Source organism: Eleutherodactylus coqui, chromosome 12 (genome assembly GCF_035609145.1).
Source record: "Eleutherodactylus coqui strain aEleCoq1 chromosome 12, aEleCoq1.hap1, whole genome shotgun sequence".
NCBI lineage: Eukaryota > Metazoa > Chordata > Amphibia > Anura > Eleutherodactylidae > Eleutherodactylus > Eleutherodactylus coqui.
In genome coordinates this window covers 42893873-42965961 of record NC_089848.1, presented here as the reverse complement: position 1 = coordinate 42965961, position 72089 = coordinate 42893873, and the positions used below count along the sequence as shown (strand labels likewise).

Below are 72089 nucleotides of genomic sequence, written 5' to 3'. Positions count from 1 at the left end.
CATACGCCTGTGTGAATCCAGCCTAAGGGTGCATTCACACATACAGGTATATGAGACTTCACCAAGCCATGGCTACTAATGGAAACACCATCTTGCCTATAAGGTCTGCAAAATCAGGTGGCTGTTGGCAGCCGTGGCTTAGCGGAGTCTCAGCCGCAAGCCAATACTTGTATGCAGCCTAAGGCTGGATTCACACGGGCATATTTGCGTGCACGAGATTTGCACATACAATACGTAGAGAATAGAACCATTGATTTCCATTAGTTAGTTCACATGCGTGTATTTTGCGTGCGTATTTTGTTCGTGCAAAGAAGTACATAAAATGCTCTATTTTCCTGAGCATTTGCACAGTAAAGGTCCTCATAGTCAATGGGGATGTTTAAATGTGCGCACAATACACTAGATGAGTTAAAAAGAACACATCTTGAATTAGTTAGACTAATTAGCCATTTCAATGGCTGGGAGCATCAGTCCTTTTTATTTGACATGCGCAAAGGCACATGTCTTGCGCACGGAAAAAGTACAGCAAAATATGCCGATGCGAATGCAAAAAAGCATAGTTCAATCTACAAATAAGTGATGCTCATGCGTGCGCAAATACGCTTATGCTCAACATCAAATACTTTATGACTGCAGGTTAAGCAGTAGAGGGGACAAGTGGAAAATACTTTACTGACAAGGTTGGCAAATCCTTTATGTAAAATAGTGAATTTCTGATGTTCACCGTTTGGCATATAAGACTTCATCTTCAATGCAAATACAGTTATTTTAAACTTTGTAACATCAAAGGAAAATATCCAAAAAATATACACAAGAAGACTCTAAGGGAAGGATTGCTTCATCAGTTAGGTTAGCATTATCCATGTAGTTCAAATGAGGCATGAGGTATCAGTCCCAAATGCAACATAATGTGAATGAGCGAGTAACCCAATTATGGTGAGATGTATTCAAGCAGCTGATTAAGCAAAATGTCTTGAGAGCTATATGATCTCTCCAGGAGGAATGGCTCTCTTACCTTCACCAATGATCATAAATGTCAGACTGGCACAATTATGCAAAATGTAGCACATCTCTAGTTGACAATGTGTCTGCTTGGCAAAATCATATTGTTGCAAACAATTTAGAATATAAGGCTGTAATACAAATCCAAATGGAAGCAGAATATTTAGTGCCAAGAATAGAAGCAGATCCCTTCCACAAAACAGTGATTGGATTGTGTTAGCACTACACAACACAACCACAATTAGGGCTCCCACACACTTGCGATTGCATTTTTTGTTAACGCGATTGTCAATGAAACTTTCTAATGTTAAAAACGCAACACAATGCACCAAAAACGCGATTGCTTGCGTTGCGTTTTTTTACAATAGAAAGTCCCATTGACAATCGTGTTAACAAAAAACGCAATTGCAAGTGTGTGGGAGCCCTAAGGCAGTGTTTCCCCAACTCCAGTCCTCATGGAGCCCCAACAGCGCCGTAAGTGAATATACTGTTAATATTCTCCTGTTAAGCAAAGTATTTATTTTTGGGAAGTATATACTGTATATTGCCATATAATAAAATGTACCCTCTCACCCATGATGGCACCCTTAGAGAGGGCCTCCCACTGCTGGACAAAAAAACTGGGAATATAAAACTGGGACACCTCTCCATAACCCAGTTCAGGTTTTCCATCCAATCAAATAGGATGTCTCAGGAAAGATCTCTTATCTTACAGGGAAGCTGGGTACACCTCTGAGGCTGTGGGACCCCTATTGGAAGTTTGGTGCAATGGTCATCATAGGGTAAATGTGACTGTTATGGATTAGGAGGGGAGAGATGATTGTTCTAACCATTGCATTCCATTTGTCACGACAGAGTCTGATCACTCCAGCGAGATTGCGAGTGTGGAGTCACAGGTGGATTGGTAACCAGCTTTAATGGGGTCCTGCCACATGTAGACCGAAAGCACCAATCTCCCTGTGATCCAGTCTAACTCACTCCAGCACTCCACAATGCCGCTCGTACACATGCTGCCACCAACAACTTTTAAAGGTAAGTTGAAACCCAGACTTATGCATTATGAACAAAAATTTAGGAGCTATGATTCATTTTAAAATGGACAAGGCTCGACTAATAAATTGCAGATTTATTCTAAAAAAAAGACTACTAGTGCAAATATATATAAAGGATATACAAAAGGATTGTTACATGGGAGTATAAGGGTATACAGGCATACACAGCAAGACAGTATTTTAAAATAAAACAAGTAGAAAAATAAAAGAAAGATTGTTAGAGACCACATTATTCAGAATTCCATGTAGTCAGAAAACTTCCTGGATCATCAACTCCGTGGTATGCTCGGCAGTGGGAATCTTTTCTATGGGGATGAAGTGAGCCACCTTCATAAGTCGGTCCATGACCACAAGGACAGTAGTCATCCCTTTCAAGGGGGACAGATCCACTATAAAGTCCATGGATATAGATCCCCATGGCCTGGATGGGACTGGAAGGGGCTGTAGAAAACCCAGAGGGTGAGCTTGTGGCGTCTTGTTCCGAGCGCAAACCTCGCAAGAGATGACATACTTCTTCCCATCCCTCCTGCAGTCAGGCCACCAGAAGGAACAAAGTAGAAGTTCTGAAATCTTTGTGACCCCCAGGTGACCGGCCAGCTAAGAATCGTGGACTAAGGACTTTGAGTCGACCAGCCTCGGGAACATACAGCTGGTGTTCTCACCTTCAAAGCCCTTCTGTAAAGGATGATAGTATGTTAGGCTGAAAGATGACAATGTCCATCTAGTTCAGCTTCTTTCCACCCCCTCCCCTCCTTGTTGATTCAGTGGAAGGCAAAAAAAGCCCCCAATGAAGCAAAGGCCAATTTAGCCCATTTTGGGGAAAAGAATTCCCTCCCAACTCCATACTGGCAATCAGAATAATCCCTGGCTCAAGCTTTTGAAAGTTACTACCTGACTCCCAGACCCGAATCAACAGCCCTACTGGTTATTTAATATCTATATCCTGTAATATCATAGCGCCCTAAAAGATTTCTAGTCCCCTCTTAAACTCCATCGATTTTGCCATCACCACGTCCTCAGGCAGAACCCTCTTCTGTGCTAGTGATGAAACCTTCTTTCCTCCAGACGTAGACGATGCCCTCTTGTTACTGTCACAGTCCTGGGTATAAACAGATCATGGGAGAGATCCTTTTTGTCAGGGCTTGAACCCATGACCTCTTTTGTTCCAGTCGGCAGGTCTCTCTGCTAGGCTATCCAGGACTTGGACAGTTGCCTTGCTGAAACCTGGTCTTGTGCTGTATTTCCCAGTTACATAGTTCCTACCTCCTGGTCCTGACCCTGCCCCTGTTCCTGATTGCACTTCCTATATAAGACTAGCTCTGCCACTCCTTCAGTGCATGATTATTGTGCTCCACCACCTTGATGAAGCTTCTCTTCCTCCTGCTCATCTGCAATTGTACCGATACCTATTGCTGCTGACCTTTGGCTTCCATTTGGCTCTGCTTCCATCTCATCCCATTGTACTGAATACTGATACTTCCTGCTGCTCACCTCTAGCTTCCATTTGACTACGCTTTCGTCTCATACCATTGTACTGCATGCCGATACCTACTTTTGCTGACCTCTGGCTTCCATTTGACAACGCTTCCATCTCATCCCATTGTGACTTCCCATTATGGACTCCCGTCTTCCTTTAGTACTCTCCAGTGACCAGCTCGGCTACTACACGTGGGCTCCAATCCAGTGCCGTTAAGACTTTACAAAATGATCACGCTCAAAAATAGAGTCCGTAGTGACCATGCTCAGGAAACAAGTCACAGAACTCCAGGAATTTTGTGTCTCCCAACAAAAGAAGGTTGTTGGTATGCAATGTGAGATTAAGGGGCTACAGAGGCAGCTCTTGGAGATGTGCAACTCTGCACCAGACGTCTGCATGCCACTGCCAGTGAAATTTGCAGGTAACCGTCGCCAATATCGGGGTTTCTTAAACCAATGCCGGATTTATTTCCAAATGCAGCCTACCCTGCTTACCAGTGATCAGAAAAAGGTATTCTTTATTATTAACCTCCTCACTGACGTGGCGCTTGTCTGGGCATCGCCATACATTGAGACTGGCAGCAATCTCCTCAACAGCCTTGACGGCTTCACAACCGCTATGGGTCAAATCTTCAATGATCCAAACCGCTGTGCCACGGCTGAAGGGAGGTTGCATAGCCTATGACAAGGGCAGTGTTCTGTTGCAGAATACACGGCAGAATTTAGTCACTGGGTAAATGACAACACATGGAATCCTGCTGCACAACCGAACCAATTTCGCTAGGAATTATCTGAGTGGGTAAAAGATGATCTTGCTAGAGTGGAGACTCCTGATAATCTGGAAGACTTCATGCTGTTATGCATCCTGATTGACCAGAGACTTTTCGAGTGGCGAAGGGAGAGATTGCGGGGTACGGGCACCCAGTACCTTTTTAGTCAACTTATGCTTAGTCCCCATCCATGGACTGAAGCCGCTCCCGAACCCATGCAGGTTGACGTCATCTGCAGACCTCTCTCTATCTTGGAAAAAGAAAGGCGTCAGGCTGAAATTCTGTGCCTCTATTGTGGGAGCTCGGGACATTATGCTCTAAACTGTCCAAGCAAGCCCCAAAGGACTCTCGCCTTGGCCCACGCCAAGCCAATCGCCAATTCAGCCATCATGAATCAAGGGGATGCCATCCAACACACCTTTGTACCAGTAATTCAGGACGGTGTGCAAACCCTTCCCCGACTCCACCATTTTGTCCTCTCAATTGAGATTATAACAGGCAATCAGAAGACTAAGTGCTCAGCAATGTTGAATTCAGGAGCGTGGGGGAAGAAACTTCATGGACTTGGTTTTCTACCCATAATCCCTCTATCAACTGGGAAACCAGGATCATTGCCTTCCCTTCAAACTACTGTAAGGAAAACTGCCAGATGGCACTCTCTGCCCCTAAACAAGTGCAAGACCTCAAGGATGATCAACAAGACCTAGAGAAATTACTAGTTCACTACCAGATGTTCAAGGATGTCTGCAGCAAGAAGGCAGCTGACCAGCTGCCACCTCTCCGGCCATGCAGCTGTCTTATAGAGCTGCTCCCTGGTTCTTCTATTCCATTTGGGCATATCTTCAACCTCACAGAACCAGAGTTAGGGGCCCTTCCGGAACATCTGGATGAAAATCGAGAAAAAGGCTTCATCCTGCCTTCTTCCTCTCCAGCAGGATCACTTATCTTCTTTGTTAAAAATAAATATTTGACTCTTTGGCCTTGCTTCGACTACCGGGAACTAAAAAAGATCACCATTAAGAATCGCTGCCCTCCCCCGTTAATCCCAGAACTGCTGGAGAGGCTGGCTTCGGGCAGCCAAGGTCTTTACAAAAATGGACCTCAGAGGAGCATATAATCTGATGTGGTTTCGGCCTGGAGATGAGTGGAAGATGGCCTTCAGGACAAGATATGGAAACTTTGAATCCCTAGTGATGCCATTTGATCGTTGCAGTGCTCCCGCTACCTTCCAGCACTTTTTCAACTATGTGTTTCTGGACCTGTTGGACCAATTCATAGTGGCATATCTCAACAGCATCCTCATATTCTTTGACAATTTGTAGGAACATCACGAATCTGTTTGGTTGGTCATGGAACGATTCCAAGGGAATAACCTCTACATCAAGTTAGAGAAATGTAAGTTCAAACAAACTCAAATACGATTTCTGAGATACATCATCTCCCCAGAGGGCTTAAGTATGCATCCCAGCAAGATTAAAGCTGTCCTGGATTGGCCCATTCCCAAAAATTTGAAGGAAGTACAGCACCTGATTGGTTTCGCAAATTTCTACAGAAAATTTATCAAGGACTTCTCAAAAGTCATCTCTCTCATCACCTCCCTCACAAAGAAAGCACACACATTTTCCTGGTCCCCAGAAGCACAAACCGCTTTTGAGAAAATAAAGACCCTATTTACTTCAGTACTAATACTGATCCACACAAACCCAGAGTTGCCTTTTTTCATGGAGGTGGACACCTCCAACTCCTTGGTGGTAGCCATTCTGTCACAGCGAATGGAAGATAAGATGCAACTACACCCTTGCGCATTTCTATCCTACACGTTATCACCTGCAGAGAAAAACTACGATGTTGGGAACAAGGAGCTTCTGGACATCAAAGTGGCGACACCTTTTGGAAGGAGCCCATCATCCAGTAACAATTCTTACTGACCATAAAAATTTAGAGTTCCTCTGCACTGCCAAGAGGTTATCTGCTAGACAAGCATGATGGGCCTTGTTCTTCTCCATGTTTAATTTCATTGTATTCTACCGTCCCGGTTCCCGAAATGGCAAGGCAGATTCATTGTCCAAAATATGTGCAGATTCTGAAAAGAGGGCAAATACAGATGACACAATTCTGTCCTCCCAAAATTTTTTGAGCATCTTACACTTTGAAGACCATCTAACAAAGCTTAAGAGCATACCAAAAGGACCCGTTCTTGAGTCGGCCTTCTAAGGACGTGAAGCCTTCCTTTACAGAAGGGCTTTGGAGGCGAGAACACCAGCTGTATGTCCCCAAGGCTGGTCGACTCGAAGTCCTTAAATTAGTCCACGATTCCTAGATGACCAGTCACCTGGGGGTCACAAAGACTTCAGAACTTCTACTTCGTTCCTTCTGGTTGCCTGACTGCAGTGGGGATGGGAAGAAGTATGTCATCTCTTGCGAGGTTTGCGCTCGGAACAAGATGCCACAAGCTCACCCTCTGGGTTTTCTACAGCCCCTTCCAGTCCTATCCAGGCCATGGGGATCTATATCCATGGACTTTATAGTGGATCTGTCCCCCTCGAAGGGGATGACTACTGTCCTTGTGGTCGTGGACTGACTTATGAAGATGGCTCACTTCATCCCCATAGAAAAGATACCCACTGCCGAGCATACCACAGAGTTGATGATCCAGGAAGTTTTCTGACTACATGGAATTCTGAATGATCTGGTCTCTGACAGAGAAGTTCAGTTCACCTCAAATTTCTGGAGACATTTCTGCACAGCTTTGGGTATTACCATAAATCTCTCCTCTGCCTTTCATCCACAGTCTAAGGGCCAGACGGAAAGAACAAATGAGACTTTGGTGCAATATCTCTGCTGCTTTATCTCCCATCTACAGGATGACTGGGTGGATGTCAACAGCAGAGTTTACCTACAACAATGCTCAACACAGTTCAACCGCCTAGAGCCCGTTCTATTCCAGTAGAGTAGTAGGGAGGCTTCAATGAAATCAAGAATGAGTGGTCTATAAAAAGAAATTACCACCATCTCATTTCAAGCCTTTGTGTGTCATACACTAAAAATATTGTAGCAGAAGAATCATCCTCTCTATTTCAGGAAAAAGTCAGGCAAAAGGTTATGGATTCCCTAAAGCAATTTAGGAAGAAACATGATAGCCCAGTATTTATTTGGGTTATACAGGGTGGACAGGCGTCTCGGATGAGGATGAGCCTGGAGAAGAAAGATAAATTTGTTTTGCTTCCTCTTCCTTGGGGAGGGGGATAAACCTATATTTTCTATGAAAGATACCAACAAGTTACTAAAGACAGTGAGAGTTATCATGAACTTGGAGGAAGTCCATGATTCTAGATGTAGGTTTCAGCGATTGGGTCCAAGAATTAAAAGAATTTCCCCTGCCTGTCCATAAAAATGTCCGGACTGTACTACAAAAATGAGTGCGAAAGTCTAGACAAAAAAAATTTTCAAACTCAGGATTATTAAAAGAAAATATCCATTTGAAGAAGGAGACTCCAAAGAGTGGAGAGGGCCCCAAGATTAATGCCCCTAGGCTCTTTGCTAGATCCCATTGATTGTAAAGCAGACCTCTATCTTAAAAAAGCTTGGGAAGCCCCTGCTTTGGCCTTTAAACCAGGTATCTTGGCTACCTGTATGGTCCATTCTCTAAGTATATGGCCAAAAACTGTCTTCTCTTTCTACTCTTACTAGCACCATAGATTTCCTAGCTAACACATTTATCAGTTCAGTTAAGCTCTCCGTCTGAACAGTAGCCTTTTCTAATGGGTATTTTTTAATAGATGGAAAAAGGGGAAAAAAGAATATCTGAAAAATACAGCGCACTACAGTTTTACAGTTGGAACCCCCTCACTGAATCAATGTAGCCCAAATGTTACCCATCCTAAATGTGACCATAACCTAACTTGACCGGGCAGAAAAAGAAATGATAAACATCCCGTGTCAAAATAAGTGGTTCAATAATGTGAGGCTGTATGATATATTTCACAGTAGGAATAGTTGCAGAGACCAGGACGTAAGGGACATGTAGGGCAATACAATTATGTATCCCTTCATGTTTCATTCTTACTGCACACCCTACATTACTTTTGGGGGAATTGTTTGTTTTCTGTAGCAGGCACAGGGTGTACAAAATGCTGTCCCACTTTTTAGTTGGCTTCTTCTGCCCCGTGGCTGAGTCTAGAGTCAAGAGACTGAATTAAAAGGTCTCCAATGATGTTCTCTAATAAAAAAAAAAAAATTCCCATTTGATTTTTTTTTGCAACACACCCAAAAATTAATCTTATAAATTCAGTGAATTTTTGTGCTCTTTGATGCAAACTAGATTTTCTTTTCTCACTTGTGTCTTCCTGAGCAGTGGTCAACATGAACATGTCCTTGTGGTTATTACATTTTATTGCAAGGATGTTTCCGCTGCAAACACTGCTTGATTCCCTACTTCTGAGACGTTTTCTCACTAGCTCCAGTAGTAATACTAATAATAATCTTTATTTATATAGCGCCAATATATTCCGCAGCACTTATATTACAGGGGAAATAACTAGAGATGAGCGAGCACCAAAATGCTCGGGTGCTCGTTACTCGGGACGAAATTTTCGCGATGCTCGAGGGTTCGTTTCGAGTAACGAACCCCATTGAAGTCAATGGGCGACCCGAGCATTTTTGTATATCGCCGATGTTCGCTAAGGTTTTCATTTGTGAAAATCGGGGCAATTCAAGAAAGTGATGGGAACGACACAGCAACGGATAGAGCAGGAGAGGGGCTACATGTTGAGCTGCATCTCAAGTTCACAGGTCTCCCCCCCCCCGCACTGTCAGCATAAAGATCGTTCTCCTCTGCCACAGCTGTAACAGCTGTGGCAGAGAAGAACGATGTTAGCTCATTGAATTCAATGGAGCCGGCAATACAGCAGGTTCCACTGAAAGCAATGGGCTTCCGGCGATCGCGGGATGAATTGTCGGGAAGGGCTTAAATATATAAGCCCTTCCCTGCAATTCATCCAGAAATGTGTTACAATAAAAATATATACCGTATATACCGGCGTATAAGGCGACGGGGCGTATAAGACGACCCCCCAACTGTCACCTTATACGCCGGGAATACAGCGGAGCAAAGAATAAAAATCATTACTCACTGCCCCCGGCGTTCTGCGGTGCTGCTGCAGGCTGTCACTCCCTCCTGGTCCCCGGCAGAGCATTGCTTTCTGGACGCAGGGCTTGAAATCCCCGCCTCCAGAAAACACACGTGCCTTCAGCCAATCACAGCCAATGACAATGATGTCATTGAATGGCTGTGATTGCCTGACGGCGTGTGTTAGCTAATCACAGTAGCTTTCTGGAGGCGGGGATTTCAAGCCCTGCGTCCAGAAAGCAATGCTCTGCCAGGGACCAGGAGGGAGCGACATCCTGCAGCAGCGCCGCAGAACGCCGGGAGAGGTGAGTAATGATTTTTATTCTTTGCTCCGCTGTATTCCCGGCGTATAAGGTGACAGTTGGGGGGTCGTCTTATACGCCCCGTCGCCTTATACGCCGGTATATACGGTATATATTTTTATTGTAACACATTTCTGGATGAATTGCAGGGAAGGGCTTATATATTTAAGCCCTTCCCGACAATTCATCCCACGATCGCCGGCAGCCCATTGCTTTCAGTGGAACCTGCTGTATTGCCGGCTCCATTGAATTCAATGGGCGAACATCGTTCTTCTCTGCCACAGCTGTTACAGCTGTGGCAGAGAAGAATGATTTGTCTTCTATATGTTCTCAATGGGGTCGGCGCTGCTGCCGCCGGCCCCATTGAGCGCATATAGAGAAGAGAACAGGAATCGCAGATCGCACATAGGTGCGATCTGCGATTTCTATGGCCTAAGAAGGACCGTTGGGGTTCTTGAAGTCTAAAATCACTCCTAACACTCTCCCTATAGCAGCTCCGGCATTAACAGCACTTTCCCTGAACTATGTCAGAATGCATCTGTGGCGAGCCGCGGGCGGGCAGATTTTAATACTCGGGTGACACCTGATCTCGCCAGCCACTCACTGCAGGGGGGTGGTATAGGGCTTGAACGTCGCAGGGGGCAGTTGTAATGCCTTCCCTGTCTTTCTATTGGCCAGAAAAGCGCGCAAATTTCTCAGGGAAGAAAATGAAAGTGACTCGAACATCGCGTGGTACTCGTCTCGAGTAACGAGCATCTCGAACACCCTAATACTCGAACGAGTATCAAGCTTGGAAGAGTATGCTCGCTCATCTTTAGAAATAACACAAGACAACTGTTACATGAAGTAATCAATTAATGGAAACAGTAGGGGTGAGGGTCCTGCTCCAATGAGCTTACATACTACAGATAATGGGGTGATACAGAAGGTAAAGGGGCTGGAGATGTGCATGGTATGGCGAGGTGGAGAGTGAGGGATGCTATACACACAGACAATGGTCAGGCCGTATAGTGGCTGAATCGGGATGACTGCAGGTGCCGGTTGATTACAGCTAGCAGGGATTGCAGTCTGTGGGACAGGGAGCATGTTATCAGGCGTAGTACAGAGGGGTTTGGTTTAGGGGATATGGTATGCTTCCCTGAAGAGGTACGTTTTTAGAGCATGCCTGAAGTTTAGTGTGTCAGTGATTGCCTGGATATTTTTTGGTAGTGTGTTCCAGAGGACAGGTGCTGCTCTTGAGAAGTCTTGGAGGCGGAAATGAGAGGTTCAAATTAAAGGGGCGCTCAGTCTGGTTTCATTAGCAGAGCGGAGGGCCCAGCCTGACTGGTGGATTGAGATGAGGGAAGCAATGTAGGGCTGGGCAGTACTGTGGAGCGCTTTGTGGATGAGGGTAGCGAGTTTAAATTGTATTCTGTATTTGACGGGCAGCCAGTGCAGTGACTGGCACAGGGCAGAGGCGTCTGAGTAGCGGCTGGACAGGAAGATGACCCTGGCTGCTGCATTCAGGATGGGTTAGAGAGGGTAGAGTCTGGAGCAGGGGAGGCCTATTAGCAGAGAGTTGCAATAATAAGGGAGCATTTTTAGCGTGTCCACAGTGAGAAAAGGGCGTATTCTAGCAATGTTCTTGAGGTGCAGATGACATGTTTGGGCCAGAGATTGTGTGTAGGGGGTGAAGGAGAGATCTGAGTCGATTATGAGCCCAAAGCAGCGGGCATGCTGTCTGGGAGTTATGGTGGTGCCACACACTGAGATGGAGATATCAGCATGAGGTCGGTTAGTGGAGGGCAGGAACACCAGTAGGTCAGTTTTTGAAAGGTTCAGTTTTAGGTAGAGAGAGGACATAGTGTTAGACACAGCAGACAGACAGTGGCATTCTGGAGGAATGTTGCTGTGACATTCCGGGACGAGGTGTATAGATGGGTATCATTAGCATAGAGATGGTACTGGAAACCAAATCCCCTGATGGTCTGTCCAATGGGGGCTGTGTAGATGAAGAAGAGGAGGGGGCCAAGGACTGAGCCCTGGGAGACCCCAACAGCAAGGGGAAGAAGAGGGTAGGTAGAGCCAGCAAAGCAGACACTGAAGGAGCAGTTGGATAGGTAGGAGGAGAACCAAGAGAGGGCAGTGTCCTTTAGTCCAATAGAACGAAGCATAGTGAGGAGAAGCTTGTGGTCAACAGTATCAAATGCTGCAGAGAGGTCGAGGAGGATCAGTAGGGAGTAGTCACCCCTCGATTTGGCAGTCAGGAGGTCGTTTGACACTTTAGTCAGGGCGATTTCTGTCGAGTGTAGGGGGCGGAAGCCAGATTGTAGAGGGTCAAGAAGAAAGTTTTCTGAGAGATAGCTTATAAGGCGAGAGTAAACCAGGCGTTCTAGTAGTTTGGAGATGAAGGGGAGGTTTGAGACGGGTCGATAGTTGGCAGCATGGGTCGAGTCAAGAGTCGGTTTCTTTAGCAGTGGGGAAATGATAGCGTGTTTGAATGAGGAGGGGAAAATGCCAGAGGTCAGAGAAAGATTGAATATAGTGGTGAGGTGTGAGATGACCACGGGGGAGAGGGAGCGCAGGAGGTGTGAGGGGAAAGGGTCGCTAGCGCAGGTGGTGGGGCGAGCGGAGGAGAGCAGTCTGGAGACTTCTTCCTCTGTCGTTGGTCTAAGTATAGAGAGTGAACAGGAGCTAGATGCAGTACTGACGAGACTAGGGTCGGGGCTAGTCTGGGATTAGGAGGTTATTTCCTGCCGGATGTCATCAATTTTCTTTTTGAAGTATGCAGCCAGCTCTTCAGCACTGAGATCTGTCACTGGGGGCTGCAGTTTTGGGCTGAGAAGGCAGTGGAAAGTATCAAAGAGTCTTTTAGGGTTATGGGATAGTGAGGAGACGAGAGAGATGAAGTAGACTTGTTTGGCGTGGTGGAGGGCGAGGTTGTAGGTTCTGAGCATGAATTTAAAGTGGAGAAAGTCTGCGGGCTTTTGAGACTTTTTCCACAGCCGTTCAGCACACCTGAACGCATTTGAGGCTTGAGCCAGGGTTGCCGCGGTCTATATCGGATGGCTTGGGTTACGGGGGTGCCACTTCATCCAATGCATGTTTGAGAGTGGTGTTGTAATGTGCGGCAGCCAGGTTGAGGCAGTAGAGGAGAGAGATAGGGGACAGAGAAGACTTTAGAGACTTAGCAAAATTTTTGGTGTGAACGGCCTGAAGGTTGCTGTACGTACGGAAGGTAGGAGGATCTGGAGAGATGTTAGGAAGCTTGACAGAGAAAGAGAGAAGGTTATGGTCCGAGAGTGGGAGAGGGGAGTTAGTAAAGTTGGAAGCAGAGCAGAGACGGAAGAAGACCAGATACAGAGTATTGCCATCCCTGTGAGTGGGAGAGGCTGTGAGTTGAGAGAGACCAAGGGAGGAGGTGAGAAATAGAAGCTGAGAGGCAGATGGGGAGATGGGGTCATTAGTGGGGATATTGAAGTCTCCTAGGATGAGGGTTGGGGTGTCGCTGAAAAGAAAGTGTGGGAGCCAGACGGCAAAGTGGTCCAGAAACAAGCGAGGAGCACCTGGGGGGGGGGGGGGGGGGCGGTATATAACTGCTAATGTAAATGTCCGCATGAACAGCGGACGGAAAAGCCGTAGGGCATATACCTCGAATGATGGGAAAGTAAGTGAGGGTACTGGGGGTATGACCTGGAAAGTGCATTGTGAAGAGAGGAGTGCACCTACTCCTCCCCCTCGCCTGTCTTCCGGTCTTGGGGTATGGGAGAACTGCAGGCCATTGTAAGACAGTGCAGCAAGGGAGGCCGTGTCAGATTGCTGTATCCATGTTTCTGTTAGAGCTAGCAGGTTTAGGGATTTAGCAGTAAAAAAGTCATAGATGGTGAGGAGTTTGTTGCATGCTGACTGGCAATTCCAGAGTGCACATTGAAAGGAAAGTAGGGAGGGTATGCATGGGCTAGTGGTTGGGCTAGCAGGATGTCTCAGTGGGGCAGGTGGGGAGTAATAGTTAGGGGCACTAGAGGGTGGGCTAGGATTGGGAGAGATGTCCCCTGCTGCTAGCAGCAGTAGGACAGCGAGGGTGAGCAAGTGAGTAGGGGATATATGAAGGCGATAGTCATGTTTCACTGTGGCTTCAGGGGGATTGAGACGTTTAAGGAAAGTAAAGAATGCATGTGAATTGTCCATAGGTAAAGAAAGGAGAGAGGAGCTGATATGGATAGAATGCCCCAGAGGTGGGCCCTGGATGTAGGTTTGATAGTAAACAGTAAAGATAAGAAAAGAGACTATAGTGGTAGTGATGGTCAGGGAGTGCAGGGGATTAGCACAATTATTGCGGCATACCCGTCTCTTGGCCTGTTGAACTGCCATGATAAACTGCATAGAAGTCACACTTGATCACCAGCACACTTCATCACAGTAAACACATGCGTGTCAGTGAAGGGATACTACTTTTAAAATGAGGCCACAGCCAACTCCTGGGAGGGACTAGTACAATTAGATTAGTTAAGCAACTGGTAGTAAGCCCTTTCTGTTTTTATGGATTGGTCCACAAGCCCCCATATCAGTGGCATGTAGATATTTGTACAAGGAGAGCCTGTATAGTAGTTACCAGTGTATAACTGAAACTCTGTTGAGTAGCGGCAGCATCAGGTTCCAGGCAATTCCTGGTAGTGGGATATCCTGGGGGTTAATGCTGCAGTCTTTGCCTTCATAAAGCCTAAAGGCAGAGACAGAGGCAAAGCTTCTGGGCCCCAATATAAAACCTGTAACATGGCCCCCAATTATAATGCTTTATTCATAGTACTGGGCTCCCTATATGGAGAAGCAACTGCATCCTCTGCGTCTCCTATAGTTACAGCCCTGGGCAGAAAGCATGTCGCTATCATCCCCATCAGGTCATATTTGCATGGGTGACTGCAATATCAGTGAGTGAAACTTGGGCCGCTATTGAACTCTCAAACCTGCGATTTTCATGCATGTTGTTTCAATAGTAAAAATTAAAAAAAACAAACATTGCACTTGCATACAAATTGCATTTACATGCGAGTGCGATGCGTTTTTTTTAAGCAGCCATAACAATGACTGGCAAAATCGCCCAAAAAATAGGACATGCTCGGACTCTCGGTCTGAGCAAAAAAAAACAAAAAAAACGCTCATGTCAACCAACCCATTGATATTATGTGTTATTTTCCTGTGTGACTTCTGCCTATATCGCAATCGGATGGAACTCGCACAGAAAAATCGGTCATGTAAATGTGGCCTCACTGGTAGAAACATTTCTACCTCACGACAAGAGTGCAACTTTTTCTTAATAATTTTTTAAAACTTTTTTTGTACAAATATACAGAAAACACACATGCATGATACACAAAATTACAGGCTAACCTTAGCTTAACTGTTAAGTTTGTGTGGGCTAGTGAGCACCGGGCCCACACGAACGTGACCCAGATTGACCATAGAATCATAGAATGGTAGAGTTGGAAGGGACCTCCAGGGTCATCTGGTCCAACCCCCTGCTCAATGCAGGATCACTAAATCATCCCAGACAGATATTTCTCCAGCCTTTGTTTGAACACTTCCATTGAAGGAGAACTCCCCACCTCCCGAGGCAACCTGTTCCACTCCTTAATAGGGAACACCAGGTGAACTACCACAGATTAGCACCTCTCCCTATCTTCTACTAGAGTAAGTGACACTGACCTACCTGAGCGATGACATCACCCCAATAAAGGGCGGTCCAGCGCTCTTCGGTTTTGGGCCCTTGCTGCTCATAGGAACTTACGCACCCTGAATAGGACTTCTACACATGCCACCACCAACAGGGACAACTGAACAGAGTAAGAAGACACACAGAGCCATATTCACACTATACAGCAGCCAATACACAACCATTAGTAGCAGATATAAATGCTATAATTGCCCGTTGATATTTTGATCAAAATATGGAAGCTAGCAGGCTGTGTCATGGCTCCTGGCTATACCGCTAGTCCCTACACTAACCGGTAGTCCAACAGCATAACCAAACAAAAACCTAAAACACAAACCTTACTTGCAGCAACCACACAGAGAACCTGCTCACACCACACACAGAGAATAAGAACAGAGACAGATGACCACACCCACCCCTTGGGAAGACAGCTTTTATGTCTACTGACCTGGAGTGATTGGATGACTGGAAACACACACAGCCAGCACAATCCCCCACACCTGAGCAGGAGGACTCCAGAGCACCTGTAGAACCACAGATCTCAGGAGACAGACATGACATCAACCTCCAAATCAGTGGAAACAATCCGAACGGCCGCTGTAAAAAGGCAACATGGCAATCGTTAGGGGTTAAAGAAAACATTTTCGAAGATCCAAAAAAATTCAGGATGGAATCTTTATCTTCCACTATCAATCTCCTGTATAAAAAATTGTGTCATGGCATGCATAGATCTAGAGCAGTGTTTCCCAACTCCAGTTCTCAGGGACCCCCAACAGGTCATGTTTTCAAGATATCCTATAGTAAGAACACCTGTGGCAATGTCTGAGGCACCGACAATAATTACATCACCTGTGCAAGACTGAGTAAATCCTGAAAACATGACCTGTTGGGGTCGTGAGGACTGGAGTTTGGAAACACTGATCTTGAAGATGCTTACTACCATGTCCCACTCCATCCATCCCAACAAAAATTCTTTAAAATAGAGGAGATGGCATCATGCTTCTAACAGACTCAGACCAACAAGAGATGTATCTTTCCTAGATAGGATGTAAAGTTGGATCTTTCTTAAAGGGATTTATCAAGATTCCAAGTTATCCCCTATATATAGGATAGGGAATAACTTGCTGATTGGTGGGGGTCTCACTGTTGAGTCTCCCGTTGATCTCCAGAACAGGACTCCTGTGTCCCATTCTGCCTGTCACTGCAGGGGTTACTTCTCCTCCCGCAGTGATGTCAGCATGAAAGGAGTGTTAGCCGAGCATGCGTGGTCAGTGCTTCATTCATTTCAATGAGGCTGGCGGAAAATACCTGAGCAGATGCCACTCGGGTATCTTTACAGCCCCACTGAAAGTGAATGGAGCACTGGTGCCCATTCCTTGAAGATAGGGATATCATGAGAACCTTTCCATCCTATCATCGAAAAGTGGCCTCTATATTTTATAAGAACCAGAAAAATATTTTTTCTGCGAGAACCTGAAAAACCCCAAGGAAGAGTCTGTTCATTGTCTAAACAATAGGAGATGTCTTCTACAATATCCTGACATTATTAAAGGATAGAGGAGTACTGAAAAATTACTAGTGTCATGTCAGGGACGTAATAAGGGATCTCCAGCCAGTAAGTCAACGATTAGTCATTGGTTCAGACACATCATTATTATGGCATATGAAAGCGAGAGACTTGATCCATCTTCATGTGGTGCACTTTCTATTAAGGTTGTCTCTACCTGCTGGGCAAAGAAAGCACAGGCTTCTATTGACTAAATACTGTATGTAACGCAGTTACCTGGAGTGCCCCTCATACATTCCTTGAAGGGGTTTTCCATGGAAATACTACAGAAGGCCTATCCTCAGGTTGATCGGCTGGGATATTCTGCTTGGGACCCCAGACAATCAGCTGATCGGACGCTTGCTGCTATACACAGATCTACAAAGCAGTGTCTTGTGGTCGTCACTTGTAACTGTAGATACAACTCCCATTGACTTTGATTCTTCCCTGTGTGGTAGCGCTGACCGTGGGCATTGAAGAGGTAGACCACAGCCAATCAACTATTGATGACCTATGCTGAGGATAGATCAACAATGGTATTTCCCTGTAAAACCCCTTTAACGCATTAAGGACCAAGCACCGTAAATTTATGGTGCTTGGTCCTGGGCTTTAAACCCAGCCCATAGTAAAAATATGGCGGGGGGTTAAAGCCTCTGCTTCTGCAATCAATCAGAAGTATATCTGGTTGTCAGCTGTTAGTCACAGCTGATAACCCGGAGAAGGCAGGAGGGGTTTTTAACCCTTTCTGCCTTCTCCTTTTTCGAGTACACAGCGCTCAATGAGCGCTATGTACTAATAAGTGAAAGTATAACTTCCAGTACACAAGCCGGCGGTCACGTGACCGCTGGTATTTCCTGCTGCAGCAGAGCTGCTGGGTCGTAGCAGACCCTGAGCAGCTCTGCCAGTGACTATTGTCACCACAGGTGATGTTTCTCCCTGTAACTAGGGCTCCAATGGATGCCCCAGCTACAGTGGAGAAGTGTCAAATTGAAAAATAAACAAAAACATTTGAATGTCCCCCAGAGGTCTTATATGACGTCATGGGGGACATAGATGGTAAAAAAAAAAATAACATAAATAAATAATCCCTAAAAAGTGTCTGGTCCTTAAGGTACAAAACAGCTTGGTCGTTAAAGGGTTAAGCACTATAGATTGCAGTTCATGCTGTGCCTGACTTTGCATTAAATTGAAAGGTAGTTATAGTACTTGTCTAAAGTGGTCCTAGTCTAGGTCTCCAGGGGTGCAGTCATGGGTGAGAGGGCAATAGTGTGATCACACCTACTGGTAATCATTTTTTCTTAAACCCATGGTAGCATCCAGGAGAGTTTCCCTACCCAAAATACTCCCACAAATCTATACTGAGGTGTGAGCCATATTCTCAGGAGGTCTTCTCCAAAGTGCTGTCATGGCTTCAGGAAAAACTGATTACCGGTAAGTGTAATGACCCTTTTTTTCTATATTTCCAGTTATTCAGGTTCAAGCAAATAAAGGTTATTGTTTAGATAATGAAAGGTTCTAGAACTGTCCGATCTATTGAAGCTGTGTAACGCTTTGTCTGCCTTACAGTGATGCTGCATCGGAGCTGAATAGTTGCTGCTGGATTGTTCCACACATTACTGTTGATCATCGGACATCCCAGCAGTGGGACACACTTCTCAGCAGGTGACGAGGATTTGCAGCCCACCTCTGTAATGGCTACAGACAAGCTTGGCAGACATTTTCTTGCATTGCATGTACTTTATTAAATACAACATGTTCTGAATTGGTTTTCAATAAAAGTGTCGGATTATTCCTCCCTTGCAGCCAGTTTGTAAATCTTGCAATATGAGCTGCGCGATTCCGTTCAGTGTTCATACCGTCAGACGAGCTCCCCGACAGCTCAGTCTCTGGCCCCTCTCTCTGATGAGCATCAATCTAAGCTGACATCTTATTTAAGTTTATTTTACGTGACTTTTCAATGTTCAGGAGACCAGAGAGGGGGGCTGGAGACACGGGCTGTCAGAGCTGCTGCAACGGGATGGAATTGTGCAGCTAGGACTACATTGTAAGGCCAAATGCACACGGCTGGGTCTGATTCCGCCCCTCTGAAATATTGCCCCCCGACCCCCCACCCCCAATTGCCCTACAAAAGTGCTGTGAGAGCTATTTTTGAGTAGTGTACCTCCTGTTGAAAGATCGTTGGCTGCTGGAAAGGCTTCTACTCACATTTCGCCCAGTTAACAGACTTTGAGAGGGGGTGCCTCATTGGGATGAGAGAAGAATGGTCGTATCCATAAACTGCCCATCATCCATGCTGTTCTGACCAACCGTTAGGTGGTGTTAGGAGCAGAGGATATGTGAGGGTATGCATGAACAATGAAAAGGTTCCCGATGGCCCACACAGCCCACTAGTAGAGAACATTGTTTGACACACCAACAAGCATGAGCGGATCCACCTTTCATTGCCGACCATACATACACAATTGACATCTTCATTACAGACACCTGTCTCTGTCCGGACAACTTCTAGGCACGTCGCAGAAGGAAATTTGGTGTCACAGCACCCATTATGTGTCCTGCCCTTAATACCCCAACACCTTCGATTGCAGTGGTGTCGTGAAGAACAAACCTGGACTGCTATGGACTGGAACTGTATTGTTTTTAGTGACCAATCCAGGTTCTGTTAGGGAGCCAACGATCATCATGTTTGGAAATTGAGGCTTCACGGCGAGCACCTCAATCTAGCTTTTGCTGTGGAGCAACATACTGCCCCAATGGCTGGTGTGATGATCCACAGAATCATCATGATAGTAAGTCCCCCCTGAGAGTGGTACGGGGAACGCTAACAGCTGAACGACATGCTCAGGTCATCCTGCAGCCACATGTGTTGTCTTCCAAGAGGCATTTTACAGCAGGATAATGCTTGGCAGCACAAGGCAAGAGCTTCCTCAGAATGCTTCTGCCCGGTTGTCACACTTCCTTGGCCTGCCCAGTCAGCAGTGCTATCGCCGATTGAGCATTTATGGGAGCAGCTGGACCACCAACTTCGGCAGCCTACGACTGTGCAGTATCTAGAGGCCAAGTTGGAACATCTTTGAGCAAGTGGGCCACTGGAAAACTTTTTTTTTAATGTACAGAATTTTTGCAATAGGCTTTATCAGCCTATTCTGTACTTTTTCCTTACAAAACCCCTCTTCTGCGATGTAGCTAGGTGAAGCCTGGGCTTAGAAATGCATCGTCACCTAGCTATCTAAAGTGGAGAGTGCTCCATCCAACTGTGTCTGCAGCTGCTCTCTATAGAACAGCTGCAGACACTCTTCTCGTCCCATATTACAGTTTATTAACAAATGTCACTGTTAAATATTATTTATCTTTAATAACCCTATGACCCAGTACGCTGTGTTTTACAGTTCTCATATCCCTCTCATATGCCGTTGTGCCCTGGTGCTGCGAAGGAGAAGCGTTTTACTCTGCATACGTTGTCTCTCCTCACAGCACTCTCTACGTGCCGGACCCAATGCACTAACAGGTTCTCAGTGCATTGGGGTGTGGCATATAGTACTCACACCCCGCCAGACCTGATGCACTGTGCCCCACCACCCCTGTGTTTTACAATGCTCATGTCCCTCTCCTATGCCACCGTCCCCCAGTGCTGTGAAAGAGCATTCTATTCTGCATACAGCTTCTCTTCTCACAGCACTCTCTATGTGCCAGACCCAATGCACTGACATGGTCTCAGTGCATTGGGTTGTGACATATCGTAGTGTACATCCAATGCACTGAGAGCCCTGTTAGTGTATAAGGTCCGACAGAGAGCAAGTACTGTGAGGGGAGACGCCGTATGCAGAGTAAAACGCTTCTCCTTAACAGTGTCGGGGCACGGCGGCATATAAGAAGGATATGAAAACTGTAAAACACAGCGTAGTGGGTCATTAAAATAAATATTTAATAGTGACATTTATTAATAAACTGTAATATGGAAAGAAAACAGTGTCTGCAGCTGCTCTATATAGAACAGCTGCAGACACAGTTGGATGGAGCGCCCTCTACTGTCACACAGCTTAGTGAAGATGCATTTCTTAGCCCCGTCTTCACCTAGCAACATAGCAGAAGACGGTTTTTTAAAGAAAAATGTACAGACTAGGGTGATAAACATGTTACAGAAATGCTTCGAATCACGTATTCTGTACATTCAAAAGGTGCAGGTACTCTAAGTATTCACCAGACATTAGCCTTTACATACGCAGGGACCTGGCACAGTACGGGTCACTAAATATTGAAATCCATGTTATTCAGCTTTATTTTTAATGTATATAAAATAAAGAAAACCAAGCCAATCAATTCAGGTACATCTCCTTTAACAGGCACATAAAACGCACTTTAATTGTCATATCACTCACATACTTAGAAACTAAGCAATCCAGTAACATGAAAAAGAAATAGTAAAATATACGTTATGCCTACAGATAAAATAAGGGATAAAGGATTTACTGTATTTTACACATTTAACAAAATGATATAAATACAAAATAGATCTCCACTTTATAAAAAACAAAACTCCCTTCTATCGGAAACTTTAAGGGATTTTCCCACAAAGCACATATCAACCTCATAGGCCATAAATGTCTGATGGAGGAAAGACAATCCTGAAGAGCTTAGTCCCCCATTCCTGGTGGCCAGTTGATCATGTGTCTGCAGCCATTCTGCATTAAAGGGACTCTTTCACCTACTTTTAGCCCTATGAGCTAAGCTTATGGGCTGAAAGATGACCCACTGACTTTGGGGATGTGTTATACTTAACTTCCCCGTCGTTCCCTCAATGTGAACCCTGAAAGCTGCTGTTGAATGGCACCCTAAAGAGTCTGCCCATTTTAATTTTATAATGGGCAGACTACTCAGCAGTGCCACTCAATGCCGTTTCTGTATCTTCCATAGAGTTCATTGATTGCCACCCAAGGAACAGGACACTGAGCACTATCACTTCCTGGATCAATGGGGATTTTACAGATCAGACCCCCTCCAAGCATTTCTAGCATATATTCCATGTTAATGGTGGGAAAACCCCTTTGTTTCGAAGAAAATATATCAATTTCATGACTAATGCCAAAGACCACATTCTTGATTGGCCACTCCGTCTCAGTCAGGGTTCTATTTTCCATATAGACAGTTTCACCTCCCTGACTAAATGTACGGGAGGGACAATTCCTCTACAGAATGGGTATAATTTTTTTAAACCCATCACAGGGTCCCTATTACCATCCAAGCAATGCCAATCAAGAATATAGCTGTCTACATGCATTATTGCACAACTGAGGGTATTTAATGGGAAGTGATGCTACACTTTAAATAGCAGGTTCACCTGTAAACTGTATAGTTTGAAAATATTTTCTATGGGTCTAAATTAAAATATTTTATATACAAAAAATACTGAAAACACTAAATGAGAAATAGTAGTCTACACTGGGATTAGAAATCCCCTAGAACAGATCAAGCGCAGTGCATGCCGTCAGCAGAGTGCCATTATATATCATGCAATCGCATCATATGGCCAAGGTGAAGATGTAAGGAATGAGTTTCTGCGACAGTCTGAAATACTTTATGTTCTAATTCCTCATCATGTCAAGATCTCTCTTAACTGTGGCTGTATAAAACATTCTGGTTTACATACAAAGACCCAAACCCTGGCCTGGCCTAGTGCCGCTCACAGCCGAGAGGTCTATGCAGTCCTCTTTAGGCTAAACTGTCAGGACTAGCAGCCACACCCCTGCTGAAACATTGACGCAAACTACCAGGAGGGGTATTCATGCAGTTAAAGGGGTTGTCTCTTGAAGCGACGTTATGCCCTTATCCACAGGATAGGGGATAGCCTTCTGATTGTTGGGGATCCAACTGCTTGGACCTCCACCGATCATGAGAACTGGGTTCCAGAATGACTGAATGCAGCAGTAGTCATGAATACTACAACTCTATTCATTTTGATGGGATTTGCATAAGTGACCACCACTCCATTTAATTAGGTCTCCTGTTCTTGTGATTGGAGGGTCTCCCAGTGGATGAAGATACTAGAAAAGCCAGGCAGGTGGGCGAACCCCATTATAGTCAATGGGGTCCATCCAGCGCCGTTCGGTTCCATCCAGAGACAGAACCGTTTGGCCCGCGTGGATTCCCCTTTCCTGATCCCCGAACGGAGCAGGTAAGTGGAATCCTCAGTGCAGATGTGAAACCACCCTTTTAAGAGCATTTATGTGCCCGTAATTCTCAAATTTAGAGCAGCATAACTGGGCCAGCACACTTGTCCGTATTGCAGGTGCAATAATATGCTCCAGATTTTCAATGCTTACAACGGCAGACCAGCGTTCATTATCATATCGTCTCCAGTAGCAGCGTTACTTTTATACTTGCAATACACTCAAGCAGCTATCTCACAAAAAGTGAAAAAAAAAACCTGAATTGCGCACACAGAAACAGCACCTACCAGCAATAGAAATAAAATAACATCAGATGAAAGTTTTGTAGATATTTCCAATCTGAAGCAGCGACCCCTGGGGTGAGAAGTGCACTGGCTTCTGCAATCTGTATTTTGGTGCTACAAGAAGAGCCATCTGTTTGTGACTTTAGAGCATCTGGAAGGTGGAAGGGCATCAGTCACAGAATGGTTTATGAATGGAGTACCTCACTGTGACTTGGGTACGCAAGCTCCCATGGTGTAGAAAGGACCTCAAGTCCTTCTGCTATGCAAAAGGCCCTTTACGGAGTCTCCAGACCATGCTTCCGCAGCCAGCAGGAGAAAAAGCTACTGCAGCGAAGAAGTTGGACTATCTACCGTGTTTGCCCAAAAATAAGACCCGGTCTTACATTAATTTTTGCCCCAAAAGAGGCACTAGATCTTATTTTCGGAGGATGTCTTATACTTACCTAGCAGGCTCGGTCCAGGTCTCTCCTGCTGCTCACTAAAGCTCTGATGCACTTCTTGCAGTTTTTGGCTGCCCACAGAAGATCACTTACTGGTTACGCGATTCATCACTTCCCACTTCCAGGAAGTGATGGCTCTGATTGGTTCTGAAGCGCTGCTCAGCCACTCAATGCAGCGCTCGATGAACCGATGTGATGGCTGTGACTGGTTCATCGAGCGCTGTATTCATTGGCTGAGCTCCAGAGAGCAGCAGGAGGGACCTGGATCAAGCCTGCTAGGTAATTTATTCCTTTTTTGAAAAAAATGTAATGCAACAAAGGGCATTACAACCCTACAAAATCTGGGTAGGGCTTATTTTCAGGGTAAGTCCTATTTTGGGGGGAATAGGGTAATACATATCGGATATTTCCCTCATCATGGAAAATACTTGCAGAGAATAAGGTAATATAGTAAACACAAGTGTGCTCTTTAGTGTCAGTGAACATTGTCATGTTCCATAATGATATCATCTATAATAACTAGCTATTTCTTTAGGATTGAAGGGGTTGTAATTATTTTTAGATATGTGCAGGACACAGCTGTTTAATTCATTTGTCAGCATAATGTTATTACTGTCCCAGTGCCAATGTCCTCATTTTGTATACCGCCCCCTCCTTGTATACTGTCTCATTCTCTGGCAGTACTTCGTTCCCATTCAGGATATAAATGTAAATATGGATAGTGCTGCAAACAATGGAAAGAAGAACAATAGGAGTTTAGAATGGATTCACCTGGTGTGGAACGCCGGTCGGTTGACAGACATCCTCACTGCCGGTCCATGGTTGCCATTAATGTGGTTATAAATCCAACCCAACACCAAATCCCTGAAGGGCGCTCTGGTGTGTATAGAGAGGTTATGTTGATCCCTCGGTTGTATAAACAAGCAAAGTGAAAAGTAAAAAGTTCCGGCGCCCCTTGGGGCAGTAGTGTAGGGAATATCAGACGAACAGTGGAGACGAGAAATGTTTTCACGCCTACTTAATAGAGGAGTCTGCGAGATCGGCGGGACTCCTCTATAATCCAGGTCAGCTTAAAGTAACCCTAGTAGGCTGGTATGAGAGTTCAAGATTTTCTGGTTTCCGGAGCTTCTCTTCCACAGACTCCTCCCCGTCCTGGTGTCTGTCCCCAGGCTTCTACACAGCGGATTCCTCTCCTCCCTCCGCTCTCTGGTAGCCGTTATACCTGCTTTGAGCTCCATCGAGCAGCGGGTTCTTGTCTGTATCGGCCCTGGGGCTGAGCGGGGAGTCCTGGGCGCAGTCACTGCTCCGCTTCCAGCCGCAACAAACAAAGGGGGATCAGACAAAATTTCTCTTCTCCATTGTTTATCTGATATTCCCTACACTACTAACCCACCAGAAGCATGGGAACTTGTAACTTTGCTTCCCATTTAGGACATGGCTGCTGAAGGATGGCATATTACCTAAGCCTTCCATCAGTAGCCTCCATTGGATAACACTGTGTGATTATGAACAGGAAAACTGCAGCATAAAGCAAAAACATCCCACCCACGCTTCTGACTTTACTGCAAGCCTCTGACACATAAGAAATGTAATGACAATATATTACTACCCACAGGAAACTAAAGGGGCTCTCTCAAAGAAAACTCTGACCCATATGCCCAATTAAGGCATGCCACCATCACGGTGGTTGTCCTGTTAGCACTGTGAACTAAAATGAGTCCTGGGGTTTGCTTTTTATGCTCACCTGCCAACATGTTCCCTGTCTGTACAGTGGGCTCATGTCTTCATTCTGTGCACTCACACACACCGGGGTGTGCAGACATACTGAATGAAGAGGGGAGTCCGATGCATGCAGCAGATGAACAGTGTGTGGACAGGCAAGCATAAAAAAACAAAAAACACTTCCCCGGTCTCTGCAAAGCCTGTACTATTAGCCCATAAACTCAGCTTATGGTGCTCCTAGGATCAGATAGGTTCCCTTTAAAAAAAGGATTGTCTTGATTTGAGACAAGGCATTTAAAAGTCTGTAGTCCTCAAAGCTCTGGTACCAATATGGCAGGCCTTTCAACCAGCTAAGGGTGCTTTCACATCTGCGCTCGGGGTTCTGCTTTCTCGCTCCCTTCGAGGAGCAGGGAAGGGGAATCCCTGCAGCAGAACCTTTCCATCTCTGGCGGAACCAAACAGCGCTGGACAGACACCATTAATTATAATAGGGTCGCCTGCTTTCCGCCCAGCTTTTTGCAGCACTTTTTCTTGCAGTATTTTCAGCCATTTATGTGACAGAACCGACCGGAGGTTCCGACGCAGATGTGAGACCACCTTATTACAATGCTTCAGAATGCTAGTCCACTGCTTGACTGGAACATGAGGGTATATATATAACTACTACATTACTACCTATGCAGTCTTGTAGGAGCACCACTGGGCTGGAAAGAACTAAACTGTAATGGAAGGTACTGCTTTCAGTACTATTGTGATGTCTGCTCTAAACATTGTGTACCACAGAGCAACAACTTCTAGAATATTTAAAAATGGTTTATGCCTCGTCAATACATATATTACATACATAGAGCTAACACAATTGTAACATACATGAAGAACTATTTCATACTAGGTTTCCCTAACATTTAAGCATACGATGTGAAATAGGAGGAAGATTGTAGCCATTGTTAGGAGACCGTTGACATGAGTCTCCAAAGAATCTCAGAGCTCATCACTATTCTGCTGTCACTATAGCAAGTACTGAGATTCTAGCACTTAAATATGTCTGGGGCACAGAGGACGTGTCTGAATAAAGCCCCCTTTATGAAGCACGATTATCATGCAAAATCGCTCGTTAGATCGAGTGGTTTGCATGATAATTGTGCAGTGTGATAAATCGCTGATCAGATCTTTCATGAAGTTCTAAAAATCATCGCTGGTCTGCCGCTGCATCGTTCCGTGTAAACAGGCCACCGTTAAGCTATGAAGGACCACCTGTTTATTGTGAATGGAGGGGAGTGGGCTGGAACGATCTCCGGCTCGCTCCACATCCATTCAATTAAGTGATGCTTCCTCCCATGTAAAAGCTCAGGGGCGATCATTGTTGGCACAGCTGTCGGGCACTGAAGTGCCCAACAGTTGTCCCGCGTAAAAGAGTCTTAAGTGTGAATGAGAATTATCTACTACTCACTGACAAAGTTACTATTGCAGTATATGATTATACTATTGCAGTGCTCGAGTGTCTGGGGGGCATCAGTGCTTTTATGTACACAATCTAATAAAATATATACAAGAAGAAAATCTCTTCTTAGTCATCGCTGTCGCTTCCCGATTCACTTAGCTGGAGGTCATGTCCTAATATGAGAAAAGAAAAAAAACAGAAGAGAAACTGCATTAGTAGGTAGATACATAAGTAGAAATCATATTGACATCGTTTCTAGTCTTACAAGGACACTTATTTCAGGCACAAAACTGAATAGATTTATGTCCCCTATTCAATATGTTAGAGTAGTTTTGGACAATTTTCTACCCCAGCCACCCAAAAAAGGCAGAATGTTTTTGTGCAGATGCACTCCATTGAAGAGAGTTACATTAAGGCTAGAGATAGACGTCTGCTTGGGCCAAATGGTCACTGTTGCATCAAGTAAAGCATCCCAAGTTACATGTAAATTGCACTCTTCATGTACCTATTTCCACATGATTATGTGCACTCTTCAGGTACATGCAGGTGATAGAACAGCAGGGGGCTCTACTTACTAAGCGTGTTGATCAGCTGGTTACTACCCTGGGGTCTGTTGGTGCCGTTGGAGACGGGCGTTCTGTTGCTGTATTGCTGAGAGGGTGATGTGTGTGTGTCGTCTCCTCCACCACTGCTGGAGCTGTCATCATCACTCCCCGAGGAGCTGCCTGATTCAGAGGAGCTGCTGCCGCTGCTGCTCATCTGCTCGATGATCTCCACCTCCGCCCTCAGCTCTAGTGTGAAGGAAATACAGCCTCACTGTTAGCTTTTAAAAATAAATATTCTCATTTGTGCCGGGCCAGAAGAAAGCCCGGATGGCCATGTAGTTGCATTCTCTATATTGTGGTTGTATATAAAGCCCCTTTCACACAGGCCAATTGTTGTTCAATGTAAACGTATGCAGCGACTGAATGACGAATGAGAATTCGTTCGCTTCTCATTTGCTGTTCACTTTCTGCATGCATTTACACTGAACGAAGGATTGCCCGTCTAAACAGGCAGTGGTTCACTTACGAACGACTTCCTGTGAATGGAGGTGGGTGAGTCGGAATGATCCTCAGCCCGCTACACCTCCATTCACTTCTGATGATCGTTTCTGTGTAAAAGCACAGGAACGATTATTACAGGGATGACCGGTCGGGCTCCTGCGCCAAACAGATTGTCCCGTATAAAAGCACCCTTAGTCAAACGCCTTGCTATATAATCTACTGGCTGTACATATAGAATGATATTAAGGAAAGATATTATGCAGAGATTATGTGAAAATCAAAATACAGGTTTTTGATATAAAAAAAGCTATTTCATGCAATACTTTAGGGTGGATTCACATCTGCGTCGGACAAGTTCCGTCACCGACTGGCTGTGAATACCCATACAGAGCAGGAAAGCAGAATCCCCAGTGCAGATGTAAAAGCACCGTTAGGCTGGGTTCCCACGAGTCGTATTCTCAGTGGTTTTGTCGCACCTTCAAAACCGTGAGATTTCCACCAGTAAAGCACAGCTTCAAAACCCGCGGCACTTGGCCACGGGTGTTGGTGTGGCTTTGCCGCATGCTTTTCTTTTGCGGCCTGCTCTCCCATAGAGGAGAGCGTGGCTGCAGCAGAAAGAAAGGATATACTGCGTCCTGGGAATCCGCGCCGCAGCGCCAGATGTGCTGCGACGGATTCGCCGCCCCGCGTGCACCATATTTTTGATAAATCTTGTCCACATAGCTGGCTAAACCTGGGATTAGCAGCCGCAGCGAATTTGCGCACGGAAATTCCGCGGCAAATCCACCCCGTATGAACCCAGCCTTAGACAGAAACAACAAGTAAGGGCGCTGGTATGCTGAAAGAAAGGACTCGCAGTAATTAGCCTTGCATCATGTTCAATTAACAGAGATGCAGCTGTGATCCTATTAAATTCCCTCATACAAACGTCTGCTCCCAGCCATTAAACACAAGACGTCTCAAACATTCCAGATGAAGAATATGGCCATACTTCCGTCTTTAAGAACAGTAATATAACAGATAATAATCAGTTACCAATATTACTGGACTGACGGCGCTAACCTTTCTTTACGCCTAGAAAGTAATCTATCGGTCCCTAGGAAATGACAAATTAGGGCCCTTATACACAGGACGACCTGTGGGGTGCAGATGTCCAACATGTCATCCCAGCGATGATCGTTCCTGTGCTATTACACAGGAAGATCATTGCTCAGTGAATGGAGGTGGACAGGGGATCCATTCACAGTAAACAGGCAGTCATTCATAGATGAACAACTGCCTGTTTACATGGGCCGATCGTCATGCATAAACTGAACGACGAATGATAGGAGAACGAATTATCGTTCATTATTCAGTTAGTACATATATTTACACTGAACGGTAATGATTCCGATTTCTGCTGGATAGTGGGATTCTGATTGATTTATCGGCACATGTTAACCCTTTCCAATCCACTGTCTGACCTCTGAAGACATTATGATTTAAAGCTGTACGGCTCCGATGTTGGAAGACATCTGTCGGGGTTCTCTTACTGTATATTGCCAGCCTTTCTGCTGTCAGAGCCTATCCAACGTGTCACCTCATGAAGTACTGGCTTTAGCCAGCAGATAGCGCCGTTTTATAATGGCAGAAAAAGAGTAAGCCCCCTAGGAAAACCAGGATACAAATTGGATTGGAAAGGGTTAAAGGGGCCTTAGACTAAGGAGAGGCTGACTATTGTTCCTTAAAGGGAAGTTGAGTAAAAGGTGTGCCTGGTCTCCCATTGCAGGCCGAGCAGTGGAGGAGGGCTTCTGCATTACCCAGTTGCCTTACCGCTAGAGATGGGTCTAGTGTGAGGTTTTTGAGAAGGAGAGGAGGAAATATATTATCTCTTGCCATAGTTCTCACACTTTTGGTTGCAATCTGAGACAAGATAGAATCAAAAGATGATGCTATGAGAATAGCAACTGCTTAGATTTGTTTTGCATATTTCCTACATTTAGTTTTGCTTTAAGGTGATATATATTAAGGCACTTGATTTCTTATAAGGAAACCTTCTGACCAGATGCCGAAATATATTGTACAATTAACTGCCGCCGCAGTCTACAAGTGGACAGTTCCTGTAAAAGAGAACTGCGAAGAGAAGTCCAGCAGTCAATATGTTTTATGCATGCTTATACTGTATATTATATCTAGTACTAAAGTTTAGTTTGGCTGTTGTGTTGATACAGTCTTCTACGATACAATTTTGCCTAAATGTGGCTGCTATGTACAAGTCCAGATACATCACCCATCTAGTTATGAAAAATTAGTTCAAATTAAACTAGTGAAAGTCTGAAAGATACAAACCGTAATAATTCAGAAAGAGAACGAAGTGCAAGTGTGCCCTCTTACCCCTTTTAATGTCATCTAGCTGCGGTTCAGGGGAAGGATGATCCTTCAGGGGTGACGTTTTAGGTCCTGCAGAAGGTTTTGATGGGGTTTTAAACTGTGAAGATGGCTGTGAGGATCGGGCTGATTGCTGCTCTATGCGGGCTTGAATCTTACTGCTGCCCTCAGCCCTAAAAAGGATAAATACAATTTGTGGATTTTTGTGCTTATCTATTAAATCCTTCAAGTTTCAGTGGGTGATGTGTGCGGTGCTGCTGCAGGAGAAATGATTAATGGTGGGTTGTTTGGACAATCATAGCCGTTTACCAGGCGGCCAAGCAGTTAAAGGCTATAGCTTTGTTTGAAATTTTTGTTGTAAGTCAATGTATTTTTGGATATAAAACGTCTTTAATTAGTTTTCATTAAAAATAAAATACTCAACTGTTGCCTTGCTATCTTTACAGTATTTCCCAACATACTGTAAGCTGGAGGACCAAGACTGTTGTAAAATCCATCAGTCAGATAGACTGAAGGGCTGGTCGTCAGCACTGAATGATGAAGAGGAAAGGGGGTCTCGAGGAGATGTCAAACGAGTGGTTTATTGCAGGGGAAGGAGGAGACTACAACACTTCATGTTAGAGGGGCGGGAAAAGGAAGAGATGAATGATTACTTTATTGCTGGGGGAGAAGTTCAGCTCCTGCTGTGTACATTGCAGTGTCAGGTGTCTGTGCCCGAGAGAAGGCGGTAGGTATGATGTTTCAATCATACAAAGCAGAGAAAATTGACATGGAAGTTCTCCACACTGTGAGTTTGCTCTACTCTGTATATTGTATAAACGAGACATCGCACTGCTAGCTTTCGCTCCTGGCTACAGATAGTGTGATGTACACTGCAGGCATGGCACTTCTTGTCCCCTGGGAATAAAATAGTTTTTAATCTCCTCCTTCCTCAGATGTAACATGAACTGCTATCTTCTCCTCCTTCCTCCAGCAATAAACTGCTAGTTTCACATCCCCTCCTGTCATTACATTCAGTGCTGAACAGTCCGTCAGTCTACTTGTCTGATGATTTTAGAAGGATCTTGGTTCTCCAGCTTAGATAAGGCTTAGAGTAGATCGGAAGATACTGTAAGCACAGCAAGTAAAAGGTTGAAAATGTTTTAATTAAAACTAATTAGGGAAATGTTTTAAAACCAAAAATACATCAATTTATTAAGAAAAACACCCAAACCAAGGTGTCCACAGCCTTTAAGGTTTTAATGCTTCAGGTGACATTACACAGATGGTAATGTGAACCTTCATTAAAGAGTAACTACACTTTCAGATATCTCTTCACAGGTCATAGAGACATCTCAAAAGTATTGATCAGCTGCTGAGAACCCCGCTGATTGTTATAATGGCAGAGCCACAGCACTCACCCAAGCATTGTACCCCCTCACCTGTTATCGCTAGTGTTCAGCTACGTCCGTAGCAAGATGGCAACATAGATGTGTAGTGTTTCCTATACACCTCTATGAGGGCTGTCTTCAGCTACTGACAGCAGCCGAAAACAAGCAAAGACAGCCAAGAGGGCACAGCACTTGGGTGAGCGCTGCAGCCCCCTCCATTCTAGCGATCACCAAGGTCTCAGCAGGCGAACCCCTACTGATCAATACTTTTGACATGTCAAAAGTTATCTGAAAGTGTAGTTGCTCTTTAAACTAGATTTGTCTCTCCCTAGAAAAATCACCATAAAATTACTGGAGAAATATCCAAATCGCCAAACTTAAGGCTGGAGTACTCAACATGTGACTGAAGCCTCCAGTCTTTCGAAGTATTGCCCAACAGTTGAAGAAATTAAACTGACTGCAGGAAATGTTATACAAGAAGAAAAAAAAAAAAAGCGCTCACCTGTTAAATCCTTCGCTGCTTCGGTGCTGATGCTCCCCACTGGTTTTAGCTTATTCTCCTATAGTGATGATGTTGCATAGATCCATATGACCACAGAAGCCACTCACTGGCCTAATTGGTGATTCAAGCATGTACAGCATGTGACCACTGAGGTCAATGTTTGGCTGCTGTGGTCACATGGATTTATGGCACACTGCAGTAAAACAAAGACCAACAGGGCCCACCAGAGTGAATCTCCCACCAATAGGTAATTTATACTTTACTTCTTATTTTATAACATCTCCTGCACCTACTTAAATTTCTTAAACTCTCAGAAAACTAGTTTAACCCCCCCCCCCCCCCAAGAGTTTTGTCAGAGCTGCATTTGGGCTTGGAGAAAAGGACTTAATAGTTTTACAAGACAAGAGCTCAGGCAGAAGGGGCTGCTTTTCTAAAGACTCTAGCTCTAAATTGATTACAGCTAGAAAAGCAGTTTTGAATATTGGTCTTAAAACAGGAGCAGAACTGCTGCTCTAGATGCATTCTAGCCAGAGTTATAGCAGGTTAAAGTGAAAGCTAGATGTACCGAACCTGTAGCTTTCACTTCAATCTGTGTGCAGGATGAGGATGAGGGGGGGGGGGGGCAAGGAAGCTGAAAGCAGCAAGAAAGTTGGACAATATGTCATTCTCTCATTGTTCCTCCTGTCTCAGGGGGAGTGGGTAGCATGGACTTTTGTTCACGTTATCTCCCTCTTATCAATCAGAAAAAATACTTGCTCTCCGATTGTCACATACTATATGGTGGTCTTTTTTTCCAGAAAAGGAGTGAGATGATGAGCACATGCTCACTAGTCACTCTTCTGTAACTTAGGCTATGTTCAAATATTGCACCTACAGTGCTGTTTTTGGCGTGGCTTTCCGCAGTGGTAAAGACTCTACAGCTTTGCTGCAATTGTAAAAAACCATGGCAAAAAATGCACCATGACCTCAATATGTGAACTCAGCCTAATTAGACCATTTATTGACCCAGCTGTTTAACCCTTTAGATGCCTCAGTCAGTGTTGACCGTGGCACCTAAGAGGTGTTACAGAAAGAAAAACAAAAAAACTAATTATTGACAAAAATAAGCATAAAAATAATAAAGGATCAGGTCATTATTGCAGTGATCATACAATACAACAGTCAGAGACCCGAACTAATTAGCTGTACCTTGTTTTCTTGACTTGTATACTGCTGCTGAGCTTCTCCAGAACATACTCCCCGGTGTCATGGTTGATGATCAGCACACAGTCCTTCTGGTATGGTCGTTTGTTTCCTTTGAAGACAGTCATCGGAGGAGTTGAACCCTGAAACAGACGTGATAATGTAAGAATGTACCCAATGTCACACACGGTCCTGAGATGGCAAAAAAATAGGTTTTTGCAAAACGGTGAAACTACTGTACTGCATAAACAAATATTACAATTGTCTAATATAGACGTACTTCTGGTATTTCTTCTCATGGGAGTAACATACTGACAGCAAGTTATTTGCCTTGTTTTGTTGATCTGTTAGTAGCATGCAGAACCCCGCTGCATGTCATGGAAATACAGCCAGCGTCTGCTGATGGGCTGAGAGGGAAGCCATGAGAAATGTTTAATTTGCCCACAGCTTCCCTACACAATTATCGGATCACTCCTAATTCCTGTAATAGATATTAATGTTGCTTATGCATCGCAAGATAAGAAACTGATGTGTAAATTAACCCTTATTAGTAAATGGTAGAACAAACAAGGGGTCTGCCTAGCATTTGGCTATTCTATCTTGGATTCATGCGGCTGCTAATGACCTTTAGGCATCCAACAAAACAATGCTTTAGAGACAAAGCCGGGCTGGAAGTCCTCAGGGAAGATCGTCTTACCATTCAAAAAGATTAAATGTCACAGGTGTAGAGCCGAAATAGATGCTGATGTCACCGAGCGGTTTAGATCGGTGACTAACACAATTACATAGTCACTGATTGCGGGACAAAGACTTTTTTTTTTTTTTAAGGGAAGTTTAGGTTGAGAGGCTCTTCGTATTAGGACATTGCTTATGATGCAATTCCCTATGATAGTAGTATTAGCAAAGGAATCAGCAACTTTACGATATTGAGCGGTTCTAAAAGGAAAAAAAAAAAGAACTGCTGAGGTCGTGGAGATCCGATTCAGATTCCCTTCCCTACAGAGTTAGGGCTTATTACCACGAGCGTTTATCAGCCGGCATTTTCACGGCCGGCATATGCTTCCGTTTAAGCAGTTCTCCCCTTCCCTCCCATTCTTAGATGGAAGCGTATATTGTTCGGCCGTGAAAAGGCCGGGCCAATATACGCTTGTGTAAATAAGCCCTTAATCAATAGGACAGAGAATGCTGTTAATTGTAACCTGTGTGTGATTAATAGCAAAAATTACAGCAGAGGCATTCCTATCTCATCAGACATGGCTGACATGGGAATACTTGCCAGTTCGCCGCAGCCAGGTGGTCGAACAGCCAAACTTTTTGTTTTACATTGTTTAGAAGTGAATGGGAGTTATGGAAGCAGTGTAGCACAATGAGCTATGGTGTTTCTGCAAGTTTTGGCTGTTTTTGTAACCCCAACCACCCCAGGCACATCACATGGGACGGTATTCCCATCTCAGCCATGTTTGGCTGAGATGGTAATACACCTTTAAGGGTATATATATATATATGGAACGGTTCTGCTGCGGATATTTTGTGCAGAAATTCCATGATGACAGTCAGCAGTGTGTACAGTAACAGCAAGTGGATGCTACTTAAATAAATCTCATCCACACACTGCGGAGAAAAAACAAATTACCTCTGGTGTAGATTTAAAAAATTTATGCTGTGGAGTTGTCCTTGGATTTTAATGGGATGAGATCTGTGGCAAACCCGCAGCAATTACCCTAAGGATTCCACAACACAAAAACGCATCACTTGGGGCAATTTTTGCCGTTGTGGATTTACAGCAAATAAACTGTGGATTTTCTGCTATGGAAAATCCACAGCAGCTAGGGACATACGACTGGGGCGTTATTCAGAAAACACCCGGATCTATTACTCAGACTGTACCTGCTTAGAGAGGAAACTATTCCCATGATGACAGCCTCAAAGACTCCGTCACAAGACTGCGGGGACTTACAGATCTGGTGCGCTATCCAGAATCCCTGGAGACCATGACTGCAGTTTTCCATACAATGTAGGGGCTCTTAGTGAGAAGTAAATGGAAGGACCAGAAACAGCTGAATGTGAGCTCTTGGTTTAGAAGAAGAAAGACTGAACAGGAATGGCCAACTCTGTCCTAGAGCGGGAACTTGGGGACCCTCATCCTCAGTAAATATTCCACAGATCAAACTTTTATTTTATAGATTTATTTGACAAGTTATTAAAGGGAACCTGTCACATCCCTACAGCACCATAAACTAAGTTATGGTGCTGTTAGGAAACATGACATGGAGCTGGGTGATGTATTTTTTTTATAGTCACCTGCTCCCATGATCCAGTGCTGTTACCTGGTGAAGATCACACGGCGCAGGAAAATCTGACTCTTTTCAGAGCCCCGTGTGCAAGCTCTCCCATAGACTTGTACGGGAGAGTGAAGGTGAAGGACTCTGAAAAGAGTCAGATTTTCCTGCGCCACGCAATCTTCAGCGGATGACAGCGCTGGATCGCAGGAGCGAGCGAGTATAAAAAAATATATCACCGGGTGACAGGCTCCCTATCATGTGCCCTAACAGCACCATAACTTAGTTTATAGTGCTGTGGGGACTGACAGGTTCCCTTTAATGACTTTATGGCATCCAAAGATCACAATATCACTCTGCCGGGATCACATGTAAGTGAATATAGTCAGCTTGCAAATGACAAGTTACTGCGACTGTCACCAGAAATCATGAAGTTTTGATTTCTTGCGACCTGTCGGATTGTGATTGTGACTACTTCTATGTCACAATAGGACCACATTCACATACATTACATATGATGCAGCAGGTCAACACTGTGCGAAATGTTTCACACCTTCAATTACCGTGTAGCTCCACCAAAAACATTTGTCACCCACTGATGGAGGTCTGACTGCTGTCACTTCCAGCTCTCAGAGTGGAGCAGCGGTGCTCATGTGTGACCATTGCTCCATTCACTTCTATGGGACTGAAGGAGATAGCTGAGCTCTGCTATCCCCACAGACAGTGAATGGCGTGGTGAGGAATAGGTGAGAAGTGTTTTTGGTGGGGTACCGACTTTAACGGTACAAAGTGGTCCCTTCTGGCCATCTCCATAACCATATGATAGAAAGTAATTAAATGGATGCTTACCCAGAGATCCATGGTCCGGCGCTACGTCTTTTTAGTGCAAGGAGATCAGCTACTAAGTAATAACTGGAATACAAGGAGCTGCTCGTCAAGCACAGCAGCTGGTAATTATTCATTAGGGCGTCTGAATAACTCCCCGCAGACTAATTACAATGGGAGGCGTCTTTTAATATCTTGTTTAGCTGATGTCTAGCCTGACAGCCTGTAAGATATGACGTGCCGCTGTGAGTGGAGGTCTGCAGATCATTGCACTTACTGGGATGTGCGGCAAGGTAATAGTAACTTCATCGCCTTTTCCGACTTGCAGTTCGCCTTCGCAAGATGTGTCTATGGATGCCGGCTTAAAATCATCTAGGGAGCAAACACAGGTGGGAATCCATAAACGTCCTTCCACAAACTATTAGTACATTGCTTCATGTCATGAAGAGGGATGTGTCATCACAAAATCCCCTATTCTAGAACTCAAGTTTTCATATTAAACAGATTAACACATTTTTGGTGATTCTATTTTCATTATGGTCTATATTTTAAAATATCCTAAAATCCTGCATTTTCCCACTGATGACCAGGAGCCCCTTCAGAAGGCTGTATATTAGGGCCGTGTGCTGACCGTGCATTCCATAGACCGCACATGGACCCATTATATTTACATGGCTATTCACATGATCAGAAAGGTGCTCCGTATGAAAGAAATCATATGCAGTTCCTATTCTTGACAGTCGGGTGTCAGTGTACTGTCCAGTGCGAGTTGCCCCCAAGTTTATAGGGTGCAACTCACATGTGGCTGTCTGAATACGGTCTTAGTCTAATAATAAAAGTCTGACACTTTCTGTTCTGTCTTCTCATTATTAGGGCTGTGAAGCCGGCGTAGCGGCCAGAGTCCCATTCCGGTTGGGCCGGCGCGGCGGCAAGAGTCCCATTCCGGTTGGGCCGGCGCGGCGGCAAGAGTCCCATTCCGGCGGGGCCGGCGCGGCGGCAAGAGTCCCATTCCGGCGGGGCCGGCGCGGCGGCAAGAGTCCCATTCCGGCGGGGCCGGCGCGGCGGCAAGAGTCCCATTCCGGCGGGGCCGGCGCGGCGGCAAGAGTCCCATTCCGGCGGGGCCGGCGCGGCGGCAAGAGTCCCATTCCGGCTGGGCCGGCGCGGCGGCAAGAGTCCCATTCCGGCTGGGCCGGCGCGGCGGCAAGAGTCCCATTCCGGCTGGGCCGGCGCGGCGGCAAGAGTCCCATTCCGGCTGGGCCGGCGCGGCGGCAAGAGTCCCATTCCGGCTGGGCCGGCGCGGCGGCAAGAGTCCCATTCCGGCTGGGCCGGCGCGGCGGCAAGAGTCCCATTCCGGCTGGGCCGGCGCGGCGGCAAGAGTCCCATTCCGGCTGGGCCGGCGCGGCGGCAAGAGTCCCATTCCGGCTGGGCCGGCGCGGCGGCAAGAGTCCCATTCCGGCTGGGCCGGCGCGGCGGCAAGAGTCCCATTCCGGTTGGGCCGGCGCGGCGGCAAGAGTCCCATTCCGGTTGGGCCGGCGCGACGGCAAGAGTCCCATTCCGGTTGGGCCGGCGCGGCGGCCAGAGTCCCATTCTGGCGGAGGCGGCGCGGCGGCCAGAGTCCCATTCTGGCGGAGGCGGCGCGGCGGCCAGAGTCCCATTCTGGCAGAGGCGGCGCGGCGGCCAGAGTCCCATTCTGGCGGGGCCGGCGAAGCGGTCAGAGTCCCATTCTGGCGGAGTCGGCATAGCGGTCAGAGTTCTATTCTTGTGGAGTTCCAAATTTGTATTCCAAAAAATCTATTTTATGTTCCATCTAAGTAGCTCGTGGTGATGAAAAGCCTGACTGTTACGGCACAAATGTAAGGCCGTGTAAGCACAGCTGAGCGTACCTGTGAATGACGTCACATGACAGAGGAATTAAATGACAGAGCCCACACAGTTATGGATTCAGCAAAGAATTCCTACCTATAGCCCCCTTACACTGGGGTGTCCCAACATCACTGGACAATTTACAATCCATCCTTTGATTGGTTACTTCATTGGATACATTCTGATTGTCTTGACAACGTTCCAATGGCGCAGTAGAAATTTCTTACAGTTCTTATCGCATCCCCACATATGTGTCCCTGTACAGAGCTAAAACCACACGGTCACTGCTTTATCAGGTACATTCCATGGTTACTCTGTGGTGTAGGTGATGATTCAAACATCACATACATACATACATACATAAAAAGCAATAAGGACAGCGCCCCTCTTGTAAATATCCAAATGAGCCAAGCAATATGGTGAAGTAAAAATTAGAAACGACTTACCCGGTGTAGGTGGAGGGTGCTTCCCATTAGGGGAGGACCCTTCCACTCCACACCTCCAAGTCCTGGTCGGCACGTAGAATCAAAGGACGAGCATCAGCGGGATCCAATGAAACATAGAATGTATTCCTTAAATAACCCCCCTTGGAAAAGGGGAGGAGCTTGCCCACGTTTGTTGTATCCCCCAAAAACAAGGGGATTCAACTCCTCAAGAGGAAAACAAAGGAAAGGATATACGAAAATATCTTAGGCGCTCCAAAGGACCATTCATATTTAAATGTAAATGCAGGAAATCCCTGCCAAATTTATTCAAAAGATAAAAAAAACAATGGCAAAAAATATGCCAATAGCAAATTATGCAAATATGCAACGCGTTTCGTCGCCCTCAAGCTTGAGAAAGTCGCCATAGGGGCGACGAAACGCGTTGCATATTTGCATAATTTGCTATTGGCATATTTTTTGCCATTGTTTTATTTATCTTTTGAATAAATTTGGCAGGGATTTCCTGCATTTACATTTAAATATGAATGGTCCTTTGGAGCGCCTAAGATACATACATACATACATACATATTGTAGGCAGGTAAGGGGTGAGGTTGTGGATTGAGTATATCTCCCTCCCAGGCTCTTAGTCTGGACAGGGTGGAGATCCAGTCCATGGCTTCACCCTGGCTCTCGACTCAGCTGTAGGCACTGACCCCGTTACTGGGGCATAAAAGGCTGCAGGTCCGTGAGGTCAGTGCCTGACAGCCTGAGGAGAAAGCCTCTGAGCCCCCTGCGTGGTGCAGCATTTCATTATATCGCATGGACTTTTGTGTTGCTGTTCTTGCTGACCAGAAGCATACAAACAACATAAATAGTTTATAATCAACCATCATCCCCAACGCTGACGGAACCTTCTAATACTGTACATTGTATCACTTAAAGGGGTTGTCCCGCGCCGAAACAGGTTTTTTTAATCTCTTGCATAGGCCCCCCCCCCCCCCCCCCGTTCAGCGCAGGACAAACCCAAGGGATGTGTTGAAATTTAAAAAAAAAAATTTTACTTACCCGAATCCCCTCTCTGCAACTTCTTCCTTCTTTTCCTCCAAGATGGCCGCCGGGATCTTCACCCACGATGCACCGCGGGTCTTCTCCCATGGTGCACCGCGGGTCTTCTCCCATGGTGCACCATGGGCTCTGTGCGTTCCATTGCCGATTCCAGCCTCCTGATTGGCTGGAATCGGCACACGTGACGGGGCGGAGCTACGCGATGACACGTAGAAGGGGGCGGAGCCAGAACGCCGCTCGTGCCCGGACCGACCAGAAGGGAGAAGACCCTTCTGCGCAAGCGCGTCTAATCGGGCGATTAGACGGCGCCATGGAGACGGGGACGCCAGCAATGGAGTGGGTGAGTGAATAACTTCTGTATGGCTCATATTTAACCCTTTCCAATCCAATTTGTATCCCGATTTTTCCTAGGGGGCTTACTCTTTTTCTGCCGTTATACAACGGCGCTATATGCTGGCTAAAGCCAGTACTGCATGAGCTGACACGTTGGATAGACTCCGACAGCAGAGAGGCTGGCAATATACAGTAAGAAAACCCGACGGACGTCTTCCAACATCGGAGCTGTACAGCCTTAAACCATAATGTCTTCAGACGTCAGACAGTGGATTGGAAAGGGTTAATGCACGATGTACATTACAAAGTGCATTAATATGGCCATACAGAGGTGCTTAAAGGGGTTGTCCCGCGGCAGCAAGTGGGTCTATACACTTCTGTATGGCCATATTAATGCACTTTGTAATGTACATTGTGCATTAAATATGAGCCATACAGAAGTTATAAGAAGTTTTATACTTACCTGCTCCGTTGCTAGCGTCCTCGTTTCCATGGAGCCGCCTAATTTTCGCCGTCTAATGGCCAAATTAGCCGCGCTTGCGCAGTCCGGGTCTTCTTCTTTCCTCAATGAAGCCGCTCGTGCTGGATGCCGGCTCCTTGTAGCTCCGCCCCGTCACGTGCCTATTCCAACCAATCAGGAGGCTGGAATCGGCAATGGACCGCACAGAAGCCCTGTGGTCCACCGAGGGAGAAGATCCCGGCGGCCATCTTCAGCAGGTAAGTAAGAAGTCACCGGAGCGCGGGGATTCAGGTAAGCACTCTCCGGTGTTCTTTTTTAACCCCTGCATCGGGGTTGTCTCGCGCCGAACGGGGGGGGGGTTGAAAAAAAAAAAAAAACCGTTTCGGCGCGGGACAACCCCTTTAACACCACTTGCTGCCGCGGGACAACCCCTTTAAGCACGAGTCGGTTGTGAAGGAATCCAGGAGAACTGAGCAGTCTGAGGTTTGGCTTAAAGTTCTTCTAGACGGAACAATTATTTCCTCAGCCGTTCGGCTTCTGGCTGCGTTTATCATTCGCTTTCACTCGTTTTAAACGATATTCGCTCACTGTTCGTATAAACAGCGCTCGTCGGCGCGTTCGATATAAACAGTTCAGCCGCTCTCAGTCACTACTACAGCGAATGTGACCGTGCTGACGATGTATCTGCTGCGTAAACAGGCTGCGCTCTGTGCGGTACTGAAAACAACGGGCGCTGCGAGGCGTTCCGAGGGACCGCCCAATGATAGGACGTGCCGCGATTTTTCCCGATCCGGATAAACAAGAGGGGAGGGTGGAGGCTGAGCTGGAGGGGCATGCTGCGTTACTGTGTGTGCGACGTGTCTGACGCCATTCACCACAATGGGATCTCGCACCATTGTCTCAGCCACGTGAAAACAGCGGAAAATTCCGTTCCTCTCATCCCCTAATTTTTTTACGCCATCAGCGCCTCCCACATCACCTGACCAGCGGCGCTGCGCTCACTAGAGACCAACGGATACCAGAGAGCACGGAGAACTGACCGGAGCGGGGAGCGCTGTATCTGCCGCCGCTGTCCAGTCAGAATCCACATCAATGGCGCAGATTTTGGCTCCTTTTTGTGGAATTTGACGCGGAAAATCCGCAGTATTTCCGTAAAAGGGTTTTCCAGGCGGTTGTTACAAACGACCCTTCCTCAGGATGGCGGTGCGACGCAAATACGCCAGACGTCACGCCTGGAGCTGTGGAAGACGAAATTTGGGCTTCCCAATGCGACCGCATTACCGGACATTACGTTACCACGTAACACGACAACGCACGGCGCAGCCAAAGCCACCATTTTACTTTACAGTCTGTCATGATGACTTGTAATCTTCACGGGCGCTCAGGCCGGCACTACATTGGGAGCAGGCATTTGCCTCAGCGCTGTAATATGTGAGAAGAGCCCACAGGGGGCACTCTGGAGGACACTAGTTACGGGGAAAGGCGCTCTCACTGCTTGTAGTTAGGGGGACACTCTTATTCACCATCTATAATACATCAATAATACAATGACATCAGCAATTTGGCAAAAATTGGTAAACATAGATGACGTCACTGGAAAGGCGGCGCGTGATTGGCTACAGGCTTGTGACGTCACTACCCGGTACTCACAGCGCACAGTGTGGAAGGAGGAGCGCGGCCTCTTCTCGAAGCTCTCCCCTAACCGCAGTGCGTGCTCCTCCCGGTCCAGAGGCGGTGGAGGGGGCGTCCCGTTCATATCTTCTAAAGCTTTACGTCGGTAATCACATAGACTCAACGGTAAGTGCGTCTTCCTCGGCCGCCCAGGATGCGCAGGCGCAGTGGTGACGAGGGTTCCCTACCTGCAGGCACAACGTAGTCAGTGACGCGCTGAGCCGTACGATAGAGTCCGGTCCTCCTGCAGTACAGAGCGTCAGTGTGTTACAGCGATAATAGTCCGGAGAAGCCAGACGCTGCTCTCCATAGTTCCGTGTAATAGTGGTGTTTTACAGCAGTGTTCCCCAACTCCAGTCCTCAGGGACCCCCAACAGGTCATGTTTTCAGGATTTCCTCAGTATTGCACAGATGATGTAATTATTGTCAGTGCCTCAGACATTGCCACAGGTGTTCTTGCTGTAGGATATTCTGAAAACATGACCTGTTGCTGGTCCCTGAGGACTGGAGTTGGGGACCCCTGTTTTACAGGACTGTTTTAACAAGAATTTTTTTTAATGTAAATACATTTTAATGAAAGTAAATCCTGCAAGGTTTTTTCAGTTTTTTTTGTTTTATAATGTAATTCTATTTTCAAAATCTGTGAATGCTGTCTGCGAATGTCAACAGATAAAATAAGTATATCGGCTCATTCTTAAAGGGCTTGTCCACTTTATTCAGCAGTGGGAGGAACGATTGTAAAATTAAACATAAACTTAATATTTACGTAGTTAATCGCCTACAGCTCCAGCGCTGTTGCGCCATTCCTGCCCGCTGGGGTTTGTTTACATGGCTGCAGCAGTCACTTCTCTGTATACTCATGTACCGGAAGGGTTAAAAAAGTGGGTATAAAGTGCAACCTGGGAACAGATGCACTTTTTTAATGAACTTCTCTGTTTATTGTAAAACCAGCGTCTAAATGCGTTTTGGGGCTAGCAAGCGTCTTCTTCGGTATTCGCTGCGACATACATCAGGAGCAGGGAGCCGCGTGATAGGCCAGATTCACACGGATGTATTTGTGCACGCAAAAATTACACGTGCGATGTGTCAAGGATAGAACCCATTGACAGTGTTTGGTCACATGCGCGTATCTTCCTGTGCATTTCAGCACAAAACAAATGCAGTACGCTCTGTTTTCCTGTCAATTTGCGCACCACAGATCCCCATAAAAGCCAATGGAGAAGAGATTCAAATGAGTGATAAGCTACGTAAAAAAACACACACACATCTGAAACTCATAAGACTAATTAGCCATTTCAGTCAGCACATCTTCGTTTGCCGTGCATAAGTGAACAAGCCTTGCGGGCACAAAAAGTACAGTAATACACTGATGCGTGCGCATAATAAAAAAAGCATACTCTGTTCTTCAAAACCGCTCTGCGCATGCAAATACACATACGCCTACATATGTCCATACTGCGGTTCGGCCTTGTAAACACATGGCTCCCTACTCTTCACATATGTCCCCAGCAAATACCGAGGAAGAGTCCTGCTAGCCTCGAAGTGTGTATGTGTGTGTGCGCGCTGGTTTTACAATAAGCGGTTCAGCAAAAATGTGCTTTTTGTACCCACATTTCTTCCCAGGTTGTGCTTTATACTCAATTTTTTAACCTTTTTGTTCATACGTCCGCCCTCAGGTTAGCTTCACACGGACGAGCGTGATATGGGGCCGTGAATCCCGCCCTCATATTGCGCTCGCCATCCATGTGAAATCCCCAAGAATGCGAGGTATTTTCCTGTGAAAACTGCCTTGCATCACTTCGGGGGTGAAGGGATCCTCCAACGCGGAAATTACGTAGAAACTTCAACTCACACGGTTTTTATGACAACATTAAACCAGACAGAAATTGAAAGGAGAATGGTTATCTGTATCTTCCAGTAGTGCAGCCTCAGGCGCCGGGACCGTTACTTCAATCGTATACCAGCATAGAAAGAAAAAAAACTGTTTGGACATTTTAATGAATGGCCTTTTTGAAGGGAGTTTTTGACTTTCAAAAAGTTGGCTGAAGAGCAAAAAGGGGTGTAAGAAAAAAACAAAAAACATTACCCAGCTTTTAAATTTATCAGCACTCCAGTGGCAGTGGTCCCAGAAGCTTCTGCAATGGTCACGTGACATCCATCTTTCACATGATCGCTCAGCCAATCACTGGTCTCTGTGTTCACTTGCTTTTACAGACATAACCACTGAGGCCAGTGATTGGCTGCAGTTGTCATGTGATTGATGACCAGCTTGTGACCACAATAGAGGTTTCTGGGACTGGAGTGGCAGAGACCAGGACTCGGCAGCACTAGAGCCGTGGGATATTTGAAAGTTGATTATGCCTACAGTTTTTTGTTTTTTTTTTATACATCCTTTTGGGCCTTTTAGACATTTTGTTTCTAAAATATCATAAAACCCATTTAATTACTTTGCGTCGATATATATTGTATTAACACTTTCCAATCCAATTTCCCTGCCACCCGCACACTTTTTTTTTTTTTGGGTGGGAAAGCGCATTTTGGATTCTTTGGAATTAATCAACAGAAGCACATGAAAATGATGTCATGATGATTTTATTAGCAATATTTTGAATATTTACCATTTTCAATCCAGTGTTGCCTTTGTCCGACATTAAGATTTCCCTGCATAGCTCCAATGTCAGGCGAGGACTGACATCCTTCGAACAGTATGCAGGACAGTGCTCCGATGTCTGAGGCTGTTCTGCATATGTATGCTGCAATATGCAGGACAGAGCTCCGATGTCGATGGAGTGCTTACCTGTATACTGTAGTATACATATGCAAAACAGACTCCGACATCGGAGAGCTGTCCTGCATACTGCTAGAAACGTGTCGGCCCTCATCCGACATCAGAGCGATGTCCTCCTCGTCCAACATTAAGATTTTCCTGCATAGATCCGACGTCGGACGAGGGTAACACTGTAATTAAAAGGGTTAAACGTAAATGCAGTTTCTTTGAGATAAGTGAGGATGTGTTAAATGGTAATAAGATGGTTCTTGATTAGTATTTCCTATTTTACCAGAACTTTATTGATTGGGACTCATGAACATTTCTCCATTAGAACAGAATAGCATGGACTTCTGTGCGGAGGAAGGGGACAAGCCAACAGTGGAAACCAACACTTCTTGTGGGACATGTTTCTCTTCAGACGTACCTTTCCAGAAAAAGGTTGATAAGTTAGGACTTACAAGGACGTATGAGGCTCAGCACACCCAAAGTGACATTAGGTTGGTATCTGAATTCAAGCAACTCAAGTTAGAAAAAGAAGCCCAGAAGAACTGGGACCTCTTCTACAAGAGAAACAGCACTAATTTCTTCAAGGACAGGCACTGGACCACCAGAGAGTTTGAGGAACTCAAGACATGCAGAGAGGTGGGTCTCACTCAGAATAAGGTGGTTATGACTGCTTATGTATTACTTTGAATTCCTCAGTCCTCCCAAAAGAATACTGGGTCATTTTACTTATGACGTGTTCCCATCTTGGACATTTATGGGTTATACCATAAATGTATGATGGATACAGGTCCCAACTCTGGGACCCACATCTATCGCCAGAGCAGAGGTCCCCTGACCCCGTTCCAGCTCATCACTGGTGGCTGGGATTATGGGAATGACTGAACTGACTATTCTACACTGGTTTCAGTAACTCCTATCAGGGACTCTATCTTTTCTCCTTAGGGAGAGCACCCATAAGGTGAGTGAGTGAGAAGACTTATAAGGTCATTCATGCTCCTCTGGGTAATATGCGAATAAGGGAGATGGAACAATGCCTCGGCAGCGCCACCTATTGGAAGGCAGCATTCCTGCAAGTCAATGTTAGACTCTTCATACAAGCCTTGTAACAATGACTGTTACAAGACTTCTATGAAGAGTCTGACATTGACTTCCAATCAGTGACGCTGCAGAGGTATTGTTCCATCTTCCCTAATTTGCAGTAACTCCTAAAGAAATGAATGGGAGTTTCGGCAACAGCATAGCAGAGTGCTCTACACTGTTTCTGCAACTCAGAAGCTACTCACTTCTATGGGAGTTAGGAAACTCCCTATGGCAGTTACAGGTAGATCGTCTGTTTCCATAATCCCAGCCACCCCTGACTAAGGTGAATTGGCTGGTATTCCTATTTCTGCCATGTTTGGCTGGGATGGGAATACCCCCTTAAAGGAGATGTCTCGAGGAAGCAGTGAATTTTTTTTTTGCCCAGTCCCCCTAATTAAGCATAAATAACTAAGCCCCCCTGTAAATGACTTTTCTAGCTGGTTCGTACTTACAGTTCCAGCGTTTCAGCAACTTATAAAAGTTTCCCCAAGATGGCCGCCGGCTCTTTTCCCTTCGCTTGCTGCAGCCCGATGTGCGCGCTCCCGAGACGCTGCCAGCTGTGTCTCCATGGCAACCAGACGCCCCGCAGCCGCCGACCGGACCCACCGCAGCCGCCGACCAGTCACCCACCGCCAGGCAGCAGGTAACCGGCGCTAGCCCCCGACTCCCCAGCGCTACGCTCCCGGCTCCCCAGCGCTAGACCCTGACAACAGACGAAGGCCCCGGAGCCCAGCGCTAGGCCCCGGAGCCCACGCTAGGTTCCGGAGCCCAGCGCTAGGTTCCGGAGCCCAGCGCTGGGCTCCGGGGCCTACCGCTGTGGCCCGGGACCTTCACCTGTTAGTCAAGATCACCCCCCGACCCATCACTTACCTGGGCGGCTTCTCGGGGCTGCTGGGCTGGGCTTCGCTGCTGGGCTGGGCTTCTCCGCTGGGCAGCTCCAGTTTCTGCACCTTCCTCTAACAGAGGAAGGTACAGAATGGCCGCTCCAGCGCGCTCCCGAGCAGTGACAGCTCGTCTGCGCATGCGCAGAAGAGCTGTAGCGGGGAGCACACTGAAGCGGCTCGTGCTGAAAGGAGAAGACCGGACTGCGCAAGCGCGTCTAAAAAAGCAAGCTGCCAGCGAATTTAGACGGAACCATGGAGACGAGGACGCTAGCAACGGAGCAGGTAAGTGGAATAACTTCTGTATGGCTCATATTTAATGCACGATGTACATTACAAAGTGCATTAATATGGCCATACGGAAGTATATAACCCCACTTGGTTTCGCGAGACCACCCCTTTAAGTGTGTTAGATGTGATGTTTTGTGAATGCCTTAAAGCGGTATTCCATTATTGAATGTTATATTATATCGCTAGGATATGATATGATAACATTCTTATTGGTGAAAGTCTGACCTCTGGCACAGTTGAGAACAGTTCATTGTACATCGAGTTGGGCAGTAGCGCCACTGTGTAGAAAACAACCTTGAGGCTGCATTCACATGGGCGTATGTGCATGTATACATGCATTAGCACCACGTATTTGTGAATCGGACGTTGTGGTTTTGCTCGCGCTTCCTTTTTTTAGTTTTCTTTACTGTACTCTTTGCGCACACAAAAAAAAGCAACAACAGTTCCAGCCATTGAAATGGCTAATTTGTGTAATTAGTTTCACATGGTCTACTTCCCTGTGCAAATGCTCAAGAAAATAGAACGTCACGGGTATTTTTTTGTGGATTTGCGCAAGCAAAGTATACGCTTGTGAACAATCCCATTGAAACTTAGGCATATTGCACGCCTATATACACACGCAAAAACGGTCATGTGAATCCGGCCTGAAGGGCGCCACAGCATTAAACTCGTAGTGTGGCCCTTTCATTCTAAGCATCATGGGGATTCTGGAAGTCAGACTCGCGTTCCAGCAAGTAACGGCGCATCATGGTGGTATAATCACTAACTATTGGGAAAACCCCGGTAATAAGATGAGTTTAAACATTACTAACTGCCCTGTTTTCTGCTTTTCAGTTCGAGAACCAAAGACTGACCATGCTGGAAGCCGGCTGCGGAGTGGGCAACTGTTTATTCCCACTCCTAGAAGAAGACCCTCATATTTTTATATATGCTTGTGACTTTTCTCCCAGAGCTGTACAGTTTGTGAAGGTTTGTATTAACGTACATTATATTGCATCTCAGCTCTTATATTAGAGCGCGTTCGCACAGCGTTATTCTACATGATATGTGACTCCGCTCGGGGGTTCCATGACGGCTGCTGAAAATAGCGCTGTGATGGAATCCCCTAATGGAGGCAAAAAGGAACCATTTCCTTCTCTTTGGTGTCCGTTATACAAGGTTTCCATTTCTGCTTTATTTGGAGTATAGAATAACGTAGTTGACTGCGCTATTTTACACTTCAAATACAACAGAAACATTCCTTTTGTTTCCGTTCAGGGATTCCATCACGGCACTGTTGTCAGTAGTTGTCATGGAATCCCCAAACAGGGTGACACAATAATGCTACGTGAACGCTCCCTTAGGGTCTTCTCACACATGGCCGCGGCCATTTCAATCATGGTGCTTTGCCATGAGTTTAGTCTTATTTTCAGCGTGTTTTAGCGCACCTAGTTATTGTGATGGGTGATGAAGTGCTCTAAATGCCGAAAAATAGAGCAGACAGCAATCGAAAATGGCAGCGCTGGAAAGCGCCATCCAGCACTGTGATCAAACGCATATCTGCGAGGCCCCATTGAAATCAATGAAAGCGTTATACCGCGATTACTGCGGCATTCATATGTGCGTGCTTAAAATTTTTTGCAATACGCAGAGAATAGAGCCCATTGATTTCAATGGGTTTGTTCACATGCGCGTCAAGCTAAAAAAGTAAAGCGCTGTATTTTCCTGCACATTTATGCACCAAAGTTCAATGAGGGATACGCAAATGCGCACGCAATATGCAAGGAGATGCGTGATGCGCTGCATAGTTTCGCTGGAGAAAGAACGCCTTTAGAACAAATTGGCTTTTCAACTACAGGGGTGAAGTCTGCTGCGAACCTGCATTAACATCCACACCAATGTTATGGATTTTGGTGCAGTTTTTGATGTGGATTGTAAGATGGATTTCGCTGCAGATTTTCTGCTAGGTGTGAACGTACCCTACTGTTTAGGCTCTGGTCTCACTGCCTTTAATGCCGCCATCAGAAATTCCATCACATTCTGTGGCAAGAATAGCGCAGCATGTAATGATATTCTTTCCATGAAACCAATGAATGTCATGTTGGATCCCATTGTAAATCGGCTGAGCTCATCAGATGAGGACCCGGCAGAGATGTGAACACGCCTTAGCTAGTCTGCGCGCCAGAGTCTACCTGGAAATGTGCAAAAAGAAACTTAAAAATACAATAATTGTCAAATAAAACAATATTTCTTAATTCTGCGGATTTTGTATTTATCTTCCCAGCAAAACCCATGTTACAATCCAGATACGTGTAAAGCTTTTCAGTGTGACCTGACCAAGGACAGCCTGACGGACAATATCCCTGCAGACAGCGTGGATGTCGCAACTCTGATGTTTGTCCTCTCCGCTATCCATCCAGACAAAATGCCCCTCGCTGTGGAAAATATTTACAAGGTAATGTTCCCGCTCTAACAAACGAGGCATTATATCTATTAAAACTAGCCATGTATCGCAGTCTGACTGCATCAAATGCCTGGCATGAGTCTCCTGTGCCAGGGGGCAAGTGGGTGCTTGACTGTTGGATCACAGCATAGCACCTGCTCAAACAGCGGGGACTAGAGAAACCTCTGATCCCTGCTGTTTAACCCTTTACATGCCACAGTCAATGTGACCGCGACATGGAAAACACTTGCAGAGGTAGGGGCTCCCTCTCACCCATCGGACTTCCACGATGGGATCAGCCCACAAAAAAACAGGCTTCATCATTAAACGGTCAATTTGACTGCTCTGTTGATTTTTTTTTTTTTCCGGTCACCAGCACATTCACTGAGCGGTCCTCCCCTTTCTCCATTCTCGCATGAACATGCCAAGCAAATCCCAAGCTGCTGACCTCAAAGTAAGCCGTCTGACAGAAAAGGGATACTGTGTAGAGTGCTTTGCAGAAGTATTCACCCCCCCCCCCTTGGTGGAGCTTTGTACCACTTTGTGTAACAGTAAGTAATATTTAGCCCCTTCGAACAATAATTAAAGGGGTTGTCCCGCGCCGAAACGGTTTTTTTTTTTTTTCAACCCCCCCCCCCGGTCGGCGCGAGACAACCCCGATGCAGGGAGGTAAAGAAAGCTTACCGGAGCGCTTACCTTAATCCCCGCGCTCCGGTGACTTCAATACTTACCGCTGAAGATGGCCGCCGGGATCCTCTGTCTCCGTGGACCGCAGCTCTTCTGTGCGGTCCATTGCCGATTCCAGCCTCCTGATTGGCTGGAATCGGCACGTGACGGGGCGGAGCTACACGGAGCCGGCATCCTGCACGAAAGGCTCCATAGAAGAAAGCAGAAGACCCGGACTGCGCAAGCGCGGCTAATTTGGCCATCGGAGGGCGAAAATTAGTCGGCACCATGGAGACGAGGACGCCAGCAACGGAGCAGGTAAGTATAAAACTTTTTATAACTTCTGTATGGCTCATAATTAATGCACAATGTACATTACAAAGTGCATTAATATGGCCATACAGAAGTGTATAGACCCACTTGCTGCCGCGGGACAACCCCTTTAAGACAAAGGCCCAATGCCCACGTGCAATGTCCATCCATAGACATGCTGGATTAAAAGATTCTCCCCTGTCCACGAGCGGAAATCATCAGCATGTTCTATTCTGTGTGGAAAATCGCACAGACGGCTTCTATTGCAGTCAATTGAAGCTGTCCATCCCACGATAATTCTGCAGTGAGCACTGCGGACGTATCGCGGAATCCATGTTGTAGCCCAGTGCCGATGCATGATGTGCTGCACTGCACATGCTCGCCGGCTGAGACACTCTGGGTGGATCCGGACAGGTGAGTATAGGGTCTCTGGGTGGCGCTGGGTCTGATTCTGCTGCGAGATTTCACAGTCAGAATCCAACCCAGCCGTGGTCATGAGGCCAAAAGCACAGAACTTTAATGGGCATAAGTATTCACCCCCTGAAAGTCAATACTTTCACTGCGGTTACAAGTCTTTGGGATATGTCTCTATTAACTTAGTACATTTTGACACTGGGATATTTGCCCATTCTTGCAGGTAAAACTGCTCCAACTCCTTCACCTTAGATGGGTTGCATTGGTGTACAGCGGTCACCAAGTCCTGCCACAGATTCTCAGCTGGATTGTGATCAGCGCTATAACTAGGCCATTCCAAGACCTTTCCATGTTTTCCCTTTAGCAGTATATGGTGGTCATCCAACTTCGTCGCTGCGTTAATACCCGCGCAAACTAGGTCGTGTGAAGAAGCCCTAAGGCCGGTCTCGCACGAACGAGTTTGAATTGCGGAATCCGTGATCGTCTCCCACACGGACAGTCTGCGTCATTACACACACATTCAGACCAATAGAGCATCTGCATGTCCGCTTACATGAGCGGACAGCGGCTGCAATTTCCACTCACGGAACAAAAATCAATGGAAGCAGTCCAACCGGCGGCCCCTCCGCAATTAAGATTGCGTAAAGGGTGCGGATTTCGTGCCATCGCTAGGTGATGATGCGGAAAAAGACGGGATTAAAAAAAAAGTTTTACTGCCCTTGTCCGATGGCGGCTCGCCGCAATCATCCGAAGTAGAGATGGAGAGGTATGTGTACGCCAGTCGGGCGCAGGGTCTGATTCCGCTGAGGGCTCCCACATGTGGAATCCGACCCTTTGTGGTGTGACACCGGCCTAAAGGATGTTTGTTAGTGACCAGCCTTATTCTACCTATTCTTTTCTTTATTTCTTTTGTCCAATTAGCTTAGCCCAGTGAAGCCATATTTTGAAAGGAAATAAATGGCTACCCACACCCTTTTTTTTTTTTTTCCAGGTGATAAAACCGGGCGGCTGCGTCTTATTCCGTGATTATGGGTTTAATGATCACGCCATGTTACGCTTTAAGACGGGAAACAAACTTGGAGAAAACTTCTATGTTCGGCAAGATGGAACGCGCTCTTATTTCTTCACTACAGGTGAATTTTGTTAACTTTCTGCTTTTACAAAGTCTTACTGAACTCTTTCAAGCTGCTGCAAGTAAGGACATCCGGGCGGGATTAGTTGTGAGGCAGACTTATAAAGCAAAAAAAAAAAATGGCAAAATGAATGGCAGGAATCTCGTACCGTGTAATAGAACGGCGAGGATTATTACCGCATTGCTGTCCTAGATGGAATAGTTCTCAATCATGTCCTCCTCATTTCGCTTCTATATCCCTTATGCAGCATTTTCTTGGATGATTGCTCAGGCACTACAGTAATATCTTCAATGTCTACTAGTAGTATATTTCACAAACTTCTCCTTGAAAGGAAAGCCCCACAATACTTCACTGGCTGCATCAGCAAGCCTTAAAGGGGTTGTCCCGCGAAAGCAAGCGGTGTTAAGCACTTCTGTATGGCCATATTAATGCACTTTGTAATATACATCGTGCATTAAATATGAGCCATACAGAAGTTATATACTTACCCCCTCCGGTGTTGGCGTCCCCATCTCCATGGCGCTGACCGAAGCCTTCTTCTCCCTCGATTAGACGCGCATGCGTAGAAAACCTGTGCGACGCGAGCACGCCGGAGCGGCCCCATTCAACAGAACAGAAGAGGAGACTGCGCAAGCGCGTCTAATCGAGGGAGAAGAAGGCTTCGGTCGGCGCCATGGAGACGGGGACGCCAACACCGGAGGGGGTAAGTATATAACTTCTGTATGGCTAATATTTAAAGGGGTTGTTCCGCGCCGAAACGGGTTTTTTTTTTTTTTCAATAGCCCCCCCCCGTTCGGCGCGAGACTAACCCGATGCATGTGTTGAAAAAAAAAACGGATAGTACTTACCCGAATCCCCGCGCTCCGGTGACTTCTTACTTACCTTGCGAAGATGGCCGCCGGGATCTTCACCCTCGGTGGACCGCAGGTCTTCTGTGCGGTCCATTGCCGATTCCAGCCTCCTGATTGGCTGGAATCGGCACACGTGACAGGGCGGAGCTACGAGGAGCAGCTCTCCAGCACGAGCAGCCCCATTCAACACAGAGAAGACCGGACTGCGCAAGCGCATCTAATTAATTAATGCACAATGTACATTACAAAGTGCATTAATATGGCCATACAGAAGTGTATACCCCAACTTTGTTTCGCGGGACAACCCCTTTAATGCACGATGTATATTAGAAAGTGCATTAATATGGCCATACCGAAGTGCTTAACACCGCTTGCTTTCGCGGGACAACCCCTTTAACTAGTAATCAGCAGGTCATGGCTGTCCGAAGGGTTGTTGTATGGGAAAATACATTTTATACATTCGTCCAGATGTCATTCATTCTAAGGGCCCATTCACATATACATATGCAAGCTGCACCCAAGACGTTTGGATGTAACAGCACACGGACACCCCACCTGTGTACTTCCCGATCTCCACCGGCCGTGGGCATTGCATTTCTGATTTGATCTGTGATACAGACCAGAGTAGGACACGTTACGACTTTATTCACATGGACCATGAAACGCCTGTGTGAGTAGCCTATTTGGCTATATTGCGTCCCTGTGTTGTCCGCCCATGTGAATAGGCCCTTATAATGTTAGGGGAGTTCTCTGGGACAAAATACTAATAATTATGTTTGCTTTCTGCATAAATCAGTATCACATAGGTCTATATGAAATTATAATAAATCTTATTAGGAGGAAATAGTGTTTTGCACTATAAAGCAACCAGTAGTTCCTCTTTTTAACCCCTTAATGACACAGCCCTTTTTCTTTATCCATTTTCGTTTTTCCCCACCCCTTTAAAAAAATCGTTACTCCTTTATTTATCCATCGACGTTGCTGTATGAGGGCTTGTTTTTTGCGGGACGAGTTGTATTTTTCAATGGTGCTATTTAAAGTACCATATAATGTACTGAAAAACTTAAAAAAAATTCTAAGTGGAGCAAAATGAAAAAAAACACAAAATTTCGCCATATTTTAGTGCGTCTTGTTTCTACGGCGCACAAACGGCAATAATAACAAGATGATAACTGTATTCTATGGGTCGGTACAATTACTACGATACCAAACTTGTATAGTTTATTTTTTATAATACTCCTCTTTTTTTGTTTTCAAAGACATTAAATTTTTTTCAATTATCTTCTGCCATCATTTTGTGCGCGATAACTTTTTTATTTTCCCATCGACGTAGTTGAGCAAGGTCTCATTTTTTGCGTAATGTCCTGTATTTTCTTATAGTACCAATTTGGAATACATACGACTTTTTGATCGCTTTTTATTGTGTTTTTTCTGGGAGACAGGGCAACTAAAAAAGTGCATTTCTGGCGTTCTTTTTTTTTTTTTTTCGGACGACGTTCATCGTGCGGGAAAAATAATGTGCTACTTTGATAGTTCGGACTTTTACGGACGCGGCGATATCAGATATGTATTTTGAATTTAATATTTAGGTTTTTTAATAATAGATATGGCAAAAGGGGGGTGATTTAAACTTTTACAACTTTTTTTTTTTTCAATTAAAAAAAAACTTTATTGATTTTTTATTTTTTTTTACATTACTTTGAAGTCCCCCTGGGGGACTTTAAGATGCGATGCTTTGATCGCTCCTGCAGTATGACGTAATGCTACAGCATTACGTCATACTGTTTTTTGACAGGCAGTCTATCAAGCCACCCTGTGTGGATGGCTTGATAGGCAGTCTGTTAAGGCAGCCCTGGGGCCTTTCATTAGGCCCCCGGCTGCCATGACACCTGCACGGCTCCCCCATCTCACTGCGGGGGGGGGCGTGCGGGACCCCCGAACATGCCCGCGGGTGTCAGCTTTTATAAACAGCTGACGCCCGCACTGTATGAAGAGAGGTTGCCACGCAACCTCTCTTCATACATAGCCCGCGGCTCCATGATATACCGGTACGTCATTGGTCGTGAAGGGGTTAAATCTTCCAAAACTTTTTCAGTTACTAATAACTACTAGAGGTGACTGAGGAGGGAGAAGGAGGAGGTAACCGCAGTATCCTACTCTGCATGGGAGGGGCAACAAGAAAAAAAGTTTTTATTCTAAATAAATTGTATTGAGCAGATGTTGCTATCACAAGGATCAAAGACGTCCCCATTTATGTAGGCTTTGGCCCAGCGGTGAACTGACCGCTGCGGGTCTGGCTTCTATCACCCTACTTTTTGACAATCACTGTCCATATATCCTGTAGATATCTTCATGAGACAACCGACAGTACTCTCACACGTTGCAGAAATTTCACAGTGGATTTTGATGCCGACTTAAAATTCTGCTCGGCGGGTCAAATTCAGCTGTAGACTTTTTTTCTTTTCTGTAATATGTGGATTATTTTTCATGAAATCTCATCCTCACGGCTTATGCTGCAAAATGCTGCGTGTTCCCACTACATAAAAATGCTGCACAACCTCTTTGGACTTCCTGGCTGCTGCTGTCCAGGACATGTGACTGCTGCAGCCAATCACTGCCTATAGATGGTCACTGCATTGGCTTGTGATTGGCTGCAGCCGTCACATGTCCTGGACAGCAACAACCAGGAAGGACAAAGTGACTGTGGAGCGTATTTGCACTGCACATTATAGGCACAAATTTTGCGCACATTATGCGCAGTGAATAGAACCTATTGATTTCTATGGGTTCATTCACATGAGCGTATTTTGTGCGCGGATTTAATTCGCGCAATAAATATGCAGTATGTTCTATTTTTGTAAATAATGTACACACAAATAGCACAAAATAAACTTAATTGTCCATTGAAATCAACGGGAGCACGTGCAAAAATGCAACGCCTATCGCATAACTACACTGCGCAAATGCACACGTAAATACGATGATGCTCATGTGAAGCCGTAGGAAAACCCCTTTAATATTCAGAATTAGTAGTACTGTAGCAAAAACTTTTACAATTTATTTATGATGATTGAGGCCATTCTCACGCAAATATATTTTTTGCTGTGTATTACACGTCCGCGGAATACGCAGCACTAACGGGGCCTCTCACACTAGCCTTTTTGCGCCGAACATTTTACATGTGCAAACTCACTGGCTGCATGTCCTATTTTCAGTGTTTTAACGTGTATTTCACGAATAAGCTGCCAATTGAAATCCATTGGGTGCGTAAAGAAATGCAGTAAATACGCAATTGCCCTTGTAATATTGTGTTTTGCAGCATTTTTTTCTGCGCAGGTTGCTACGCCACCAGGAGGGGAAAAAAGTTGTGACATCATCATCATCAGCTTGATTGTCTGCATTCTTACTGCCAAAAATACACAGTAAAAACGCAGGCAAACGCAGTAAAACACTACGTTAAAAATGCAGCGTTTTTACATAGTCATGTGGGAGTGGCCTAATACATTTATTTTATAGTTCCCTCCCATATTATAACTTTGATGCCAATTTTTTCAGCTTTGTATATAAAAACATGAGCTTTCTAATGTTTTATCAAAGGAGAATAATCCTCGTTGTGACCCTAAGGGCTCAGTCATACGGGTGGCGATCCGTGCGGAAAAACGCCCGCACCTCGTGCTGACGAAAATCCGCATGAACTGCTCCATTGCTACCCATATGTTCTTTTTTTTGGACAGGTGTGGACGTTTTTCCGAGCGGAAATACTCGTGTATCTCCGCTCGTGTGACTGCTGCCCTAAAGGATAAACTGCTACGTCTTGTACAGAAAATGCACTATTCGTGGGCAGGTCCTGCATTGGGGGCGGCATCACATCTTTGTTGGATCCTCCGGCCGGAAGTTCCGTTGCAGATCCGGCTGAAAATACCGGAAGAAAAAGTGCTGCATGCAGAGCTTTGTCTACCATCCAAAAGGCAAGCGGCTGAACGGAAAGCGAACGGACGCACATAATAGTCAATGGGGCCCGTCCCGAGACTGAACCGTTCGGCCGCGGGATTCTCCTTCCTGCTTCCCAAACGGATCAGGATGGCAGAATCCCCAGCGCAGATGTAAAAACACTCCAACGTTTTCTGCCACTTGCAGATAAATTCTGTATTGTCACTTGACATAATCCATCAGCTGTTTGTGTCATCGGTTACATAACTGTGATTTCGTCATGTTGTTCTTGTTTCCTTTATTTCAGAATACTTGCAAGACGTTTTCACACAGGCCGGGTACAAGGAAGTCTCCAGCGAGTACGTGCTGCGGGAGACCGTCAACAAGAAGGAAGGCCTCTGTGTGCCTCGCGTCTTCGTGCAAAGCAAATTCTCTAAACCTCAGTGACGCTCCCTGGAAGTTTTAAGTTTTTTTAAATGATTATTTTTTAAATAAAATATATAGTTTTATCTTCTTTTACGCAGCGTTCTAGCAGTCCACATGTGTATATGTCAGGAGATGCTTCTGACCGGCACTGTTTACATACCTACACAGTGCTATGGGAGTTTGTTTTGCCCTCCGTTTTTCTGGTATACATGATCAATTATTTTCAAATTTATTGAAAGTGTGTTCAGTTACGGTTTACAATACGACTCTCTCTCGCAAAAAGGCGCAGGGCGCGTTCAGCCACGCTGATGAACCTGAACGCAATGTGAGCAGCCTCAGGCCCGTGTCACTCAGATGTGCACGCGTTTGTGCTGCAGATTTGCGCGACGGTTGTTGTGTTTCTGTGTGTGTTTTACTATATTTTTTGCATGTGCGTCGTGCACATTTGCATTTGCAAAAAAAAGCAAGCATGCTCTAAGGCCTCATGTCCATCGGCAAAAGAAGAATTAAAATCCGCAGCAGATTTTAACTCTTCTCTCGCCCGCGGATCCGCACCCCATAGGGATGCATTGACCACCTGCGGGTAGATAAATACCCGCGGATGGTCAATAAAAGGGATTTTTTTTTAAAATGGAGTATGAAAAAATCCGGACCATGCTCCATTTTCGTGCGGGTCTCCCGCGGGGACGGCTCCCGCAGGCTTCTATTGAAGCCTATGGAAGCCGTCCGGATCCGCGGGAGACCTAAAATAAGAATTAACTCACCCGCAGCGGACCGGGAGGGTCTTCTCTTCCTCACGGCCGGATGTTTCTTGCTTCGGCTCGGCGGATGTGCCCAGCGCATGTGTGCTGCACGCCGGCGACGTGCCGAGTTCATCCGCCGGCCGAAAAAGAAGATCCGGCCGTGAGAAAGAGAAGATCTGCACGGTCCGCTGCGGGCGAGTTAATTCTTTTAAATTCCTGTTGAGTTCATCTGTACGTATTTGTCCTGCTCACTTTGGTCTTGTAAAAAACAAACAGCATGCTCTATTTTCCTGCACATTTGCGCACCAAAGGCCCCCCATATAATTAATGGGGGTGCGCACATAAACGCGCAATACACAAGGAGATGCGTGATAATGCTGTAGAAGCTCTTGGATGCTTCAGTAGACTCATGTACAAGACTTCCATCTTGGTTGCTGGAGTAACTCTACCGCCCAACGCGCTGCCGGGGATTCTTCACACATCTGACACCGGGATGATACTTCCATAATTAGGAGTATTTTTAGAGGTTACAAAATCCCTTTTAAAGTATTTGTATAGGACTAAAAATGGCCTGCTGCTTTTCCAGAAAGGCCGCTGCCCCTTCTCTCCGTGGCTGTGTCTGGTATTGCAGTTCAACTCTATTCACTGTATCAAACTCCTTTTCACCGAGGGCCACATCACCTTAATGCTTGCCTTTAAAGGGACGATCGTAATTGTATATTAAGAATTCAACATTTTTTGCGTACACGGCGTGACCTATTGTGGTGCGTACTACACACCACAATAGGCCATTGGAAGTGAATAGGTGGGTGCAACTATGCAGGAAACCTGTGTATTCACTGTGCTTTTGCGCAACATTTTAATGAGCCTGTCTGCGTTCTTCTTTGCGTGCGCAATGATGCAGTGTATTTCAATGAGAGCTGCACCCGCAGTGTATTTACACAAATAAATACACGTCAGAGCAGCCAAAAAACGCGGGCGTAAGGGATTTGGGGGTCACGTAAATATGCAGTATATTTTTATGACGGAAATGCACTTATACCCATGTGACCGAGTCCAAATAGTGCCCCCTATAGTGGCCACAGTAGTAACAGTGACCCCCATAGTGGCTGCTGTAGTAATAATGACCCCCCATAGCAGCCCCAGTAGTAGCCGTGTCCCCCTATATTGGCTCCAGTAGTAATAGTGACCCCCCCATAATAGCGCCATGGATGCTGCCAACCTGTAGCTCTAGTCCGGCAGCCAAGGCAGCGGTGACAGCTGAATCTGACCGTTGACCTCTAACCTCGATGCAGACGTCAGCAGTCACTGTGCGCCGCTGGGCCAGAGCCACAGGCGGGGTGAGTAGAATTCCTTTAAAAGAGATATCCAGGCAGCGTTGGCCGGGAAGCACCAGAGTCGGAGTGGAAGTGCTGCTCTGATCCCTGTGTAGGGGCCGCCGCTCATAATTGCAGACGCAGCTCTCATTGAAATCAGTGGGAGTTGCGCTCCTAATTGCAGCCACAATGCGGGTCCAAGCTGCAGCTTCTGGTGCATCCTGGCAGGCGTTGCCTGGATAACCCCTTTAAGGCTAGTTTCACACTGGCGAACGCGATATAGGGCCATGAACCGTGCCCTCACTAATCATGTGAAATCCGCAGTGATGCGAGGCATTGTCATGTGAAAACAGCCTGGCATCACTGTGGGGGTGAAGGGAATCCCCGCCATGGCTGTCACATCCACAGTAGAAGATCACAGAGTTCTGCCACTACTTTCAATGGGGCCAGCGCTGCTGCAACTGGCCCCAATAACAACAATTGGCGATCTTGCAGATGTTTCTCATATAGCATCACTATGCCATGCGGGAAAACATTGCTCAAATGAATGGGGTTCATATCTGTGCATCTGGAACCGGCCTAACTGGTTCAATGCGTGGAATAAATCGATACAGCAGGCTACATGGGGTTTAACATATGTGCTTTAATGGCAATGGGCTGTAATACCAAACCATGTAAAAATATGATACTTTTCTGAAGAAAAAAAAACAGCAGGTTCTTTTTTTTACCCTGTTAGTGGAAATATAGTTGTTAATGCATTCTGTGATTTAAAGCCTCTTTCACATGGACAACAATATCACCGCGAGCAAAATCGCAGCTATATCGCATCTGTGTAAACGGATCACAGCCATCGCATTGAATGGCTGTGATTGGTTCATCAAGTGCTGCAGTGATTGGCTGAGCTGCGGTGCATGAGAACCAATCAGAGCCAGCGCTTCCTAGAGGCGGGGTTTTTGAACCTCCAATCTAGGAAGCACTGACAGAAGACTTCAAACAACTGCCGAGGACCTACGAGGAGAAGTGCGGCGAAGTGGACAGCGGCTGTTAGGTGAAGTATTGTGGGGGGTTTTATTTTTTTAATGCAGCTAGGGCTTATTTTGGGCACAAATAGGATTTCCAACTGTAAAAGTTGATGCAACACAAAGGAAGGCTCCCTAGGGAAACATGGGCTACAAAACATCGCAAATTGCAGCAATACTTAGCAACCCGCGATTTAGCATGGGCTTTACATAATGTGATCTGTAGCGCTGTCGCATCACGAGAAAATCGGACGATTTTGTCGCCCATGTGAAACCGGCCTAAACCAGAATACAACTTTGTGTGTTTTAAATATGTTTTTCATTTTCCTGGACTTCTTTATACTTCTATCCACAAGATTGTTCCACTTTATACACAAAGGCCACATTGATACAATTTTTTTCGTTCTGGATCTAACATTGAGCGGAGCGCCCTGTCCTAATTCCATGTTGTATCTTCCTGTTTTTAAACATTTCCAGCCTTTTGTTCACGTGGCATTGTCCACTAGATGGTGGTAGTGTGCAGTTAGTTTTGGGCAATGAGCTATAGTTTTTAGTTTCATTTACCTCCACTTTCTTTCTTGGGTTCTTGATTGTAATAATAAAGAAGAAACTGAAGCCTGGAGCTAGATTAGAGGTCGTGCACATGAGTTTCGGAGTGCAAGTACATGGACTGTGGTGGATTCTTTTGAAGAACTGAGAAAAATGAAGACCAAATTGGCCTATGAGTCCTCTGTTTGTTGATGTTCCTCTTTCTTGGTAAAAATGGTCTATGTATTTTTTTTAGGCATTTCCCATTTAAAACCAATCGGCTATTTTTAACCCTTCACTCCACTTGGCTTTGGATTTTGTAAAGGAAAGAATTTCCTGCTTTCCTCAAATAAAGGCCTCATTCAGACGGCATCAATATTTCTAAGCCAAAAACAGAGCGGGTCCAAAATATACCAGAAATGCAAATCTTTCCTTTATGGTTTTTTCCTCTCTGTAGGATCCACTCTTGGTTTTGACTTACAAATACTGATGCACAATCCCCCCCCCAAAAAACTGTTGTGTGAATGGGGACAAAGTCTAAGTTTGAGGGCTTATTCAGATGAACGTATATCGGCCAGGTATTCACGCTGGCCGATATATGGCGTCCCTCTCTGCAGGGGGAAGAGGAGGCTGGTAGAGCCGGGAGCAGTGCTTTGAGCTCCCGTCCCCTCTCCGCCCCTCGGCACTGTTTGCAATGAGAGGAGGCGGGGCGGGGCTTCACTCTGGGACTTAGCCCCGCCCCCATCTCGCGCCCTCCCATTGCAAATAGTGCCGAGGGGCGGAGAGTGGGCAGGAGCTCAGAGCACTGCTCCCGGCTCTTCCAGCCTCCTCCCCCTGCAGAGAGGGACGCCGTATATCGGCCGGCGTGAATACCCGGCCGATATACGGTTGTCTGAATAAGCCCTTATATAAACCCTTTCCAATCCAATTTCTCTGCTACCCACACACTCCCCTGCTCTTATTTATTTTGGATGGGAAAGCATGTTGTGGATTCCTTGCAATTACTCAACAAAAACATCGAGGGTTGACACTGGATTAAAAAGGGTTCATTAAAGAAAAATTGCTAAAAAAGGATTAAAGGGAATCTGTCACGAGGTTCATGCTGCCCAAACCAATGGCAGCATGAACCCTGGACAGGTATGCCTATTGTCCCCATATATGTTTTATTCTGAATCAATGTGGCATTTGATAAAAAACATACTTTGAAGTTTGATTTTGCAACAGACATTCTGCACATCCGCAGCATGGAGACTGACAACGCTCTCCCTATACACAAAATGAGACCTGTCAATCTTCATGGTGTCGGTGGGAAGAAGCCAGCGCGGCAAAACTCCGCGACTCGCAGCTCCATTTCCCAGTCAAAGTGTGTTTTTTTTTTTAAACACTGCAGCATTATAGAAAAAAAAAAAACATACACGGGTGCGATGACCATATACAGTAAAATATATAATCTGTATAAGAAAATGAGCCACCACTGACGCCAACCAAAACGTCGCAATGAGAGGTGGGGCTAAATTCTGGGAATTAGCTCTGCCCCTGTCCCGCCTCCCCTCATTGCAAATAGTGCAGAGGGGCGAAGAGGGGGTGTAGAGGAGGCAGAGAGGGGGCGGGAGCTCAAAGCACTGCTCCCGACTCTTCCAGCCTCCTCCCCCTGCAGAGAGGGACGCTGTATATCGACCGGCGTGAATACGCCCTTATGCAGTAAACCTCTAGTTTCATTGTCTTCTAGTTTAGCCGGTTTCCAGTTTCACAGATTTTTCAAGCCAGAATTTCGCCTCTAGTTTCACTGGTGGCCAGCGGCCCACATGATCTCCTGTTCAGCGTCTCCTCCTACTGATGCTGAAACACTGCCCAACCTTCTCCAGCGTCGCTGTGGGCACTAGTAAAACAGTACTGTAGTGTAATGTAAGTGGCAATGTTTACCCAGATAACACAGTGATGCCACCTGCAGTCCTATGTAACACCACAGATAAAACACAGTGATAACGCTGAGGACAGATAATGATGTCATCTGCAGTCCTATGTAACAGCACAGAGAACACAGTGATAACACTTAGGACACATAATGATGCAACCTGCAGTCCTATGTAACACCACCGAGAACACAGTGATAACACTGAGAACAGATAATGATGTCACTTACAGTCCTATGTAACAGCACAGAGAACACAGTGATAACGCTGAGGACAGATGATGTAGTAGATGTGACCTGCAGTCCTATGTAACAGCGCAGATAAAACACAGTAACATGTTCAATAACATGTTAAATGTTGATTTATTCTTTACAGTAGTCTTTTATATACATTTATTATTATAGAGACAGAAAAAACGGTAATCCTGCTCTACTTCACATAGAAAAAGACCGATTTTCTTAAAAGATTTCAACGGTCAATTGCAGATTGACCGTTGAAATCTTTTAAGAAAATCGGTCTTTTTCTATGTGAAGTAGCGCAGGATTACCGTTTTTTTCTGTCTCTATCTTTGTACTATCCGACCTCTTATGAGATACGGATTTTTGGTGAAATCTGCAGCTCTCCAGTGATTTTAATTCAGTGGATTTTTGGAAAGAAAATGCTATATGCCTACCGGGACACTGGGTGCTGACATGTTCACCTTAGGGTGACATGTCTGGCACCAGGTGAGTCGTTATGTGAGGGTATATATATATATTGCCATATGTTTTTTATGCTTTTATACCTGTATGCAAGTTCTATACAATTCCAAATGAGAGAAAAAACTTATATGTCGCCTTACATCAGATATTCGAAGGCTGAGAGAGATGTTCTAGAAATTCAGAGAAGAAGAACCAGACATGAAGGACGCGTGTACTTGGCCATTTTCCCAGAAACAAGATATCAAGATGTTCAACCATGTACATAATTTTCACTGTCTTAGGCTGAAAATCTGGACTGCCCATATATGGTTATGAGCCCATCACCCCCTTGGGGATGGGACAAAGGGTATAAGATCTCATGTAATCTGTAATAAAGCATGACGTTGGCACAGCCGAGAGCCATGTCCCGTGTGAGAAACTATACCAGACCTCTGTGTGGTGTTTTCTTCTTATCGTCGGCAGCGGGCAAGTGGGGTGGGCCCGATTGGTGCTGTATTTAGAATTTTAACCCTGATAAATGGCGCCTGAACGTGCGGCGACAAAACCGGAGCTTACAACGCATTCCACCCGGATCCACGCCACTGAGAAGCCGTCCTGCTGCAAACCGAGCCTGATCAACTCACAAGAACTCCAGGTAAGACAAACATATATTTATGTTGTGTTTTACACTGCGAGTCTTGCAGCGGGACTGACTATCTGTGGTTTGTGACCGGACGGGTTGGGTTAAGAGTTCTACACGGTAACTCGTGTGGGCTTCGGGTTTGCCGTCATGGACCACTGACCGTGATATGCGCACCAATCGGTCACCCAGAAACTAGTCTGTAGTTTATTTGTACTTTGAAGTCCGTAGCGTTTTAGCGATAGTGGAGATTGTTTGATTGTTTGTTGTATCTGCAGAATTTTTTTTTTCTCTTACTTTTCATTTGGTCTCACAGAAGGAGGAACCCTCGGTTAGTTTAGTTGTTAATGGTTTAGAGGAGAGGGAAGCACTCTGTAAGACAGGTCCCATTGACGAAGGAACCCTCGGTTAGTTTAGTTTAGTAGTTAATGGTTTAGCTGAGGAGAGGGATGTACTCTTTGGGACTGGTTCCATAAGAAGAAGATGCCTTCGGTTGTATTGCCATATATAAGGGGCTGACAATTCGGGTCAGAAGGATGCACTCTATGGAGCGTATTATTATTATTATTGTTGTTGTTGTTGTAATATGCGTAAGATCTTATTAAAGAAGACAGAGCCCCTCAAGGGCTGCCGCCGTGTGGATGAATCTGTAAAATGGAAGAAAACTCTAATGAAAATGTGTGACACCGACCCGCACGGCAGATTACAAAATGGTGTCTGGGAGGAGGTCTTTAGGACCCAGAGGTGCCTTGGAAGATCAGGTTTTGCTAGACAGTGCTGGAGGAGGAGGAGGAGAGAGAGAGAGACAGTCAGAGAAAGTTGTATGTACACATTATTTGTTTAAGAAAGTATCCGTAAGTGAAATGTTGAAAAGTACAGTAAGTGATCAAGAGGGCGTCAGGAGAGTGTCTATTAAAGGTTATGTTGGCAGTTAGGTAGGGAGAAAGTGCTGAAGGAGCAAGCAAGTCGATAAGGAAGTTACAATGCATGTGATTTGTTGGCAAAGAAAGAGAGATGAAAATGTGTATAATACAAGATAGATAATAGATATGGATATATATGTGTATATATGTATATACTGTAAGTGCAAATAGTTAACTGAGCTTGCTTTTAGGGGAGAAGAGTTTGTTGACATGTAGCTGCGAGCTTGTGTTCAGTCTGTGTAGCCTTCCAAGGTCAGGAAGATAACAGCGAGAGAGAAAATGCAATAACAACCTTGGTTAATATCTTTGCTTGCTTGCAATGAATTGAAATAAATTTAATTAGTTATACTGTCTTAGTAGGCAGGGAAATATAGTAATTTCTAATGTATATTCTTACTTATACAGGGGTTGAAAATGAATGTTGCAAGGTCCCAGGATATGTGTTAATTATGATTTCAAAATGCAGGCAATAGTTTAAGCTAAAACTTATTCAGTCTGTGTTTCATATTTGCGGAGAGATAACAGTCAGGGTCACAAGGGGGGCTGAAAAATACCCACAGATTCTAAAACACTTCAGCGTTTAATACAGCATATAATAGCTTCAGTAGATAAGAAATATAGAATATTTCAGTCACTCAGCAAACTTTTTTTTCACATAATTTGTCAAAGATAGCGCTCATTCACAATCTCATCTCAATAGAATCATGTAATTTATAAGATAATAGCACTCACCTCAATGTTTTTCAACTGATGTATGTTTGTCAAACTTTTTTTTTCGTCCGTGCATCTGTGTGTACTGGTACACCTCCAAGGGGGGTGACGGAGCAGACTTGAGAGCATGGATGGATGAGAGTTGGTGACCCGTGTTCGGGCTGTGGTGGAATGTGTGATGCAGATAATTGACTGGGGATAAAAGTCCTCCCCATGCATGGGACTTTGCTTGGTTGAGATGTGGACGTGTGGACTGTTACGCTGAAATGAAGTTGAGAAGACGGACGCAATGTGCCAATATCGAAGGGGTGGAGCTAGATGATGTAATAGTACGTAGTAATGTTTCATCCCTCTTGTACAAGGGAGGGGGTGAGGATCTTGAACAGCTAGTAAAAGTTTTGTTGTTTTTTTTTTTTCTCCTGTCTGAAATTTGATAAAGATATTGCAGGCAGGATCAGACTAATAATGAATTCACTTAAAGGGATCTCACATTTCAAATATTAGTAGATGTTTTGTAGATTAGTCTGTCCCTGTGTAACTCATGTTTCTGTTATAGGTGCTAACATCTTACAGGCCTTATCTGCATCCATCAAATCTTTTTACAATGTGGTACTAACTTAAACCCGGCTACTATTGTTCCAATTGCGTACCCTGGTTTAAAGGGGGGGAGGAGAAGGCATAGGTGATCTAGGTATTGCAAGTCAGCCATTTTAGGTATTGCAAGTCAGCCATTTTTAAATTCAGCCATTTTTAAATTTTTTGCAAGTCATTTTTTAATTTTTTAATTTTTTGCAACAAGATTCTGATCTATTTGAAATAGAATACCAGCCTGATTGTCTAGCAGTGATGCAACAAGAAAATTTAAGTTTTAAAAAGTTACTGAAAGCCCTTGTTAATAATGCATATTTTGAGTATTTTTTTATAGATGGTACCCAGGGTGATTGACGACTCCACACTGGATATACGGTGGTTACACAACAAGATGTCCTAAAAAGCAGAATGTCTCCGCATGTCGCAGTACAAGAAGCGGAATTAAAAGCACTCACGGAGGCGTGTAGAGTGGAGGAAGGTAAGACGGCAAACATTTACACTGACTCCCAGTATGCATTTGGCATAGCTCATGATTACGGCCCAACATGGAAGGCCAGACAGTTTTTTACCACAGCAGGACAGCCAATTAAGAATGATGCAGCGGTGCAGAGTCTCATGGAGACCCTACTTCTACCTGACAAGGTGGAAAGCTCACACCAATTCCTACACCAGAGAAGCAAGAGGCAACGCCATCACAGGCCACACAGCAAAAGCAGCGGCCCTCAAGCCGTGGAAGAAAGAAGAAAAGAAGAATTCGACAATAACTTTGGACTTTGATAACAACTTGGACTTTGATAATAATTTTGGACTTTGATTTGAACTTGGACTTTGATAAAAACATTGGACTTTGATATGCTAAAGACTTTACAGTTACAAGCCAGCAAGGAAGAAAAAGACAAATGGACTAAAAAGGGACGGCGTATGGTGAACAGTCAACAGAACTTGCTTACCATAATCCCTGTGCCTCATAATGGCCCAGCTGACGCACGGAAAGACGCACCTCTTAAAGCAGTAATGATGTCGATGCTTGAACAAGGACGGGTGGCTCCTTGGTTTTCTGTAGCTGCTGCATCATTTGTCCAGTTTTGCATGATCTTTGCCGTAAGCAACAGGGCAGAAGTAAATTTGCCACATAACACTTGCCGGGACCACTCTACCCATTTCAGGGATTGCAAATTGGCTACACTCAGCTACCACTTGTTGGGAAGCATGAATATGTGCTTGTTGTTGTTGTTAATGTTTTTCAGGTTGGAGACCTACCCTGTTACCAAAGTAAATAAGCAGGTAACCGCACAGAAGCTCATGAATGAGGTAATCCGCAGATATGGGGTACCGGAAGTGATTGAGTTAAACAAAGGTACACGCTTCACAGGTGAAATAATGCAACACATCATGTCTGTTTTGGGTATATTCCAGGCTTTTCACACACCCTACCGTCCACGGAGTAGGGGGAAAGTAGATACAAAAGCCAATAGAGGAAATGGGCAAATCTTGAATTGAGTGTCTTTCATTAGTTTTTCTTTTTCTCCGAAGGATACATGCCACAGTATCAGAGTTTGGGGAATGATTTTCTTGTTAATTTTGTCATAGGTCTCTCCAAGGAATTGTCAATAATGTATTCTGTAGTCTCTGCTTTTCTCCCAGGTCCTACAGATGAGTGTCACAATCTGAAACCAGGTGACGGGGTCTATGTGAAAAAGTTTGAGAGAGAAACCCGGTTTGAATGTTCCTACCAGATGTTGCTCACCACCCCAACTGCAGTCAAGCTCGAAGGAAAGCCCACTGGGATCCACACCTCGCACTGAAAAAACTCATGATCCTGCATATCCTTTACATGCTATAATGTGGTACAATTCCTCTAACACACCTTTGACTACTGTACACTAGCCCCCTGTTTCAGAACAAATTAATACAATCAAATGTGCAATATGTAGAGTACACTGAGGGTGAGAATCCAACACCGCATCGTGCTAAGAGAGAAGTTGACGCTCCAGGTGGTAACTTTGATCCACATGTATACATAGATGTAATAGGGGTGCCAGATGAATTTAATTCTAGAGATCAGGTTAAAGCAGGTTTTGAGTCCTTATTTGCTATTGTCACTGTTAATAATAATGTAGATTTGATGAATTATATCTATTACAATCAGCAGAGGTTTGTAAACTACACCAGGCATACTTTGCAAGGGTTAATTGACCAGTTAGGGCCCACTGCAACCATGGCGTTCCAAAATAGAGTAGCCCTGGATATGATTTTAGCAGAAAGAGGTGGGGTATGTAACTTCCTGTATGTGTATTATCCCTTTAATGTGACCAAAATTTCCCTTGTTTAAAAAAGATGAAGAGCCAGTTCCGATAATGCCAACCACGTACGTTACCAGAAGAATGGAGAAATGTACTAGTACTGCGCTGCCTCAGTCTCATAAGATGGACTGTCAGTGGACTTCCCATTTGCCTAGGGAAAGTGCAGAAGACCTTAGGTTCCGGCGAGGGCACACCCTGCGGGGTGTTAACTTGTATAGATAGAGGGTACGGATGCCCGGAAATAAGCCCAGGGAATCCATGGCCTCCTTCTGAGGTGAGGTAGGGATCCCTTCCCTTTTAGGAGTAGGGACTTACGGGCAGTGGAGAAACCCTGACGCAAGGGAGAGACGACCGAGGAAGAGTGCAAGGTCTGGTACTTGATCTCCATATTAAGTTTTTTAGGGGGGTTTGTGAGGGTATATATATATATTGCCATATGTTTTTTATGCTTTTATACCTGTATGCAAGTTCTATACAATTCCAAATGAGAGAAAAAACTTATATGTCGCCTTACATCAGATATTCGAAGGCTGAGAGAGATGTTCTAGAAATTCAGAGAAGAAGAACCAGACATGAAGGACGCGTGTACTTGGCCATTTTCCCAGAAACAAGATATCAAGATGTTCAACCATGTACATAATTTTCACTGTCTTAGGCTGAAAATCCGGACTGCCCATATATGGTTATGAGCCCATCACCCCCTTGGGGATGGGACAAAGGGTATAAGATCTCATGTAATCTGTAATAAAGGACGACGTTGGCACAGCCGAGAGCCATGTCCCGTGTGAGAAACTATACCAGACCTCTGTGTGGTGTTTTCTTCTTATCGCCGGCAGCGGGCAAGTGGGGTGGGCCCGATTGGTGCTGTATTTAGAATTTTAACCCTGATAGTTATACTTTAATATATATTGCCTTGAAAGTTGTTTGGCGCCTTCCTTGACTCATACATTTATTATTGTTATTGTTTTTGGTATTAAAGACCATAGTTATTCTCTATTAAATGTGGTTTGTGTGTTTTTTGGAATGTCAAGAACAAACTAATTGGACTTACATTAATTCCTATGGAAATAATGGCCTTGAGTTTCATTGGTTTCAAGTTTGGCCGATTGCTTTCGCACAGATTTCCAACGAAACCAGATATTTTACTGTAGAACATTGTGTTACATACAAAGAACTTACTACATGGTGATTTACACATCAGCTGTTTAATGTTTCCCATGAAGGTCATTACAGCATATTTACAGTAGAGCTGTGAAGCGGCTGCCTCTGATAAGGACGTGTATGATGAAAGCTTAGGCGGGACTTCTCTGTGATAAGGCAAAGTATTTCATAATTAAAAATGTCTTATATGATATGTTGATTATACGGAGGGTGCGGCGAGATGCATACAAAGTGGAGGTAAGGCTGCTTTCACACCGGTAAATCCAAAAAGTAGTAACACAGCAGCACCACACCTAAATCCCTCCTGGGAGAGCAACGAAAGAAATACTATGAATATGGGGCATGCTCCACAACTGGATCCTGAACACAAAATCCAAACATAAGACAGTCCCAAAACTAGTAGATTTCAGAGCAGCAGCCGAGGTGCAGATGAAAGTGCTCACATCAGGTGTATAGAGTGAAGTCCTTTATTCTTCACGGAGTCATCAGCCTTAACCACAACAAAGTGTGGCAGCAATACTGCTTGACTCCCTAAACATGGGAGAATAAAAAGATGTACATTTCTCATAGTGCATTAGTACTTGGGCTGTTACATGCATAACCAATCTGATATTGTTGTGGATTGCATACTATAAATATAAATGTATATTGGTGACATCACACCAGTACTAGCATAACCCCCAAAATAGGGAAATAGGGCGTAGTTACTAGACGATTTGAACCCTTCCTCTTAACAGATGGTACAGACAAACCATACATTATCACTAGAGATGAGCAAACGTGCTCGGCCCCGCCCCTTTTTCGCCCGAGTACCGCGATTTTCGAGTACTTCCGTACTCGGGCGAAAAAATTCGGGGGGCCCCGTGGCGGCGCGGGGGGTTGCGGCGGGGAGTGGGGGGGAGAGGGAGAGAGAGAGGGCTCCCCCCTGTTCCCCGCTGCTACCCCCCGCACCGCCGCGCCTCTCCCCGCCCCCCGGCGCCCCCCGAATCTTTACGCGCGAGTACAGGAGTACTCGAAAATGGCGGTACTCGGGTGCGTAAGTACTCATTACGAGTACGTTCGCTCATCTCTAATTATCACCAAATCATATCCAGGCTGTACGCCAAATAGATTTTACTGCTAGGACATACTAGATGAAAACGTAGCCCTCAAAACCCAGGCGATATACGATCATCGCTATGTGCCGATATTCAAGTGTTTTAGATAGAACATAAGTCCGCCTGCAGACGGCCGGGTCGAATTCCCTGCGAGAATTCTCGCAGCTGGACCCGACCCATGCCTCTGCAGTGCGGCTCTCACCTACTCCCGCGGCTCCGGCTCTGGGATGTGCCGGCTGCCACCCAGCCGGCGCATGCGCAGAGCGGAGGTGGCGAGCCGGGAGTGACATTTCTGTGCGGGCCTCTGCAAGACCCCCACAGAAATAGAACATGCCGCAATTTGTTTTCCGCGTGTATTTTCACGTGTACAAATCGCCGCTGTCTGCATAGGATTGCGTTTTGTAAAGCCATCCTATGCAGGTGGGCACGGGCGGAAATTCTGCGGGAAATCCCGCCACAGAATTTCCACCCATGTGCAGGGGGCCTATGCGTGGCAATGATGTGGTCATGTGGATTTTTGCCCGCATATGAATTGCGTTTTTTCCCTTCTGAAAAAAGTGCAAATATTCGCTCGTCTGACTGAGCCCTAAATGGTGCAAAAAGATGGAGGAAAAGCTGCCGTGACAATTATATGTAGTCGATGGACCAGAAAGCCTCCTAGGAAGTAGATGCTCAAGTGTCGCCAACCCACAGTGGCCCTACAAAAAAACGGAGGGCATATAGATATGTTCATAATGTATAACGAATACATAGGAAAAATACAAATGGCATACCCCAAACATAGTATAAAATGTGAAAGATTAGAAAATACTGCAGAAAAATGGGAGAGATCGCGAAAACCCCGAGACTGCAGTCATACTTAACAAAAAGGTA

General features: G+C 45.5%; 2 protein-coding genes across 4 annotated transcripts; one reads left to right on the top strand and one right to left on the bottom strand.

The window, feature by feature from the left end:
- Positions 1-26370: 26370 nt before the first annotated feature.
- Positions 26371-42613, bottom strand: EAF1 (ELL associated factor 1). Its single transcript, XM_066585237.1, has 6 exons — positions 42389-42613; positions 36868-36962; positions 33493-33629; positions 30439-30605; positions 27595-27810; positions 26371-27192 (listed from the first exon to the last, which is right to left on the bottom strand). The coding sequence occupies exons 1-6, from the start codon at positions 42492-42494 to the stop codon at positions 27146-27148; spliced, it is 768 nt and encodes a 255-aa protein (XP_066441334.1). The 5' UTR covers positions 42495-42613; the 3' UTR covers positions 26371-27145.
- On the top strand, positions 42391-57648 carry METTL6 (methyltransferase 6, tRNA N3-cytidine). Of its 3 annotated transcripts, none has more exons than XM_066585236.1 (6): positions 42391-42535; positions 45516-45821; positions 48272-48406; positions 49701-49871; positions 52243-52384; positions 57473-57648. In XM_066585236.1, the coding sequence occupies exons 2-6, from the start codon at positions 45522-45524 to the stop codon at positions 57610-57612; spliced, it is 888 nt and encodes a 295-aa protein (XP_066441333.1). In that variant the 5' UTR covers positions 42391-42535; positions 45516-45521; the 3' UTR covers positions 57613-57648. The 3 variants fall into 3 exon arrangements, with proteins under 3 accessions (XP_066441333.1, XP_066441332.1, XP_066441331.1); XM_066585235.1 differs by having other exon boundaries at positions 42398-42535; positions 45511-45821; XM_066585234.1 differs by having other exon boundaries at positions 42398-42535; positions 45472-45821.
- The last annotated feature ends 14441 nt before the right edge of the window (positions 57649-72089 follow it).

What these genes read in the sequence shown, in the direction of transcription:
- EAF1 (XM_066585237.1), bottom strand. Translation starts at nt 42,494, where the DNA reads ATGAACGGGACGCCCCCTCCACCGCCTCTGGACCGGGAGGAGCACGCA. An exon ending in TTACCTTGCCGCACATCCCA is followed by an intron (nt 33,630 to 36,867) that starts GTAAGTGCAATG and finishes CGTCTGTTTCAG; the next exon opens with GGTTCAACTCCTCCGATGAC. An exon ending in ATACAAGTCAAGAAAACAAG is followed by an intron (nt 30,606 to 33,492) that starts GTACAGCTAATT and finishes TATCCTTTTTAG; the next exon opens with GGCTGAGGGCAGCAGTAAGA.
- METTL6 (XM_066585234.1), top strand. Translation starts at nt 45,492, where the DNA reads ATGAACATTTCTCCATTAGAACAGAATAGCATGGACTTCTGTGCGGAG. An exon ending in GAGCTGTACAGTTTGTGAAG is followed by an intron (nt 48,407 to 49,700) that starts GTTTGTATTAAC and finishes TTATCTTCCCAG; the next exon opens with CAAAACCCATGTTACAATCC. An exon ending in CTCTTATTTCTTCACTACAG is followed by an intron (nt 52,385 to 57,472) that starts GTGAATTTTGTT and finishes CCTTTATTTCAG; the next exon opens with AATACTTGCAAGACGTTTTC.